Here is a 58,277-nt window from a genome sequence, read left to right as displayed (position 1 = left end):
GTCTTCTATCATGCAGGTGCTTTTGCATCTGTTGTAGGGGGTTTTATCATATTTTTTTGAAGGGAAGAAGTATTTTTGTTTTATTCCTGTACAGACTGCTGCTTGTGTCAGGCTAAAGAAGCAAGCTTTGCTCTTTGCAGAGAGTCTTTCAATGGCACTTAGTCCTTGCTGGCCTCCATGCTGGCTGCTGGGGAAGTTCTCTCTCTGATTTGGGAAAGCCACTCCCTTTGTGAATATTCCCCAGTAAAGGTAAAGGAGCTGAGAAATCACACATCGGCAGTCACACACAGCTGCTGATGACAACAGTCAGTTGTTGTTTTCCAGGGAAGAAACCCACTGAAGATCATGCAAATTCTGAATCTCCACTGAGGTCCAATTTGTTTTACAAAATCTTATGTCCTACCCCCACCTGCAAGAGTCCAGGGACATTGATGCCTGCTCTAGCTTCTCCAGAACAGCTCCACTGGAAAGTTCATCAAACTCCCCTGGATGTACAGGCAGGCAAAGTGATGGAAGGGGTTGCTCCCTGTAGGTAAGAGAAAGAGCATGTACAGGCATGGGGTGCCTGGGCTGAAATGTTCTCTGACAGAGTCTAAGTGCTGCCAGAAAAACTCTCCAGATCTTTCTGCAGGCTAATACAGCCTCCCACTGCCCTCCTCGTCACTGGCACTGACATTACCATCAAGTGGCATGTGCCAGCTTCTCCCTGACACATGACCCTGGGCCTGGGATCTCCTGTGCTGAAGAAGAAAGGAGGTGAGCTAGGCAAAGCACAGGCAGGACACATTGGTCTTCTTCTGGGAATGCTCGCACCAGAGCTCCAAAACCAAATTAGTGCTGTTCAAAACTCAGTGACCATATTTTCAGTCTCCAGTCTGCAGAAAGACATTGAGGGTTCAGTGGGGTGTGGGAATAAAATCCACAGGGCAGAGTATTCACACAGCATTAGAGCAGGGCTGCTAGCAAGTTCTGCTACACATGTAGGAATAGTAAATTTTGGAGTCTTATAAGACAATCAAATTGGGCAGGATTTTTGCAGAGATGGTAAAAAACTACTTCTTTGATTCCAGGAATAGTTTCTTGCCAAACCTCAAAGTCCTGTGCCAAACCCCTAAGGTACTGCTACTTCTTTCTTTTCTTTTCTTTTCTTTTTTTTTTTCAAATAAATGTTAATATTGGCATAACTACCTACATTTTCCCAGCTAAAACAGTTCTCTAAATTAGCCTGAAGAAGTGAGCCTGAACCTAAGCATGCTTTATCTCAAGAAGTTTAAAGCTTGAGACATTATTTTGTGATTGAAGAGGAGGGGGCTGCCCTGAGAAGGTGTTTGGTGTCTTACATATAACCCTTGCCCAAAATAAAATCCCAAAAGATGCTGGGGCAGGTATGTGAAAGGCTCTAATTTTCAAAATCATTTGTACTGAAATTTTTATGAAGGTGAGGGCTCACCGTGATGCTGGAGCTGCCACAATTTCAGCTCAGTTCTGGACAGGGGTGCCCACTGACTCCCTTCTTCTTCCTTGGCCAAGACGGTGTTACCTGGGCTTTCCCACATGGTGCCTCTCCAACTAGCACTATTAACTTTTCTCACTCTTGGGGGAACAGACAATGAGAAAAGGGGTGAAAGCAAGAAGGAGAAAGGGTCTGACCATTAAGTTTCCACAAAGAGCTGGCTTTGGAGTCCCCTCTTCTCAATAAGGTTAAACAAAAAGCACTGTGATTGCTAAGAGGAGGCACTCTCACAGGCTCCTGAGCATACATTAAATAAGCCCCTTTGTGATTTTTTTTTCCCTAATAAAAAAGGTAAATAGTCTGAGTTGCAGAGAAGGGGGTGTTTGCATCCTGCAATAAGAGAGTTGCTCCATTGGCAGCTCAGACTGAGCCGCAGAGCCACAACACAGGAGTTGGGGAGAAAATAGTGGGGAGGAGGCATGGTCCCATGGCACGGAGATTAACTCCTTCCTTCTGTTTCCCATCTCTGCAAAAAATCTGCAAGAGGGGGAAGAGAAAGCTCCACCAATACCACTTCCCCTCCTCTGGCTGGCCAGCAGCAAGTCCTGCTGTCACCAAGGTGGGACCTGCCTGTCATCCCCCATATCTACCAGCGATGGAACTGATCACCTGCAGTGGGGGCGGCCACACAGTGCTCAGCAACGCCAGCTAAGTTTTCATAGAATCATAGAATCTTCAAGGTTGAAAAAGACCTCTAAGATCATCAAGTTCAACCATCAACCTAACATCACTATGCCTACTAAACCATGTCCTGAAGTGCCATGTCCACATGTTCTTTGAACACCTCCAGGGATGGTGACTCCACCACTTCCTTGGGCAGCCTGTTCCAGTGCTTGATCACTCTTTCAGTAAAGAGGAAGGAGGTCTCTCCTGAGCCTCCTCTTCTCCAGACTAAACAACCCCAGTTCCCTCAGCCGCTCCTCATAAGACTTGTGCTCCAGACCCCTCACCAGCTTCGTTGCCCTTCTCTGGATGCGCTCCAGCAACTCATTGTCCTTCTTGTAGTGAGGGGCCCAAAACTGCACACAGTATTTGAGGTGTGGCCTCACCAGTGCCAAGTACAGGGGTGTGATCACTTCCCTACTCCTGCTGACCACACTGTTCCTGATACAAGCCAGAAGGCTGTTGGTCTTCTTGGCCACCTGGGCACACTGCTGGCTCATGTTCAGCTGGCTGTCAACCAGCACCCCCAGCTCTCCTCAGGATGCTGCTCAGTTGCCCTAATTTTTTGGGTTAGTTCCTGTTTTCATCATCTCCGCCGTTGTCTTGTGGTTCTGGCTGCACCTCAGTCCTACTGAACATGGGCTGTGCTGAGCATGTTACCACCCCCAGCCACAGAGTTTGGGGCCATCTCGAGCCATCATGGTTTTAAACTTGTTTCCTTCAAAAGGGGACAGGGTTGTGCCTTTCTTATTTTAAGGCACAGCCCTGGGACATGAAAAGAGGATCAGGAGATTCTGGCATTTAATTCTTTCCTAAGTGGCTAAAGAAATAACAGAAATTAAAAGCCAGTGTTTACTCTTCTCCTCTACACCCCCCCCCCCCCCCCCCCGCCAAGTCTGGACTTCTTGTTTGCTCTTTCTAAGCCCTTTTTATTTAGTCAGGATGCTCCAGGAATGGCTGCTTTTCACGCCAATAGCCACATACCAATGCAAACAGTGCATAAAGAAAGGAACTGGCTCCTACTCCTTTACTGCAGTCTTCCCCGATTAAAAAACCAGCAGCCATCCAAGATACTAAGAACAGGCACAAAACCCCAGTTGATCAGTAACTAATTTCCACACCTCAGTTTGTTTCTTCACAGACAAACCCCAGGCTGAAGGTGAATCAGCAAGGGTTTTTTTTTTTGCTAGGATGGGACAAGGCAAAAGCCTATCTCCTCTCTTTGTTGGAGTTCCCAAGATATCTGCGAGGGAACACCAGGAATTTCCCTCTACTGCTGAATCACATCATCACCACCAAACATTCCCCTTATCCATCTTCCACACCAAAACTGGGAGCTAATTCAAACCCACAAGCCCGGACACACCTCCGGAGTGACCGGCATCCAGTGGCCTCCCAGTCCAACAAGCTAAGGTCTGGGTCTAGGGGCTGGACTCTGGGTCTGGCTCTGCTGATAGCTGCCTGGGCTTTCAGGGCAAGTGACTTCTTGGTCCCACATTCTTCTGTCACTCTTTGTGTTTTATCTTGCAAGAGCAAGTCTGCAAGAACAAAGTGCTGCAGAGAAGCAGTTCCAATGTACCTCCAGCGCCTTCTACTACGGCACCCTAACCCCAAGTTTTTCTCCAAGCTGTACTGTAATGATAGTAACATACAGAGATGAGCCAAGCCATGACACCAAAAGCAACTTCAACATGCTAAAACAACTTCCAAGAGACCAAAGTAAAGTAAAAATTATATATTTTGTTTAACAGCCACAGCAACAGTATGAAACCCACCAGCAAGTAGAAGATTCAATAGCCAAAGTGTTGTCTCATTCAATCAGCAGTATGAATATCATGTATTCGTTGGCAAGCTCAGAATAGACATACTTGAGCTGGGGCAGCAGGGGTCCAAAACAGAGGAAGGTCAGCACTTGAGCTTTCTCCCGTTACCTCCATTTATTTAAAGTGTAGCATTTCCTTGCTTCGTGCAGGTCAGATTTAGATTCCACTGAGACTCAAGGTTTATGAGGGGCTGCAAACTAAGCATTCCTGCCAATGTTTTTATAGGATTACCACCACTAAGTGACAGTCCCAACAGAATGCTTCTGTCTGCCATTTCATGTATCATGCCATTGAATACAATCTGACTGCACAAGGCTCAATTAAAGTATGGTATGCATCTTGAGTACTGGACATGCAGCTTTGGATTTCAACACGTGCAAGTGTATGCCGATGCCCAAAATAAATTGAACGAGAGAAAGTGCAAATATTTAACCTCCATTTCCCTGTCAATCTTTCCTCTCTGTAAGAAAAGTGGTGCAGAACTAGGGTTGCACAGGTTTTTAGCTTTTCCTTATGAAAATCGCAGAGGTCTCAGTGTAACATAAGAGAAAGCTGAGAAGGCTAGGGGAAAACAGTAAAATTAGCAAGTAGATACCATGAAAAAGCAAGACCTTTTCTATCCTGCCTCTGTAATCTAGCTGGAGCATTTGCAATCCAAGTTGACAGCAGCAGTCCAGCTAAAAAGAAATGCCTCCTGGCCCTTACAGCTTCTGATGTGCTGCAGCAAATGCTGTCAGTTCCCATTAAGCAATGATGTTTTCACACTGCATCCTGCCTGCTGCCTGACTTGTTGCACTCCTGCGTGCAACTGCATCGCAGCCTGGCAGAGGCTGCTACTGCCCGGCTCCCCAGACCGTCTGAGGAAGCAGCGTGGCCAAGTCGGCAAAGCGCTGGAGTAAGGATCAGACGTGGCCAGCTCTGTCGCTCTCTGGAGCTAGTCATTTGAAATGGCAACGGGGAACATTCAAAAGGTACAAACAGAAACAATACTGTAGCAAGGATTTTTGGAGGGGATTAAAAAAAATCTCAAACTGTCAAGTTGTAAAATTGTGTCCTTTTGAAAACTGGAATAGACAAAAGCCATACACAACATCTCTGGCTCCTGTGGCTTGCCCTCCCAATTCTTATGGTCAATATCTTCTCGGATGTAAGACCAAACACTCTTCATTTCCTCTCAACTGTCAAATGAAATCGCTGGACTGCTGAGCACAGGAGATTAGATCATAGCAAACACAAATTTACCCTCATACACACTAAGGATCATCTTTTACATTATAGCAGATTCGTAAGGGTTACTAAACTAGTGCTGTTTCATCTCCTTAAACTAGCAGACACTGAGTTTCCAGGGCTCTTAGAAGCTCTGTGCACAAGGTTTCAGACTGGCTACTTTAGGAAGACAAGTATGGGTCAGATAAAACCCTTTGCTTTGGAGCGGGTCGGGAAAAATCTTCTATCTCTCCTGATTTTAGAGACTGTCATCCTTTTCCAGATGCTCCAATAATATTTTGGGGCTTCACTTGTTGAACAAAATGACGTCTACTTTGCACAGCTCAAGCTTTCTTGAGCCAGATTGCTATGTTCATCTGGGAGATGATGCTCCTTCAAATGTCCTGCCCTAAGTAGCCATTAACTTCAGCTGCAATTATGCCCCTAGGTCCATGTGGCAATGGGAATTTCTTCACAATATATACATCTTTTATGGGCCACTACACCCACCTCGTAGGAGGAATTCCTTGCCAAAGCATGTTTTATTTCTTCTTTGTCAAGACACACACTGCACTGCAGAACAGCCCTTTGTGGAGTAGCAAAGGAGGCTGCCTTCTCTCACAAGTACAAAGCAAGTTTCTCAGAAGGAGACGTCTCTTCTCACAACTTATTCACAAACCCTAGGACACAGCTGCTCTAAGGAAAAACAAAAGATGGACAAAGTACAGGTTTAGGTCCCTTAAAGTGTCCTGGGGATTACAACGCTATCCATCTGGATGAACTCTAGTGTGATATGATGAGAAACACCACTGGAGTGCACAGCCATAGTGAGCCCATAGGACATCCCAAACATGGAACTGTAGTCTCTCGACTACTTAATTTGTGTTTCTGTTTTCCTTGCATTCCTTCTCTGGTTCCCAGTGCATTAATTTATCTTGTCTACAGTCCTGAAGAAGCTTTAAATACTATTTTCTGCCTGCTTCCTCTCAGGTAGGGCATTGCCTTACTCCTGAAGACTTCAAGAGGGTGCCCAATCAAGTAAAGAAGTGCAACTGGCACTTGCTGGGACTTGCACATACACCCACACCCTTTCAAACCACTTGGAAGGAGTGTCTCAGAGCAGGTTTTCCCACTGAGAGACGTGATCTTCTCCCTGTTGACCTCTGGTATGGAAATTAAGAAGGAACCTGTCTTGGTAGACCATGCAAGTGTTGTGAGAAACCCTGTTCCTGCTACTGCTGAGAAAATCCTCTCCTCCTTTTTTTCCTTCAACACTTCCCAAATTGAAGAAATGCTTCTCATTTGGCATGTCTATTACATTCACAGACACCCTGCTGCATAAGAAAGTGTTGTGCAATGAAAGATTTCTGCTGTCTCTTTCCAGAACTTAATGGTGCTAAAACCAGTAACACACATTCGCCATGGAACACAAAAAAGCTGGGAACAACCCAGCTCAAGCTGGCTGTGCTGTAGGAAAAACCTCACTTGCAGCAAAATGGAGACTGAAGACTTGTAGGCTTCCAATGTCATCATAGCATGGAGTACTAAAATAGCTAGCTCAGATCCTGAAAGCCATAAAGCATAGGCAGCATAAAGATTCACACAGGCTAATTTACACCTTCTACTCTGCAGTTAGTCCAAGTATCTCTGTGGAGTTTCACTGAAGACAAATGCTAAGAGGAAGAATTCCAAAACCTTAACAGACTTCAGAGTGTTTACTATGAGGACATCCAACCAAGATCTTTCTGTGATCATTATTCCAGAAGAAATCTATTGGGAAGAGCATGCAAGAGATGTTTGTTAAGGCAAAAGAGGTTTGGATTTTAATATTCCCTCTGATTTTTGCTTAGTTTTGATGCTTACATTTAACAACATTTAACTCTGTTCTAGTGCCTCTCGCTGAACCTGGAGCTAGGGGTTGCAGTAAGCCTGTGTCGGAAATGCTAACTAAACACTTGCGATCCTGAGCAGATGGAGAAATGCAGCTGAGTGGCATCACATGCATTTTACTCCTTTCTCCTTTCCTCTTCTCTCCTAGTCTCCACTACCGAAATAAAGATTGCTGAATCCACCAGGTCCTTCCCCAGTTAGGGCCAATACCTAAATGCTTCTGTGACATTTTCTCGTGCTTTATCAGTCCAGTCTTACATGAGTCATAACAAAGCTTTCATCACTTCCTTCACAAGATAATTCAACAGTCTCCTAGACAACATGGCAGCAGCACATAGGTCCTAAAATTAAGCAACAGAAGCTGTATTCTAATTCCTCTGTAAAGACATCCTGTGAACGAACCTGGCTCCACAACTTTTCTCTTTGCAATTTTCAGCTCCACCAGATAGTTATCAAACCTCTGTAGTATAGCCAAGTTCTTCTTTATGTAGTCCTTTTTTCTCATTGTCTTGTTTGAATGTAAATGTGACTCCTGGTTAGAATCAGAAGCTGAAAGTTCACAGAACTGTCACTAGGTAATTTTCGGTCTTGTTCCACAGCCACTGAAGTGACCAAGCATTTCAATTTAATCCAGATGCTCCCAATTCTTTGTTGAAAGTTGCTTAGGCAGATTTGAGACATTTTTCTAACCACTCCAAGTTGCTCTCATGTTTTCTCTCAGCTTCCTGTCTAGGTCTTTCGTATTCAATAGAGCCTTTCCTCTGGCAGAGTAAAGCGTGTTGGATCAGACATTCTTTTTTTTTCGTAAGATGACTGGCACTTGTTCTTGTTCGATCAGAAATCCAACAAACCCAGAATTCCTAGCTGTGTAATAAATGGTCCTTGTTTAAGACAAGATTGTACGTATGAGCAGAGGCTTCTACAGAGCTGAAGTTGCCATATTCTTTACTTCACCAGTAACCACACATTCTCTGGAAGCCTTCATTGGCATATACACCGAGGCCCAAATCCTAGGAGGCTGCTTAAGCAACTAAGTGGAAATTAGAAATCTCATTACTCATGGATTTGTGATGAAGTAACATATTCAAAGTGATGACCGGGATGTGCATTTAGCATTTCTGAAATTCAGCCACGGTCAGGAGCTTCAGGTTAAACTCTATTATAAAACAGGGTGACTCTTGAAGAATACAATTGCCTTGAAGGTCTCTCAGTTAGAGACCACTGAGAGCTTGGTGTGCTTACACAGAAATAATGAAAAGTAGATTAATCTTTGTCAGGATTTGAACTGCAACTCTGTCATATATGAAGCTTAGAGTTAGCTGATAATTATTTATGTAGGTAAGCAGTAGTGTGCACTACATTGTTAATGTTTTTTAATATGGGGACTCAAATCAACTTAATAGGAAGAAGGTAGCAACTAAAAAGAAAAATCAGTAGAGAATTTTGACAGGACAGCGTCTTTTTCTGGTATCTTACTTATTACTGAGAGAAATTGTCCCAAACAGACAAGTATGAATACAGAGTTGTGTCATTCCTGATCTAGAGAAATTTAAATCCAGTGCTATGACATGAATCTGTAACACAAAATGCTTATTAGGTAGAATTTACTACACTGCTTTGCTAAATCTGGAAGACAATTGTCCAAACTGCTGACTTTGAACCATTTCCATTGCCTTTCAAAAAAAAAGAAAACTTAGTATCTTATTGTTTCCCTGTACTCCTGAAATACTTTTCTTCTTCTTTAAATGGAGCCATCACTGGGAATCGCACAGAGATGCACAAGGAATGCACAAAGCGAGAAATGGTGTAAAGTAAACTTGCATTTTGTCCTCCCTTTAAAACATCCTACCTGTTAAAGACAGAAAACACATCTGTCTTATTTTAGCTCCAGATCATTACTATTTTGCCTAGTTCATTCAGAGGTTCAGGAATTAGTTAATCTACAAGAGAGGAGAACAAAATGCTGCAGATGAAGGGAGAAAAAAAGGGAGGGGAACATTAGACATGAAACACAATAACCTTCAGGCTATTCTGTTACCCAATTGTGTTTTCATTAACATTCAATATTTCTTCTTTTAACTTGCAACTTGTATGCCCTGTATTTTTAGACATCGAATTATACTGCCATATTGAGGATTATTTAAGCAATCTCAGTAAGCAGGTCAGCCAGTAATTTACTCCTGGTTTATTAGAGGGTGCTAAAAGAAAAGAGCAACAATGTTATTTGAGAAATGAACAGTTGGATCCAAATTGTTGGGGGAGAAAAAGCCATTAGTTGAGAAAAGTGTTTTCTTAAGCTTTCTAGCATAAAGAAAAGTATGGTAAAATCTTTGTTTGCCACACAAATTTGTGCAGCAAGCAAACACAATTAGAGCAATTTCTTTTGCACAGCAGGTTAGATTAAGCATCAGGAAGAACAATGCAGAGCAGAGCTCTCTGTGACCCAGGGGACCAAGATGGAGGATGCATTTGGTCTTGTGTAGCCTGATTAGACTAGGTTTTTCCTCAACTGTGTTAACAGTCCGGAAGCTGCCACTGAAAGAAAGAAAACAAAAGGATCCCAGTCAGGTTTCTTTATAATCACAAGGAAGAATCGTTCAGTTAGGATTTTGACATACATAAAAGCAACAATGATGAATTTGTCCTTATGAAACTATGCTAGAATAGCCTTCTGGCACCAGACCTCAGATATTTACTTGTGAACTAATCTCCAATTTCCCAGTGTTCCCACTGGAAATTCTCTCCAGTACCGTAATGCATCAAATGAATTTTAAAGAGAAGGTATTGATTTTGATGTGTGGCTGGAGGTGAATATAGAATCATAGAATCATAGAATTGTTAGAGTTGGAAGGGACCTTCAAAGGTCATCTAGTCCAACCCCCCTGCAAGGAGCAGGGACATCCCCGACTAGATCAGGTTGCTCAGAGCCCTGTCCTACCTGGCCTTGAACGTTTCCAGGGATGGGGCATCAACCACCTCTCTGAGCAACCTGGTCCAGTGTTCTACAACCCTCATTGTAAAAAAATTTTTCCTAATATCCAATCTAAATCTACCCCTCTCTATTTTAAAACCATTACCCCTTGTCCTATCACAACAGGCCCTGCTGAACAGCCTCTCCCCATCTTTCTTGTAGGCCCCCTTGAGGTACTGGAAGACCGCTATAAGGTCTCCCCAGAGCCTCCTCTTCTCCAGGCTGAACAGCCCCAACTCTCTCAGCCTGTCCTCATAGGAGAGGTGCTCCAGCCCTTTTATCATCTTCACGGCCCTCCTCTGGACCTTCTCCAGCTGGTCCATGTCCTTCTTATGTTGGGGGCTCCAGAACTGGACACAGTAATATGTAAGGCTAGCATAAAGCTTTTAAAAGACACTAACTGGATTGCATAGAAGGGGTGAAAAGGGCAAAGATCTGGTCTTAAAGCTGTCAGATCAAAGGCCTAACACTTAACCTTCCTTCTGAAAGCAGTATCAGCAACTCCTCCATGTCAATACTCTGTGGTGAGGGATTTTCATGGGTTTGGATAAAGATGAGGTTTATGTCCTGTCTGTGTATCATCATCCCCAAAAAACTGTCACAATCACCCAGAATGGGCAACTGTGTGTGTTCATACTTAGCATTCGTAAAGGAGGTAAATGGTAATGTTCTTCTGCCTCCATTATTTTGCAACAGAGCAACTGTGCCTGGGGTGTGGTAGTGCACAAAAAGTTTTGCTGATGTTGGCTTCAAGAGCTTCCTTGAATATTAGCTCTCAATTACAGTTTGTCTTTTCCTTTACTTAGAAACTTTTCTCCTTAAAACCAAGTTGTATTCATCAACCTAGCTCTAGCTGGCCTTCCTCAGTGCAGGAGATTGATTTCAAAAATTCTGCTTCCCTTCCCCTTCTCCCTCCCTCACAAAGAATTTTTTTTTTCGTAACCTCTGAAGCAAAAACATCATTAAATTTCCAAATCACTGCTAGAGGGTTTTATAGAAGGCTTAACTTTCCAAAGGACTCTGCAAGCAATCAGAAAGAGGGTTTTATTAACAGCTAATTTAAAATATCCTGATAATTTTTCACATTTATAAAAATGGAAACCTCTGTAGGACAGACAGGTTGCTTTGCTTTAGAAAACAGAGACCTTGGGGCAGTGAGCAAGAAGAAATGGGTACTCAGAAGGTCAATACTGGGACAATCCCTGGTCTCTATTTAGTTCTCAGTTTTCTAAGTTCATAGCTTGTGGTGGACAACAGGCTGTTCCTATTAAATATTGGTGAATATTAAGCAGTTACAGAATAAATTTTTGAACCTATTACAAGGACCAGCTTTCCACAGAAGGCAGCATGTCCAAGTCCCCGCTGTTCAGAGCATTAGGAAACTTTGGGTAAATGCATCCACACAGGCATTCTCATTTTTAAGGGTTCGGGAAAACAAGTATAGACTCACAATATGAACTGAAAGTCAATAAATTAGGGTTGTACCAACTTGACGGGAGAAACACATTTCATCAGAAATTAATTTTCAAGAAAAGTCCTAGATCCTTCTCTGGCAACCATCTTCTGACTGAAGAGTCTATTGGCCCTGATAATTCAGACAGTCTTGTAAGCAGTGGTAAGTTCCTCTCCTTCGGGTAACCAGGAATTAACCTGTTTAGGACATTATGCATCATATTCCATGTGACAATCCAGAAGCCAGCAGAGTTTGCACAGCACAAATAGTTGTTTCCTGAGAAAAACACTTTGCAGTCAAGAGGCAATCCTATCAGTTGAAGTTCATGGCTAGTCCTAAGGTCCAGCCATATGAAGAACACACGGTTCACGTGGCGTTCTTCAGGTGGCACAAGCATGGACTGTTGCTCCATCATTTTCTCCAAATTCCTAATCTAACTTCATTGCTGATAGCTGTGGCTCCCTTATCTGCGCCCAGGCCCTACTGCCAGCAGGATGCTGCATCACTAACCAAACAAACCAAAACAAGAAATATGTCTGCCTTCAACTTACTGGAGACAGCAAGGCCTGCATGGCCTCAACTGTTACCTTGAAACAGCTCCAGCGCCTAGGAGGGGCTGACAGAAAAACTTACGTTCTCAATTCACTTCAAGACAGTAGAGGAAGATGACAGAGTCAAAACAGGTAAGCAAAGCTTACCGGTGCCTTTTGCCAAAAAGTAAAGAATAAGGCCATTAAAGAACATGTCTGTCCCTGCTGTGACATCAAAGCATGTGAGTACTTCCATGGTCAAGAGAATCAGAGAGAGATGACCCAAAAGGATCAGTGTTGACAGCAGGCAGCCACAAAACTAACGCAGTCACCCAACTTTGTACAGGGTACACAAACAATCCAGCTCCAGAGACTCAGAGAGTGTCAGGCACTGTGAGGGATGAATCACCTTTCTTCACAATTCTCTCGTAAAATGGGAGGATTAAGAGTAGAATCATAAATAAGATTGCAAACAGCAAGAGAGCAAACAAGGATCCAGTAATCCCTTGTCTGAAAACAAGCTTGACTTTGTGCTGCCCCCCCCCACAAAGGGCACTGCCAGCCTGTCCTGTGTACCCACTGTCTCACCACAAGACATTACAGAGACACACACAGCCCATTAATAGATGCCCTCTGCAAAACTCCGCTTCAGAAAGCCTTTTGCTTCCAAAGAAACTGAAAATTCACATAAAAATCAAATCATCTTACCCACAAGATATGACAAAACTTTCCACATCAAGAAACAGACAGATGAACAGCGAGACAAAGGCAGCAGCATTTTGCAAAATGTCTGCTGTATAGGCTCTGTCTGACACCATGAATCACTAAATTACTGGCTTATGACCTGCGGAGTGTCCATTCCCTGACACAGCAGAGAGGAATATGGGCTAGCACATGCTCTAGCAGAACAACTCAGGAGTACGGTACTAGACCCTGGCTACAAAATGTTTCTGAAACACACACCGAAAGCAGAACCACCTCTGCTAGTCCTGCAAATACCACTTACTTGTCCTTTAACCAAATACATTTTTTCTGCCTTGAGTAAATAAACGTATGAGGAAAATATGAACAGCTAAGAGAGGTTTGTTCTCTTTTTTTTCCCCCTTTTTATGTCTAGTTTAAGTAATAAATAGCCTGCTTCTAGACTGGCGAGTTGTCAGTCAGGAGGGGCCATTTGGCTTTCAAGAGCTTACAGGGACTGTAACTAGACTGCTGCTGCTTGCTTGTCAAATACGGTTGTCCTAAAGTTTCATCCCTAGTACAAAGCAGATGGAAGAAGAATGCAAAAAAAGTATCTGCATTTCTATGGGAATGCAGAAGGTATCACCTGGAATCCACACACAGAGCTGATGCAACAGCCTTACGAGTATCGCCCAACCTGTGGAGCACCTGATGGCCAGAGCAGCTCTGACAGGACAACGACTGGAAGGAGAGGGCATCAGTGTGGAGTGGCCTCTTTGGGGCAAGGATGCGTGAGACCGTCCTCCTAGCCCTGCCTGCTGCACCTAACGGATACTACATGGAAAGGAAAAAAGCCCAGAGAACAGGTTAGCAGTTATGATGAGGTGCAGGCCTGGCAGACTGGGGACCATATACAGACTGTAGCCTTACAAAGGAGCTGATGCAGGACAGGATCTTGTGAGCTAGAATTCTGGAGTTTAGCATTAAGCTTCATTTGCAACTCAAATATTACTTTAAGTAGTTTTTTAACGTCTTTTTTAAAGCATCTATATTTTAACAGAAATCATTGATCTGTGTATCTATACTTTCTGGACAAAAAAAAAGGACAACAGAAGACAAGAGGGTACCTATGTCAGATATTACGGGTTACTATGAAAAAATTAAAGCAAATTTATATTATTTGACCATAATGGAAAGAAGGCCCAGACCTAACAGAGAGCTGTAATAAAGAACAAGCTCTGGTTTCAGTTGTGCAGTCCTTTAAAGGGGTTGCTCTTACCTACCAGCTCTTCTGCTTTCTTGTGGAGGCAAACACACTACCAAAAGCAAAGCTGGACTGGAAAAAGGATGATTATTCTTCTGCGCTTCCCAGTTTCAGCACAGAAGCTGTTTCAAAGCAAAGAATAAACTGGCTATGTTTCCTGAGGCAGCTGAGGAAAATCTTCACGGTTTGCTGTCAAGGTACACTAATCCCTCTGCATTCAGCACAACGTTGCACACGCAGCAGCATCTTTGGCACCTGGGGCTGACACACAGTGCCCTTTATGCACAGGAACACAAGGCAGTCCTTAATGCCCCATCTCCAGCCTAGAATTCTGTTGTGGGGACATAAGACAGAGTCTATCAGCCTAATTAGACATTTAATAAGGCATTGCTCTTACCCTCAAGGCCCTCAGTGAAACCAGGATCTTCCCACTGCCTTCAACTCTTCCTAAAAAAATCACAAGCTGTGTGCATTCTGCAACCACGTAGACGGCTCTTCCCTGCCAACTCCTCAGCCATGTCGCCTACAGATTTGAACCTAGTAGCCTTTTCTTGCGACTAGGCATTTATTAGCTGCCTGGCAGACAGCAAGTAGTTATTTTTTCCAGGGTAACTGGGATGTGAAGAAGGCTGCATTGATAAATTGGGCTCCGACTTCCTGAAGCAGAACAGTCACTCTGCTCGTGGCAGGTCAGGCCCATATGACCTTTCATGTTGGCAGACATCTGTTGGAGAAAAAGCTTTCTGACAGGATGGTACAAAGCACTTTGAAAGCAGAAGAACTACAAAGTTCCTCTTCATGTGAAAAAAAAACCACTGACTAGAAAAGTCAGAACCTCCTTAAAAGAAAAAGGGGCTTCCCACCAATATTCACAAGTTTCAAGGAAAGTTTTCTCTATCGTCAGATGTTCTCTTGCATTCAGGTAACAGGAATGAGGAAGGACAGCAAAGCACAGAAAGGAGAAGCAAAATTCATTTTCTTTCCGTATGTAGACATGTGCAAGCATCTACTCTTATCACTCCATCCATGTTCTCACTAACCCTGAACATGGAAACTCCTTGTTTACCCTGGTGCATCACTGGAGAAGTTTCTCTGTTCCCCTCCACCTCTCCTCAGAGGCATCTTGGAGTTCTTCAAAGAAGTAAATGGGTTTGGCATTTAAGTGGCTTGCCTTCAGCTACAGACTCAGAGCCCTGAATCATGTGAGCCAGATCTGCCTTCAGTCTTGGAGAACAGGTTACTTCATTGTCAACATTTCACTAACGCAGTGTCTGCACACCAGGGCCTCTCTTCTCCCGCTGGTAAAACCGTACCTTCCTGTAAACCTGAGCCAGGTCTTCAAAACCCACAAAGATTTCAACAAAGATGAAATTGCCAAATCAGCGTTCATCTTTCAAGACCTATCATCTGCACTGCTGCCACCATGGTTACTTCTGTCAGAAGACTGAGAAGGAATGCCAGAAAGCCACAGCAAACCCAACAATGTATGTGGGTACAATCTGCATTTGCCATTGAGGAGCAATAGTCTCCAGACTATAGCTTTGATACTTTTGCTTCTAGATGGTCTGAACAAGAATGACAATTTTTGTCTTCTAATAATATTGGAGAACTTTTTTTTCCTCTCAGCTCAGCTAGAAGGCTGGATGCAAGTTCATTCTCCTTCTAAATAAAGGGAGAGGAGGAGAATGTGAAAAGCTGTATTTCAGGAGGACCTTTTACCTCCACCTTTTAAACACTCTTAAGTCACACAGCAAACATTTGGAGTAGATTTCATTAACTCACTGATAGGTATAAAAAAGAGGATTAGAAAGACAAGGAACTAACAGAGGGAGACAGGAGATTAGTGAAATGTTTCACATGCAAAACCAGAACCACACGGAGGAATCTGCCATCCCAGTCCTTCCCTAACCTCTAATGGCACCAATTCCAGCAGAAGGACTTTGTGTTTTCATAATGCTTCCTCCATAAACTGCTAGCAAAATGTTACAACTAAGTGGGAAAGCTGACAGACAGCTTTTGAGATTGACCAAACGGAAGGTGCCCTCTCCAGAAAAACAAAGTCAGAAGAATAGGCAGGCACACCTAGAGTACATTATATCCCAATTTTTTAAGTTTGTCTGATCCCATCCTTCTGTTGTTAGAAGTATTAGCGCTGCTCACCAAGTTCAGAGCTTGCAGTCCTGCCTCTTACATCTCTCATTTTGCAGTTTTACACAAAGGCCAAAGTCATCAGGATGGAGCACATAAAGGAGAAAAAAATCCTTTCAAGCCAAAAATAGCCTTGTTGCCAAGGCAAAGCCCAGTCCAGATGTGTTGGTAATTTCTCACTTGCCTGTAAGAAAAAACGCATGCAGACAAAATTTCCATCTCTTGCCTTCCATTCAGCCTTGATGAATAACACAGCCTTTCCAAAGCTTCAGAGACATCAAGCCACCTCTGTATACATCCATGACAGTAGCCAGATGTTTTTTTTCCAAACTTCAATTCCAAACAGATCTGAAAAGAGAGTGAAAAGGCCTTTTCCAGTGACATATTTCAATGTGTTTTACAATCACAAGGAAGCAGGTCAATTATGACAGCTCCGGAAGTAATAATAACTGAGGCAGATTTATGGCATTGCTCTTTGGAGTCCAGTGAGACTTTCTGTCATATTTAAGGAAGGGATGTTATCAAAGCTGTAATTCCATTGCACTGAGATATACACTCTTATCACAGGCACACAGAGTGAAAGCCTCAAAAATAAGCATAGACAAATGATCTATTTTTCTTTCCACTTGGAGTAACCAAAGTAACTCATTATCTATCCCAGAGACTCTGGCAGAACCCAGCATTGCACAAACAAAATAGCACACTGGGCATTATGACCAAAAAAATTGTCAAAAGCAGCTAGAGACAAGAGTGCCCACTTTGTGACATTTTACAGCAATCTCTAATTACAGGAAGAGCAGAGCAACAACCTCTCTCAATCAGCCTAAGCTTGGCACCTTAAATGGCTAGTGATTGGGAAAACCAAAGGGAAAGTCACAGAAAATTCCATCTCCATGGAGTGAATTTGCCTTGGACCTTCATGAACCTCTCCTGAGGCGGAGAAAGTACTCTTTTGGGGCCAATGTCCTGTAAAACAGTGTGACACTCCCATCTGCAGAATTGTAAGGGTGGTACAGCAAAGCAGATACTTTGCACCTGTAGAGTTGTATCACCAGAGAAGCACCAAGACTGGCATGTGTCTTTCAGCCTCAAATAAAACCAAAGTGGTTTTGCCCACAGAAATGACAGCTGCAACTGTATCCAAATCCCTAACAAAAATTGGCTGGCTCTTAAAGAGAATTTTTTCTGGCTCGCTTCCAACCTGGTCTCAAAGCTACCTCCGTAAGGTGCCAGCCTCCATTGTAACAGAAATGCAAGGAAAAAAGATGCTTGATAGTTGCACATGTTAAATCCCAAGCCATTTTCTTTTGTTGCAGGTGTTGATATATCATCTAGTCCAAACTTACAAAGTTATGCTTTTTATTCTTCCCAAAAAGAGATGAACGAAGCAGACAAAGACAGAATTTGTTTAATTCCTCATCCTTCCCTCTCCCCCCTAAATTAACCTCTTGCATGCTTCTGAAATCACGTGGTAGAAGACAACCTTTTCGCTTTCTGAGCAAGTCATGAACACTGGAAACTCCATTTTGCTTGATGGGAGTGCTAAAGAAATGCACTCCTTTTTTTTTTTTTTTTTTTTTTTTTTTTTGTTACTTGACAGAAATGCTCATTTTTTCTAATTTTTTTCTTCTTTTTTTTTTTTTTCTGGGAGAGGAAAAATCCTTATGCCAGCCCTGGGTTATGAAGTTAAAATTACAAGCACACAAATTATTCTCCTCACTGCACCATTGCTGGGTAAAGCAGCCTCTCTGGAAACAATAGCTGGAGCTTGAGGTATCCACAGGGAAAACAGAACATCGTGCTTGATTTAATGCCCTTCTCATGGGATTTACTCTTGGCAAAGTGCCTGTGTGGTTTATGTCAGAAGGGATACATGATTTACATGTGGATCCAATGCTGACTGTGAGGTAACTCTTTAGTACTGATGGAGCATAAAAGGAGTGAGCATCCCATGAATTAAAAAAAAAAAAAAAAAAAAAGGCACCTGAGCACTACCCTCCATCAGGAGAAAAACAGAAGCCTGCCAGGCTTTGGTAGGAGAGGGAGAAAGATGAATATCCACATATCTCGCCAATATAACCAAAAGCAGTGATGAGAAGAAATTACTATTAGGTTCTGCAGTCAGAAAATGAGCAGAAAATGAGTGACTGCATGAAAATCTGCAAACAAAAACATGAAACAAGCACATTCTGGGGTCCTTTCTTGCCCTTTTTCTGCCCTTTGGATCATTTTAGAAACAGACACTCTCTTTTCCAGGTGTGAGATAATCAATACAGGTAATATGTATGGACAAATAATGCCTTGATCAGCATGGAACGGTCAGCTGGAATCAGATCAGTATCCATCAGAAATTTTCCATGATCCTGTACTTAAAAAAAAAAAACAACAACAAACAACAGAAAACTTTTACAGTAACAAAGCTTGCAAGGTGGAAAAATGAGATTGTTTTTGTTCTATGACTCAAAACAAAGCATCCCATTGCTGTTCCCACGGCTGGAGACTGTTCAGTGATAGAACTGCAAACACCATCATTTCGGATTTTGAAATCTGTAGTGGATGAATGGAATTCCTTCCTTCCTTCTAACAGGTGCAGTCTAAGCAGCTCAAAGAGACTGCATAGCAGAACCCACACCACTGCTATTTACCATTTATATTATCTAGAGATAATAAATGGTAGCTTGTTTCTTTCGGTAGCCATTCAGGATTAGATCAACTACCTCTGCTTTGCCATTTAGAGGAACTGGCGGACTGAGAGCATTAGGCAGCTCACTGTTGTTTATGAAGCAAATTGTCTCAGAACTTGCAGAAATAATGCAGGAACAGGGAGAAATAGTGTACATCGTAACTCCTTGGGACCCCGCAGTCTCGCCAGTCTGTATGGGGAGGAAAAGCCTGGCTATAAAAGGGAGACAAGTGAGAGGTGTCGAAGCATAGCAGTCGTACAAAACTAGTAGCCTTCCTTGCTGGTATGACAAAAGAAAATGAAAAATCCCTGCCAGTATAGCAAATCTCTGAATGACAATGGAGCTTTGGGAAGACAGTAACAACTTCTCCCTCCAAACATGAAAAGAATGGAGATTGATAGAACTTAAGGGTGATACTTGCCAAGCTCTCAGTCTGTTTGCACAGCATCCTTCATGTAACCCGGGTCTGAAGTAAGCAAGTAGACACGCAGAAACAAGCGAAAAAAAAACAAACCCAACCAACCTAACTTCAATGTGAAAAGGAACAAGATGAATTCAGATACAGTTTGACAGGAAATGAAGGAGCCTGTTTCGGAACTGATCGGGAAGTTGCAAATTGGCAACAAACTGTCGTTCAGTTGAAGGTAAGCAAGGAGAATGAAGCTTTTGCGTATATGCTACTACAAAGCCATGAGCAATTTTAAAAGCATCCAAAGGACTGCACTTCTTTCCAGAAAGTAGGAAAAAGGAGGAGGGGAAAAAAAGGCTTTTTTCCCCATTTCTTGATACCCTTCTGTGCATTTGTATAATATCTAACAGAGTGGGATCCTGATGTGATTGGGCTTTGTCCATGACACCGTAAGAGCAATATCAGGCTTACTGAAATTAGTAAACTCACAATGACTTCAAAGGGCTTTGCCTCAAGGCAGTGAACAGTTTCTGGAGCCTGTTTTTCTTCAAATTCTAACCTTTGTTTTCAGTATAAATATCGCCTTCCTCCTGTTCGTACCTCTTACGTAGAGACAGGTCTCTCAGACAGACAGACATCAGGCAAGGAAAGCAGGAGTAAAGCGGCATTTGGTACCAAAGCAGTATTCCTTGCTGAGGACAATAACTGCAGCACTCTCCCAAGAACTGGTAAAATCTACTGTCAACAAACAGAAGTAATATTGGAGAAGAGAGAAGGCTGTAAGGGTTTTCCCTGGAATCTACCTGCCATCCAAACACTCGCTTTAAGTTGTGTTGTGAAAATTTGCATATGCAGAGTTATTTTGCAAATGAATTCTGACTGTTCCTTCCTGACACGCAACTCTTCAGCATTTATTCTCATCTCCCTTTTGCTCTCCCATTCACCATGCAGGAATTTTATGGAGGAATGGAAGGGTTTTCTCCCTGAACAGGTACAGTGTTAGAAGATGGGACAGTCTCTTCCCTGTAGACACAGAATTTTGGTTTCCAGGTGCCTTTTCTAGCCTTCAGGATCTGTTGCCTTCTTCCTAAACAGAAAAATCCAGTTATTATTAGCAATAACACTTATCCCTGTTTAGAACCCTGCCCTCTTCTATCTTTTTATTTTGGACATAACCTAATGTGCACAGGGACAGTGACTACAGCATTGAGAGACAGAAGTTCCTGGATGAGAAGATACTCATATTATTTGTATTTGATGGTGGAAGGTAAAACAAACAAACAAACAAACAAACAAACAAAACCAGGACTTGTGTAAACCTCTGCAGACTCTGATTAGCTTATTTTAAAAATAAAGGAAAGGGTTGCTGCTGATATGCATTAGTGGAGAAAATCTGCCCTTACTGCAGGCAAGGAGTTGAGCTTTTATACTCCGAATTTCTGCACCATGCCCCTGTATTAGAGTCACAGAAAAGATGCCCATAACAATGAAGAAATGCAAACCTCTGTATTTGATAAATAACAATCTGCAGACCCTAAGTGAATACAAGGACGTAATTCACTCTAGGATTTCTGCAGCTGTTAATAAATCACTCAGGCTGCACTCTGGCAGCTTATGACATCAGCAGATCCCCTTGAGTGAATTACAGCCATTAATTTACAGAGAGGAAGCCATCTATCATCTATTATTGACCATCTGCTACTAAGAATACGTACTTTTTTGATAAATTAATAAGATTTTAATAGAAAACATCTTTGATTTTATTCCTACGTACATTCATTTGCAATGTTGAACTTTGGGTTTGTAAATGTCAGTGAAAACTGATTTGTGACATCAGCCAGAGGTGACTACACGTTGATGGCAATGGCACACCTCACAGCAAGTTTAGCAAGGCATCGTGGCTAGTGCGTAAGGCCACGCTCCTGCCCAGATGGAAGGCATTGATCCGCTCAAAGATGTCACAGGAAGATATTTACTCACTCAGCGTACAAAGGAAACAAATTCTGTGTGCGCCCATGCCGACAGAAAAGCGTCGCTTGCAATGTGAAACCCATTACCCCCTTGCACAACGTCATTTCTTCCCAACAGTAAAAAGGACGGCTATAGGGCACCTGCTTGCTGTAAACAGAAGATAAAACCTTACCAGAAATGAAAGATCAAGCTCATTACACCTGACAATTTACTTCGGCTCCTTCCTTGTATTGCTTTCTCTTTCCTCATACTTCACTAGGTGATATTGCCAGGCTCTTAAAACTGGCAGAACTGACGGTAGGGATTTAGGCACAGTATTTCTAGTTTAAAATCCCAACCTAAGTTGTATATAAGTTACAGCACAAGACAACGGTGTGCTTTAACACTTTCATGGCACAGAGGTGCCTTATAGCCTGGCAGGCCTGCTAAAAAGCCAGAACACGTATGACCACTCGGCTTTGTTATTGGCACATAAACACTCCCAGATGTCCACTTCAGAAATGCCTACGCTGGGTCTCTGTAAAAGTGCTGCAGAATAAAAGTGAACAAAAAAAATCCCAAATGCCTGCATGGCTAAGTAAAACTGTCAAGCGGGTGATGGACTTTTCAGTTCTGGTTGTATGTTTCTCGTCCTCCAAATTACACAGTCCCACAGTATTACAGTCAGATTTTCAAGTACAGTAATGGACATACAGGGATGAAACGGCATTCGCTCAGCTAGAGCTGTATCTTTTTCAGCTTAAGCTGGATTTGGCTTCACACCACTGGCAAGGTTTTGTTGCAGGGGTGGTTTTGCATAGGGAAGTTTAGGGCTGAGGGCTGGATTCTGACCCTGCAGCTGTGGGCAGAAGCCTGGACCAATACAACGCCTCAGAGATCGCAATGCAGCAGCAGCTTCTACAGCTAGCTCAAGTCTAAAGTTCAAGTTTTGCTTCTTAAAAGGTGTAGGGTTTACAAAACCACTAATCACATAAATATTTTAATTTTTCAGTGAAAACTGGATGACCAAAAATGTTTGCAAAATTAGGACTGTACTGTCATAACATATATGGTATGTTGAAAATGTAAAAGCTACTATTCCCGAAGTGGGAACATCCACAAAATCAGCAAAAAGCAAATATTTATAACTGTAACAATTTAGGAATACTGCTTTGGGAATTAAAGACTCCTGATTCTTGCCACTGCACACTGAAATAAACTCATCCATTGCCTGGCATATGCTTGAAATCTTTCAGTCTTACAGTATGAGAAAAAAAATTCTCCAGCAGAAGTCACAAAATCACCATAGCTGTATTGAGTAACATGTGACTGAAGGACATTTTTACACCTTTAAAAAGCAATGCCATCATCACCATCCTTTGACAACTAATTAAAAAACAATAAAAGTTTATCACCTAAGACCTTTCATGTTCTGATGAGGGTTAAGCCTGATATGGTAGTATTAATTTGGGAAGTGAAACCAGTGTTATAACTATCTATGGGTCTTTCACAATACAAAATACAATAAATATCTGAAATTACATTTAGTTGGAGCTAGTCGCCATAGATCTGCTGGTTTCCAGAAAAAAAAAGATGGGCACTCAAAATTGTTTAACACAGTAAATTGATTCCTGAAGCATCCCACTGTGATTTGACCATGGTTTGACCACCCAAATTTCTTATTTTCAAAGACAGTGTTTCATTTTATTGAGTGAAAGACCTACAATGGGAAAAAGTAGAAGAAATAACAAACCCAACTGTAATCAAACTGGAAACAGTGCTTATTTTTTCTTTAGCTTTTATAATTGTTACCAGAATAGCAAAGGAAATAAGTTTTATATTAATGTATTCTGAAAAAAAAAAAATCTGTTCAGATGTAGCCAGGGCTTTGTCACCAGATCACCTGCTGGAGTCCACGGTGGGGATGTCAATAGGGTTTTGTGCGCACACTGCTTCAGCCACACTAAGGACTCACTACCCATTGTGGGAGCTACGGAAAACTCTTTGTTGCCGTTAGGGCTGAAGTCGCCATCTCCCAGTCTAGCAATATCCAAACTTCTGAGATGACTGCAGCCATTCCCATAAATACACAGAGCAACCTGGGGCACCTACAAAACAATATACAAGTGTTGTTCCTAATATTTATTATCACAGTGTCACAGCTTGCAACGCTATTAATAGTCCATTCTGGTTTGAAGTAAATCTTTCAGAGGTTTATAATTTAACTGTAAAAGTCTGCGTTAATCTGGTTTAGCAACGGGGCATGCAAAATCCCAGCTTCAGAGGCAATTCCTTGTTATCAAATTATAGTAAAATCAATTTAGCTAGTAGTTTGGTTTGTTGCCATTTCCAGATACTCCTCCCCTTATATAATTAAAGCGAAATTAAACCCAGTTCCATGTGAATTTTTATTTTATTTAAAAACTTCAGCGTTCTACTATGAGTAAAACTGAGGAACTGAGATTTGGTATTCCTAGTGAGTGGCTGTTGAGAGGAAAGGTGTTAAGCATCAAATATTTTCCTCTTCCACAAACGTTTAGTTACCTTAAAATGAACGCAAATAATCTAAAATAATCTAGCAAACTTACAAAAATAAAACTTGTATCCGAGAACAGTCCGCACTGAAGTGAGCATATGGCATAACGCACAAACGGCCACACGAAATATCAAGTCCATAATAAAACTTCAGAACTCTGAGCAGAAAAACGTTTGCTTTCGAGTTTTCCAACTCCTGCAAATGTAGCAAAGTTCAGCAGTCACTGCATTAGCAATTTGGTTTTTTTTTTTTTTTTTTTCCAGAAACGCGTTGAATTGCGCCTGTTTGTACCCAGGGGCGGCCTCACGCCCACCGCCCCCCGTCTCCGGCAGGTCCCACAGCAGCAGAGCCACCTTTTGTTTCCCGGGGGCTCCGTGGAGGCGGGCGGCCCACGGAGCTGCGGCCTGAACATCGCCACCCCCCCACCGTGGGGCGCCCCCGCCCCGCTGCGAACACGCGTGTGGGGACGTGGCTGGCGGGGCGGGGGAGAACGGGCGGGCGGCCCGGCCCCGCTGTGGGGCTGCCCCGGGGAAGCGGTGGCGTCCCAGCCCCCCCAGGCCGCGGGGGCCATTTTTAAATGTCTCTGTCAGGCAGCCGGCGGGGGGGCGGAGAGCAGGTGCCGGCGCCCGGGAGCTCCCCGAGGCACCGAAGTTGCGGTCTCCGCTCCCTGGGGCGGGACAGGGTGAGCCGTCGCCTCACGCACCGCGGTGCCCGTGCGGAGAGAGCATCCAAAGCCTCCGCCGAGCAACTGCGCGAATAAAGAAGGCGCCGGACGCGCGCCCCCGTTGCCGGGAGTCCCTCGCATTTAAAGGGCAGCTCCGCGCGGAGGGATCCCTCCCCCGCGTGAGGCTGCCGGAACTACTTTCTGCGCACACAGACACACACACACACGGCCGGGCGTCCCGAGCCGCGGGGTGGCCCGGGTCTTATTTTCCCCCAGCGAAATCATTCCGCCGCGGCACAGCGCCGCGCTGTGAGTGGTCATGGGCCCCGCGGCCCGCGCTGTCCCTCCTTCGCGGGCGAGGCGCGGGGGCTGGCGGGCTGCTGCGGCGCCGGCTGGCGTGAGGCGACGGCGGCGGCGGCGGGGGGAGGAGGAGGAGGAGGAGAAGGAGGAGGAGGCCCGGAGCGGCGCAGTTTGGGGGTGCCGACTTGCGCTTCCTTTCGCGAGGTGTATCCTTCCGCGGCGCCGGGTGTAAGGCAGCGCCTTGGCCGTTGTGTCCCTCCGCCGCCGGGAGCGCAGGGGCAGGCGGCGTCTCCCCGGACGGGGCGAGGAGGTCGAGGGCTTCGCGGGGAGAAAGAAGAAACTTCGGAGAGCGGTGGCTGGCGCAGCGGTCCGCCTGGCTGGGCAGGCCGGTGGAAAGAGGGCTCCCCGCAGAGAAGAAGGGAAAACGAGGAGGAAACGGCGGCGACGGCGGCCGGTCCTCGCCGCCGCCCCGCGGGGTCTCTGCGTGGGAGCCCAGGGGACTCTTTCTCGCGGGGCTCGGCGGAGGGATCTCTAGGCGGCTTCCCCCGTCGCCTCTCCCCTGCACCGCTCGCCCCTCGGCACCGCCATCTTGGATTTTAATCCGCCATTTTTTTTCCTCCCCCCACTCGGAATTATTTTTTATCACTATCGCTGTTTTTTTTTTTCCTCCCCCTCCTTAGTTTTCCTTTCCCCTCCGCCCCTCCCTCGTTCAGTCTTCGCTTCTCCCCACCTCACTCCCACCTTCCTCCCCTTTTTTTCCTCTCGGTCCCTTCCCTTTGATGATTCATTTTCCCCCAGTGGTGGCTGGGGCAGCGCCGGCGGCGGCGAGGGACCCAGCGCGGAGGGCAGCGGGGAGGTGAGTGCAGAGTGAGGGGGAATTGGGGGGCCTGGGGGGCGCGACTCCCGTGGGCTCTGCGAGCAGGGTGCCCTCGCGCGTGGGAGGCGCCTGTCAGCGGGCGGTGAGGCGAGGGCACCGGGGCCTGTGCCCCTCGGGGTGGGGGGGGGGGGTTAGAATTTGGGGAGAGGGCTCCGTGGGGCGGGGTGCGCCGTGCGGGAGGGAGCGTGAGGAACCGCGCCCGCTGTGTCCCGCCCCGCGGGCCGGCCACGGGTAGCAGCGTGCGGGGCCCCGCCGGCGCCCCCCGCCGCCTCGGGCCGGGCGCGGGCGGCTCTCGGCGGCGCTGACAGGCGGGGGCGCGCCCCCGCCGCGCCCGGGGGCCGCGGGAGGTGGGGGGCCCCGGCGGGACCGGGCCTTGATGGCGACGGCGGGCGGCGAGCCCTAGGGGGCAGCACGGGGCTGGGGGGGGTGCGGTGCCGCCCCCCCTCGCTTCCCCCGGGATGGGCGCTGGGCCGGTGCCAGGGGTTTGGGTCGGGGTGGGGAGCTCGGGGAGGAAGCTGGGAGTTACTGGGCGGTTCGGGGCGCTTCTGGGGTTAAACGGCCGGGGGTCCCGACCCGCCGCTTGCCTCTGCGTAAGAGGGGTCGTAACCCGTGTTTGTGTTCTGTGAGTGACCGTTCCGGGCTCAGGGCTCGCTGCGGTTGGATGGAAACGCCTGACATTGGGATTTTTTTCATCGAGGAATATATGCTTTTAAGGGAGGGGTGAAGTGCGTCCTTGTCCAGCATCTGTATGTGAAACTTGGCAGTCAAACACAAGGCAGTTTTCAACACGTTATTCTCCGAAAAAGTAAAGGTGGAAAGTGAGAGAAGAGAGTACATGGTGTTTTGTGGAGTTGTATCACAGGCAGTATGAGAATCTGAAGTACAGAACTTGGTGTAGTTTTCTGGTGGGTCGAATTCGGCGCTGGGCGACGCAGGTGAGATGGCAACCCGATCAGAGTGTTTAATAATGTAACTATAAATACATAGTGGGAGGTTTCAGTCGGTGAGGTTAAAAACGTACTGTAGAGTAAGTTCACACAGAGTCATGTCCTGTTTCCATAATCTGGTCGCTATAGCTATGGATGCATCCTCTTCTGTTTTCATTAGAAATTAACTTTTGTCTTGAGTTCTTTAAGTCTTCTTGTAAGTAACATTGTACAAGGAAATCAATCCAATACGATGGAAAAATGATATTTTTTTTTCTTGTTTGTGTATCGTACTATTTTGTTACTACAGTCAGATGGACACATACAGGCATCTCTGCTTTATACCCATTTGAGTTTGCAAACTGCAAAATAAGACTTATTTAAAGTAATTACCTAGTGTATTGCATATTGAATGAGTAGGTGGAATGATGTATCCTTGTATACACAGTAACAGGGCTCTTGAATACTTGTGCTCTGTTAGCACTACCCTATTGCAGAACTACAATTCCCAGTATCCTTTTCACTTCAAACAGCATTGTGCTTTAATGCAATAGACAGTTGCCCAAATTAGCATAGTAGGTGTAAGGCATGCTATTTCTGTTCTGTGCTAAACAGTGAATCCAGAGCTGTGGTTTGAGGACAGAAAGTATTTGGGAGCAGTCCCAGCTTAAGTGCTGACCACTTCCCTGACCTTGTACCCCCACCCTCCTGTAACATCCCCTTGTGCCACGGCTCAAGCCAGCAAGGTTCAGACTTTTCTGGTGACTCCCCTGATTCGGTCACTGCTTGGCTGTGCAGTTGCTTTTCTGGCGCAGAGGGAGAATGGCATGAAAGAGCAGGTGAGAGGGCAGCAGGGCTACTTCTGGTGTTAGGCTGGTTTGAAGTCTTCATTGAACTGTAGTGCTGTTTGTGCCAGCTGTGGCAGGGCTGCCCTGAACTGCTAGGTTCAGCTGAACCTGTGTAAGTCACAAAGCTGAACTGTTACAACCGCTGATGCTTTTCCTTCCCCTTTCAGTGGTCCTGCTGCTTGCTCCTCCGGTACTCTATCCTCTTGCTCTAGTGCCTGTTGGATCCTTTACTGAACCTGCTCAGCACATTAAACCAGCAGAAAGTTCCCTGCTCTCGTCCCTCTTGGGTTAATGGGGTTAAACTGAGTTACAAGTCCACTGAGCTCCAGAATTGGTGGAAGTTTTTGTGTGAATTGGAAAGAGGGAGGAAGGGGGTTCTCCCTCTCTCGGAAGCAGTGAGCTTTTGGATTGTCTCTGTGAAATTCTGCTGAACGCTGGAGTTGCTGCAGTGAGTTGGAGGGGATCCTGCAGCCTTTGCGGTGCTTTGCTCATCCGGTTGTTCAGCTTTGCCCCCAGAGGGCACCTGGGGGCGTGGCGAGGGGGAAGAAGAGAATGTGTGTGCATTCCCTCTCTGCCACTCACTTGTACTGGCACCGCTGTTGCTTCTGTGCCGGCATTGTACTTGGGTTAGAATCCAAATTGACACGCAAAAATCACGTGGCTGCAAAAGAACTGGCGCAGGAGGAAGTGGGAATGTACAGACTGAGCTATTGGTGGGGACTGAAGCTTGGGTTTGGGTCAGTTTTGGATCCATGTCTGCTCTGGCAGACATCCTGCGTCCCGGGTCTGCAGTTCTGCAGCAGTTTAAACTGACTTGATTCAGTTTTGACACAGTCCAGCAGCCTCCCACGTGCTGCTGTTAATCCATGTCCAGTTCTGCACTGAGCTTATTCTGAGAAGTAACTAGCTGAAAAAAAAAAAAAAAAACCACACAAAACCCAAATTTTTTCTTTCTCTTTTTTTTTTTCCTAATGGTTTAATTTACTGAACCAGTTCATCCCAGGGGCAAAGAAAGTCAAAAGTGGGTGTGATGTCGGGTGGCTAAAGTAAGCATCTGCAGGGGTGGGACTGGAGTAGCCCTTCCTAGGTAGCTTTTATCCTGTTGAGGAATTGTAGCCTCAGCTCCAGAATCTTTGAAGTCCTGTGGGACCACCTGCCCTTTCTTTAAGATACAACTTTGACTGTAGGGATTATGGCAAGTAAATGACCAAGTATCTTCTTTTGTTGCCTCCTGTGGCTGGAAAGTCCTCTGTTCCATGCCTAGTTTTGCTGTGGGTTAGTATGATCAATAATAATTTGCAGTGTAATACAGAACATCAGTTTTCTGTTCAAAGTGATGCTGTGCATTGGCTTCACACCCTTTGTGAGCCAGAAGTGTTCTGTGCCTTCTTTTCTTCTCTTGCTTAACGGTGTTTGTCTGAGCTGTCAAAAGCAGTAACTGAAATAAGATTTGAGACTGTTTTGAATAACTCCTCAAAGCTGTGCAAATTTTCATTGAGCTTTGATTTTGCTCAATCTTTCATATTCTTAGAAACTTGAACACTTTTTAGGAGTGGATGGGGTGGTTTTTTTGTTACCTAGGTAAGGTGGCTGTAGTGAAATTATCTGCAGCCTGGTGATGCTATAGGAAAACTGATTGCGTAGTTTTGCTCTGCTTCCCAAATTCAAAGGTTTCTTGCTTTTTTTTTTTAGAGCTATCAGTAATGAAACATAAATCTGTTCTGTTGATACCATTGATTTGTCCAGAAAAGCTGAGATTGTGGTCACTGGGTTTTTTGTTTTGTTTTTGTGTCCTGTATTAGCTTTAGGCAGCTGTCTTGTTGAGGGAGACTTTTTCTGCAGCTATAGTTAAGTTAAAAAAAAAATAGTTTAGATATTTGAGTTGTTAAAATAAATAAATAATCAATAAAGTGTATTGTAGAAGGAGGTCCTTTGGCTGCCTGTGTACTGAAGACCATGGGAAAGGGGAGGATGACTGTGCCTGTTGGGAAGCCCCCTAATCCTGGTGTCTTTGCCTGTGTCCTGGAAAGAGATGAACAAAATCCACTGCTGCTGTTTAGAAGCTGTTTCTGTCCTCTTAAGTAATAAGTATTTATATGCAAAAAAAACTCCTATGTTATGGAAGAGTGAAATAAATGATACTTGAATTTCTTATGGTTACTGATGTATGTGTTTGTGTGCGTTAGGCTTTTACTGATTTGGTTTTGTGCAGCTTCTTTCCCCCCCTCCGCCCCTCACAACAAGACTTCTCTGAATTGATAGATTTCACAGGTGACAGCCCAAAACCTGGAAGGCTCACATTTTGAGCCTTTCACAGCCATAAAATTTATTTACTTAAATTCATAGGGATTTACTACACTTTACAGTATAAAACACTAAGGCTTTTCATATGTGATATAAATCTGAATGGTACTGTTTAATCAGTCTGGTAAACACTTCTGGATAAGTCTGGCTTTGTGAATATCTTATGCGATGACAGCATTAATCCTGTGTGTGCTTCGGTTGTTGATTGGTGCTTCCAAACGTTGCTGAAATGCAACTAATACTCAGAAGGCGTGTTACTAGTTTAATAAATTTAGAACCAGGTAAATGAAGCTTGAGTTTTCACTTTTGAGATTATCGTTGCAATGAAATGCTAAATTCCTTGATGAGAGGTGCCGAATGCGATTGAGCTGTATGTTGACATTTGAGGAAATCTGCCTGTGAAACTACTGTAATAGAATTATAAAAGGCAGTATAATTATAAGGAGTAGTAGTATAATTAATAAAGGGTTAAAACAGCAACATGGACACTTACATTGAAATAAAAATGGTCTCTTGGAAGCTGCGATTGTGCTGGTAAACTTAACACTATAGATAAACCCAAAGCCATAACTGAACCATGCTTGGTGTTATATTCATAGAATCATATTATTTGATGGCAGAGCCCTTTAGCATGAATTTCAGAGTATGTGGAGCTGTAAGTGTGTTCCAGTTTCTTTCTTGAATAGGGAAATGGTGTTCTAACTCTTCCTTTTCTCCCTCCATTCCTAATGGACTTGTCAGCATGAGTCTAATGTAGAAAGCATTGAGAGGGTATCACCTCTGAAGATGTATTAAAGATCACATGCTGGTGATGAGTGGAGCATCTCTTGCTCTCGTTTAGGTTATCTGTTGGCATTAGGAATTATGGTATTCACTGTGAAAGGAATACTGTCTGTTGATTCTGGATTTCGATACCGTTTCTTGAAGGCAGCGTTTGTGAATTGTGAGAAGGAAGAAGCTGAGGAAGCACACTAGCAGTCTTTGGGTTTGTCGTTTGGCTGATATTAGAAAATAGAAGGCCACAGTAAATGGAGACAAAGGTTTTCTTGCTTGTTAGGCTTCTAGGCTCAAATAAATAGTGATTTTTCACAAGAATGTTTGCTAGACTTCACTAAATGATTTTGCTTGAGGAGGACTTCTGTTGTCATCTATATCAATATATTTTGTAGCAAAAGCAAGTATTTCTCCTAAAGCTTAGTATGGCTTGAGTACTCTTCTGTGGCCACATTCCTTCTTGCCTTTGCTGTCATCCTTTCCTTGTTATTACTGTATTTGTTAGGCAGAAGTGACTTAGCACAGATAGTACTCACCCTCCCCTTGCAGGACTCGTGAAAGATCAGTTTCCTTCTTTGTGCAGAGTACACCTTTTTCCAGCAGAAATTGTAGCTACCATACCTGTTAGTTGTCACAAACACTGCTGTATTGAATGTTTTTCCTCCAGATAATTGCATACCAGTATCCATCTACAATCGGACTTCATGGTAGGCTTCATTCACCTGTACTGCTCTAGAACTGTAGCACACCACAGAGTATATAGTTCAGTCCTGGTTTAAGAGACTGAGACTGAATTTAGTGGAATTTAGTGAATTTAGTCTTTAATGTAATTTCTGTTTCAATGCTGTCTGTTACCTCTGTTACAGAAATGGGGAATGGGGTTTAATGGGAGTATATACAGCTGTAAAATGAATTGAGAAGCAGAAAGGAGGAAGTTGAGTCATTAAGTGTTTACATGATAGTACAGATCTTCACAGGGTAGCTGTCTTCTGAAAGAAGTTCAAGTGTGATACTTAACGAGAAAGTTTGGGGAGTTTGCTGTTTGTTCTTTTAGTTTGGTGGGGGTTTTTTTCCCTGTTTAAATGTATGTTATCAGGCAAGCCGTAAGAAGGAGGAAAAAAAAAAGCCTAGTGTTGTCTAGTACAGGTTTAGCTGCAAGATTTCTGTGGGGTTTTTTTTTTTTTGGAGGTACTATGCAAAAATGTGTGGTTCTACGTATAGCTAAATGCAATGAGGACAGTTTTCCCTTGCAAATTTTAAGTCTCTGGTTTGTTTCCTGAAGGCTGTATCTGGTAACTGAATTTTGTCAGTATACAGAGTGACTTTTGCATTCTGTTCAGTTCCAGCTCTGTTAAAGAGCTATGTTAAAGCTTGCTGGTCCAGTAAAATAGATGTTTAAAAAATTATTTTTCTTTTTTCCATCTTGACATCAAAGCCAATCCCTTCTATCACTGGCAGCAAGAAAATTCCTTGTCTGCTGAAATTATCTCAATTATTTTTCTTTGTAGCGAGGCAGAAGATCAGCCAGCTTTTCCTCAGTGTGATTCTATTACACTTTGTCAATAATCTTGCTATCCTTCTGTGACAATTTGTAATAGATTCAAAACCCTGTAGATTTCTGGCTGATGCTTCTAGTAAGGTGTTTGAGGCAATACATCTGTTAGGTCACTTGTCTCTACGGTTTTTCTCTAATAGCTTAATCAGGCCATAAATATTTCTGCAGCTTTAAGTAGGTAGATCACATATGTGTCTGACAGAAATCCATTATTTTGCTACTCTTAAATGGTTAAAAACAGGATTTCTACAGAATATGCTATTTTCAAAACTGTTAGTTTGTTGCAAATTTCTCCCGCCAGATTGAAATGCCTGTTATCTACTGTGAGCAGAGTATTAATGCTCACTTTTTAATAACAGTTAAAATAAAAGGTAGAATTTATTTCTTTATGGGGAAGCAGTAGAGAGGATGATGAATTAAAACCAAGTGAATTACTAATACATAAATGCAATTGTGAAATAATTTGTGTCAGTTTTTTTTTTCCTGCAAGTTATACAGAGGGAGACACAACTGTGTACAAAAGCATTAGTAGCTTTCTTATAATTATTTGTGCAAAAGGCATTGAGACTGTGGACAAAAACTAGCATGTGCTTTGCTGGCCAGTTATGTACTGTAAAATTTCAGCTGTATTTATAACCCAACTTGCTACTGGCCCATTGAGCCAAATGTGTTATGACTGATTTTTTTGTTACATGGAATGGTAAAAATAGTAGCCTGGGTCCTCTAGATCATCGTTGAGGGGCTTTTGAACACTGACTTTTAAAATAAAGATTTAACATCTTTCCCCCACCCCCATTCCAAAAATGTAAAAAATGTTGTCAGTTTTCTGGCTGGGTTTTTTTTGCCCCCCTTCCCCAATTAATTTTTAGTTTTTGGAGAATGTTTGTATAATGTAATTCTTTACTGTAGAGTTCCAAACAGGTTACAGATTTTATTTATTAGAAAATAGAGTCTTACTTAGGTGTGTATTTGAAAATACTCTATTTTTGGAGTCACATGGCTGTGTGTGTATTTATCGATGTCTATGTATGCCTCTATAGATACATAGGTACATATGTGTATGCAGCCCAGCTCTTAAAATTGAGTTGTCCTTAGCAATTTATCAGTTTTAGAATTTCGTCTTTGCTTCCAGATGTGGTTGTAAGTTGTAGGACAGTACTTCACCTGTGGATATCTGTATTTGCAACAGTTCTCTGTACTAATGCTAATTAACTGTTTCTTTCTTCCTGATGCAAATGCAGATCATCATCTTCCCTTCCCCATGCCCTGTGTTGTTTTGTCTTTTTTTTTTTTTTGTGTGTGTGTGTGTTAAAGTCTGTCTTGGAAACAGTTTCCCAGTAAGTTCTAATCATGTTTATGTTTTGCTTCCAGGAGGAATTGGAACTGAAATTATTCATCCACTTCTCCAAGCCTTTTGAAAAGTGACTAAATGCAACTGAGTCAGATTGTCTGTGGGAATGAAGTGGCTGGGAGAATCCAAGAACATGGTGGTGAATGGCAGGAGAAGTGGAAGCAAGTCGTCTAATGACCATGCACAGAATCAGACCAAATTGCAGCATGCAGGAAAGGAGAATCCAAAGACAGGCAAAAATGGAGTTGAGAGAAGATCAAGCAGATGTATGTACATGTTTATGCGGCTTAGTGCTGTATGTGATTCATCTGTCATTTTGCAAGTCAGACTCATATCTCAGTTCACGAAGGAAGTCTGCATTCACCGTGTAACTATCATCAAAAGTAGTAATTATGTTTGTATTTGTTGGATATGTTAACTCACTTGAGAAATATAGATGTCTTCTGATCAGTTTAAAAGTTAAGTGAGAATAATTGGATGTAAATTCATTTTGAACTGGTAGAAGCATAAAATACATGGTTGCCACTAAGAACTAATGATTGGAAGTGGGTAACAATTTTAATTACTAACCCAGCTTTTAGTGAATGCACATGTAGAAGTAAACCCCACTTTGAATTGTCACATATATCAATAGTCATTATGAAACAGATTTAAGGAATATGGATTTTTATTTTTACTATTGGTCTGAGGTGAATGACTAAATACAAAATTCAGAGTAAGTTTTTTGTTTAGATTTTGGGGAAAATTGGATTTGAAATTTTCATGGCTTCATCACATTTGTAGGTTAGAAATCTTAGAGGCAGACATGACTGAGCTGTTTAGTCTGGAAAGATGCTTGTAGTTGGGACAGAGAAGAGGAAACCAAAATTAATTAGACATCCATAAAACGCATTCTAAAATACTTTCTCCATTGGCTGCTACATAAGTTAACAAAAACAAGAGTGAAAAATTAGCTATGCTCCTGCTTCTTCAGGTATTTTATCATCTTCCTTAATTGTTTTATATTTTTTGTTTCCAACCTGTGACTGTCCTTAAGTGTAGCTGGGCTTTACAACATTCCTTAAATGACATCTAATTTATGCTCCCTTATTTGCAGGTAGCGGTGCTTCAGGATTTGAGGGTCAAAGTCGTTATGTGCCTTCCTCTGGAATGTCTGCCAAGGAACTGTGTGAAAATGATGACCTAGCAACTAGTTTGGTTCTTGATCCCTATTTAGGTTTTCAGACACACAAAATGAATACTAGGTAACTTGTCTTTATTTTTCTAGAAAAAAAAAAAAATGATCTTCTTAGTTGATGTAATCAGAGCAAAACTGTGGAATTTCTTGCATGTTTATGAAAGTATGAAAAAATGGCAATTTGTGAGTAGCTTCTGCCTTGAAAATGATATTGTGTGTGAGACTGGAACTCAGAGCTCTGTAGCAGTGTGCATTTGTAATGCTATTACAGGTCTTTCTGTTAGCCCTGGTGTGTGTTTATGCTGTAGAACAGGTTGTTAATAGACACTGTTTCCTAGCTTAAACAGTTAACTCTTCAAGAGTTTTAACCCACTAGTCATTTGAAATATTTCAGAGATGGAAGTTAGTGTTTGGGGACTTTTCTGTTTATTTCATGTGCCAGGGTGATTCTTCTTCCCGCTTACTCTTACAACATCACAAGAAAGAGAGAATTCCTGAGCACTTCAGTGTTAGTGCCGCTTGATCTTGAGTTCTTGCCGACCCATGCTGAAGACATGCTGCTCAGACATGTCTGTATGTGTAAGATAAATTAATATGCCCACTGGGAACTTGCTTACCAGAATTGCATCTACTTTTGCACTGTTATGCACCTGTCTGAATACTTCTGGTCTAAATTCAGTGTGGTCTTAGGGTTTAGTTGTTGCATGCTTCTTCCTGTTTTACAGACATAGCACTGATTATATTGTTATTATTCTATACATCTCTCTTAAGCTTTTGTTTGCTAGCTTAGTAGAGAAGCTACATATAAATTATAAGACTCTAAGGACAGGAATCGTGTGCTTATTGAGATTTATATGAGCTGAGGTTTCTAGGCAGCACATCATGGGAAACAGGCTGCTCAGCCCTTCAAACTGTTGCTGTGGCTGTTCTTAAAGAACAGTTTACCTGTACAGCACAGTCACATAACCAGGATTATCAATTAAGTAGATTTTTGTATGCATGTAACAAGCTGATTGCTTCAAAAATGACTGCTAGATTAATTGGTGTTGTCACGTGAAGTAAATGGTCACAGGGTGAGTTGCACAGGAAATTGCAACAGTGTGGCCCTAATAACTGTAGGGACTTACTCCAAAGAGATTTTTCTTTTTTGTTGGAGAGTACATCATCTGTCTTCAAGAGGAACGCTTGAGTTTTTCCTGTTCTCTCCATGCTGTTCGTTACAATAGCAGATTGTGCTCAGAACAGTGCCTAGGTAGACAACTCAGTTAGGAGTGGTTTCGAATTGCCAGCAGTTAATCAAGCTAAGTATATATGCCCAAAAGACTTCTTTGTTTCATTGCATGAATGGTAGTCTACAGGTTATGCACAAGTAGTTAATTCTTATGCTTTGTGATAAGGAAATAATGTTTAATAGTTGGAGAAGCTAGTTTCATAAATGTTGTTTTTTGCTGATATGTTTTCAACACCTAAAATACTTTTTTAATTACTGATTTGAATCAAAAGACTACAGAAAGGCTATCATCATATATTTCTTCCTTTCTCAGACTTGGAGAACAGTTACAGGCAGTCTTCAAGGACAATAGTTAATAATCTTGGAGCACTATGGGAAATACTTAGGTGAGGCTTACAGCTTCTTCCAGAAACGCATCATCTTGCCTCTTTCATAATGCCGTATTGAGAGAGCTTCTGTTGTTGCAAATAATTAAACTAAAGGCATCAGCATAGTTCTTGTTTATCTTTTTGGTACAGTGATGCCACCTGCTTGTTATTGTAGCTGTGACACTTAGATCATCTTCCTTCCATCGAGTAAGCTGTAGTCTTTCTAGAGCTCCTGAGATTTATTGTTGTTGTATGGCTTTGAGGGAAGCCGTTGAGCAAGGGGAAAGCAAATATGAAAAGACTAGGCCATTTTCAAAATGCTAGATGCCGGTACCCAAATATGTGATTGCGGTAGAAATTAAGATTTATAGCTTATGTTTGAGCATCTTCTGCTTCAGTGTGATGAAGTCATACTAGTTACATAGTTTTGTATTGAGGTGCGCTTAAAATAAAACAGGCATTTGTGATGGCAAGCAAATATTTCCTGCTCACTTGTTCTGATTTGTTTGAAATTGTACTGTGGAAGTGACTGTGCTGGCATTCTGCTTTGCTGTTGGGAACATATAAGAGGCTTGTATTTTTGCAACTAGCAGCCCAGTTGATGACTGCTTACTGAAGTTGTGCTTTATCTTACCTCTGGAAGCCAAGTCTGTATTTTTGTATGTGTATGTGTCTTCTCTATAAGCACTTTCTGTACTTCATTCATTCCTTTAGTTGAAAAGTTTGTAAAGACCTCTTGTTTTGCCCAGAGTATATTGACTAGAGGAAAAAAAACCTCATAACATTCTAGTAAAATGTCTAGCTCGTTGTTGGAACATGTTTGTTTTCAATTTTTTTTTTTTATACTGAATTAGGGATCTTACGGTAGAGAGAAGATGATTATTTTTATGATCTCCAGAAAAAAAAAAAAGAAAAATGATGAAGTCCTGCAATTCCTGAATACCCTTCATCTTGGGAATTGGGCTATTGGCTCTGTAAGCTGTCCAGTCAGTAATGTCTGAAAACTAGTTCTCATAGCATTACCATCTGATGCTCCAATGAGTTTTTCCAGTGTTCCTCTGAAATACCTTCGTGTCACCAGGATCTCTGGAATTGTCCTCTAGTGGCTTTACCCAAAATAAACTTTTTTTTTTTTTAATATCCTCTTGGGTTTCCAAGGGGAAGCAGCAGGTTGTTTTCAGAGCTTCTGGCCCTCTTGGCAGGCCCTCTAGTCATTCTTTCATCAAATTGGTAGCTCTTACCTTGACAAAATAGTAGGTTAGCAGTTGATAAAAAAACAAGCAAACAAACCCCAAACATATGTTAGGAAGTATAATCTTGTCAAGTATAGCTATTGTAAGAGTTTTTTGTTGCTTCTTGTACAAATCCTGTTATATCAGACTTTTTTTTTTTTTTTGTGACAAAAGCTGTCATGGCTGTAAGATTTACTTAGTCTTGCATGCCTGTCTTCTTTGTAAAAACAAAACTGATTTTGCAACCTATTACTTCCTGGGTCGAAGCTTGTGTAACACTAGAGCTTAAAACTGGTATTTGTAAAAAGCCAAGTGAATTGTTGCTTATCTTACCATCTTTTTATTTTCAGATGCTTTTCCCTAGGCTGAGCACTGAATCTTGAAATTGTGTGCCGTAATGGCTAATTCACTCTTTACTATCTTGTGTGCAAATGTGTTAGTATTTAAATCTTAAGCCACACTCCTGATCATACTGCTGCTGTTACCAGTCACTGCTGTTTTGTGGTTCCCTGAAGCGCCAGCATCATGCTAGGGAATACTGAGAGCAATTCCAGTGTTTCTAAGTTTGCAAGTGATTTAGAAAGTCAAACGCATTGTAGTCTGTTTTAGGAGAATCTAGGGGTGTTTCCGAACTCCATGTTGCTGCTTTCAGGGAGGTTACAAACTGGTGTGTGATGCAGGTGATTTTGTCTGATGAAACTAAAGGACCAAGCTTTAAGAATTTCCATGTTTTCCGTAGCAGACATGAACTGTTTGGGGATAATGTACAGGAAGCTGCTTTCTCTCAACACTGCACCAAGAGCCTGGTGTAAACTGTCAGTCATTCCTCAGCTTGACAGGGAATGTCACTGTCCCTTAGAGTCACTGTTGACCAATAAAGACAAAAAAGGTGAAGCAGTTCCTTATTACATGTGTTCATGGGTCTGTGCTGAATCTCTTCTGGGCTCCTTAGATCATTTCGATATAATAGTTGGAGGGCTCAGTATTCATCTTGAACGTGGCTTGGAGGTAAAACAAGTTGTGTGGCTTCTGCTAAATAAGGTGATGTTGCCATATAGTTCAACTTCAATGTTGTGGCACTGTGGAGATACTGGATGAGAGGTACACAGCTCTTACGTTGTGACACCCTGTTTCAAAATAAGCTTTTACATTTTTCAGACTTCAGTGTCTCTCTGCTTTCTGAAATGATTTTGTTTGACTTTTGTGTCCTTTAGCTTGCTTCTAGTTGTCTTCCTTCACTGTGTGTAATCACACACAATGATTAGATTGGAACTAACTGTTTTGCTGCTGCTGAGTGTTTTGGATTTTAAAAAAAGAATCAAAACCAAAAAACCCCACCAAACCACCCCCTTCACCCCAAACCAACACCCGCCACCTTACTCTTACACGGTTTTTCTAGTTGGACCTTTAACTTCAATAAAAAGTGTTGTATCTCCAAAAGATGGAGTGGTATGCATCCAGTAGGCATGGTAACTGCTAAATTAAATTTACCATGTGGAGAGTCAGAACAGGAAGGAAGGTGCGTGTTGGAGTTTTTCTTGTGTCCCCCATATTAATTTTTAAAAAGCAGTCATATTAAGGAGAATGAAATTATGTGACTGTTAGAATTGTCTTTATGTCTGTTCTAGGCTTTATTGAAGTTTTGACCACACTGGTGCGTGCGTAGTTTCAGGTCAAGAAATTTTAAGTATGTGGATTACTTTCTTCATTAAAAATGCCGTTTTGAACTGGCCTTTAAAGAATGTGGGGTTTTTTTCCAGATAACAACACTCGACACTAAACACAGAACAGGTTGATTTTTATATAACTGACTTTTACTTAAAGATACTACAGGGTTGGGTAGGGGAAGCCAAAATGTTTGTTAACTAAATAAATTGTTTTCACTTGTTATAAGCAGATTATTTGGAACTCTTGTTGTGGTGTCTCGAATGCTTAACAGCCTTGCAGTTTTAGCTTTTGTGCTGAATCTCTGGTATTAGATAAACAGTAACTTGCTGTCTTTCCATAGCCACTTAAATAAAAATATCCTGACAAAATGCCTGTTTTTAAGTGGCTAATGGGATACTGTGTTTTGATAAATTCACTCTTCTTGATGTTCCCTAGTCAGAAGAAATAGGTTTAGAAGTATCTTTGTTGTGCACTGGTACAGTATGTGGAGTTCCATACTGGATCTCTCGCAGGATCAGTTTATTCTTTTTGTTCAAACTCACTGCTCTCAGTGACTGAGACTGAGCAAGGTACTGTGCTTCTGAACTTACCAGAAACTCTCCTTTAACTTCCTTTATAGGCAAGCATCTCACTGACCTTTGGCTTTATACCTTGGAGTTTCAAGATTCTTTAAGTATTCCCGAGGTAAGAGAAACTTGAGAGAGAGAAGAAGCTTTGCCTTCCCCAAGCCATTTTCCTACATCTTTCTTGTTGAGACCACCTCAGTTTGCCCTTACCTGGGATAAGATCATCCTCTAGCTGATTTTGAAATTGCAGTAGCTATAGCTTTTTTGGATCTTGTTGTCTAGGGAAAAATAAATACTTCTTAGGGAAGTGTGAAAAGTTTCCATTCTACAGCTTGTCAGGAAGAAGTGCTGTTATTATTTCTTTAAAGGTACTGTGATAGCTGAGTTTTTCATTCTTGGCTTACTTTTAAGAACGCACTGTTTGGTGGCAAACTCCGTGTTCTGTGAGACTTGACCCCTGAAGCTGTTTGTAGGGTGGCTCAAGGAGCATGTGCCTGTGAGCAGGTTCAAACACCAGAGTGTCTTGTTCAGTTTCCATGATGGAATCTAATAAAGGTACTGTTCATAGGAACAAGCCAGAAGTCTGGATAAACAATTCTGATTTTAATTGATTCTCTGCTTAGAGACTGGGTTGGCTGGTTTGTTTTGTTGGTTTTCTTGTGGTCTTTCTATCTCTCTGTTCTTTGAACTAGTCTCCTCTTTTACTGACAATTAAAAGCCAATTTATTTGGCTCAGTTTGTATATATGTGTGTGTATACACACACACGCACACACACACGTATATTTGGCTGTGGGGTCTTTTCAGGCTCTCTTCATGGTGGTGCTCAAAAACAGTCATATAGACTCTTCCAGCAGATGCATAGACTTTTTTATTTCTTAATGTTGTATGCAGATGAGGAAGCCCTGTAACACCAAAATGATAGTATTTAAGGTTGCTTCTCAAAATCGATAGACTTCTTGGTAGGTAGTGCTGGGAGAAACTAAGGAATAAATTGCTATTTCATTATACCCCTGGGAGAAGTGAAGTGGCTATCAGTAGACCCTGAAATTCTTAAGGAACACTCAACTTCTAGGCTTTCTTGGCATATTGGCTGCTTCAGCATCTCAGATCAGAACGTACCTTTTAAAATATGTATGGAGATGCACCTGTGAAAGTACTGAAGCTTTCATGAGGTGTCTGGGTTGTAGTATTCTGGATTAGCTCATAAACTTTATATGCTCTCAGTGCAGTTTACGTGTGCTGTGAACAACTCACTAACTCAGGCTCAGGGTGCAAAGTTTCATTCTGTTTCATTGATTTTGGAACTCTTGAAGTGAAATGCTGTACATCATGATGTTGGTTTCCAGCATCTCTCCATGTACTTGTGGACACTCCTTGCTTTTTTGGATTCCTGTACATCTTTTCTCATTATCTCGTGTCTTGTCACCATGTAAAAAAAATATCAGTACAGTATTTTGGTAGAGGCGCAGTAGGTCCTTGGTATTAGTTTTTGAACCCTTGTGTGCCGAGAGTCATGTTCTTTGAAAAACCCAGTTCGTGCTTCAAGTTTTAAATGTCTGGCATACACTGTAACATTCATCTGACATCTTAATTTCTGGGGTTTTTACAATCTCTTCACCCCATTCATGTTTCCAGCCGCCTTTTTGGCCTTTTCAAGACTTGGGCATACAGTAACCATTCTGCTTCTCAGGAATGATGTTATGTGAGTCTCTGCTAGATACTTAAAGGAATTCCACCAGCAGTGTGGAATGCCTAAGAAAAGAACCTGTGGAAACACCTGCTGAATGGGATCCATGGAGGTATGCAGGTGACTTTTAAGGGGTTGGGGCCTGGTTCTGAGCTACCTAAGGCAGCTAGTCAGGTAGCCATCTGGTCAGCCTCTGAGAACGGTGTGTTGTGAAAGATCTGAAATACGAGCGTTGCTTTGGGCTATAAGATGTGCTTCTAATTGCTAGAAAACGTAGGGTGTTGATTCTTTTTCTGTAGGTCCTAAGAGCCACTGCTTAAGCTTAGCATCTGCCCTGCATTTTTTCTTATTTTTCCTTTTATCCCACTGGTCGTTGAATTGGGATACTGCTTTCTTTAGCCTAGACCAAGCTTCTTCTTGGTGATAAGCAAGTATGATGTGTATCATCACGTACATTGCCTATCTCAGGTGCTAATGTAATTTTCAGTGTGATGATTTTTCCAGCTATCTCTGCTCCTGTAGGTCACTTAGCTAAAAAAAATGGTGCATTTCAACATATAACATAAAATGTAAGGGAGAGGGCAATCATTCTTTTAGAACAGACGTAGCTGAAGACAAATTTTAGCTGTAAATCCTGTGATTTTTCCTCCTGTAACATTTGCAGATAAAGATGTAAACAAAATGTTGACCTTTGTCATGTTTGTGCACATTGGTGTGCTTTGTTCTTCTCATGATGTAGGTACAGTTGAGTCCTTGTTGGGGAGATTATTTCTGATTGAAAATAAAAGCAAGTCCTATTCTGAAACTAGTCAGGCTATATCATTTTAAATTCCCTTAATGCCTGAAGAAGCTCTGTGAGTTATGACTGTCAAATCTGGGAGAAGTCTTTCTGGTTTTGAGAGAACTGGGAGATAGTAGTCTTGTATCTGGCTAGCAAGTTGAGGGAGACTTTGCTGTGCTACAGAAGAAAAATAGTAACAGTCATGTCATTTGTAGTCTGAAGGGAATTTTCTTCCATGGTGGCATCTCAGCAGCTTGTTAGACAGTTAGCTTTTTGGAGAGGTGAGGTAAGTTTATTCATTCATAAAGAACTTGATTTGAAACTTCACGGTAAATACTGCAATTCGAAGTGGGCATCTGTTTCTTGACTAACCCTTGCTGTCTTGTTAGATGTTATCCCAGCCGGAAGAAAACTTACCTAATGTCTTCTCCAAACTACTTACTGTATCTTCTTCTCTGAAAGCTCACGGGTTTATGCTGATAATTTTTGCCATATTCAAAAAGATCTAAAAGATTGCTTAGTCGTTATATTGCAAGGAGTTTTTTCAGGTGGAGAATGTTGAATGGAAATGTGTAAAAGCAGTAGCATGGAACAGTAGTAACACTGCTGTTAAGGAGGTCTGTCTTTATTGTGTCAGGAGCATAAATAACAGCATTTTAATTCTAATGAAGGAAATTGAATCCTCATCATTATTAGTTATTTCTGATTAAACTCTTACTATTTTACAAGATGAAATAAATTTGGGATGTGCAACACTTAAGGTATTTTATTTCCTGCATGTAAGTTGCATAGAAGAAGCAAATTTTATTTGGTTACCTGAAAAGAAGTTACTTGCAACATTCAGCGTTCTAAGATGAGGGTAAGCCAAGAGATATGGTAACTTAAAAACAGGGTATCAGTGAGGGAGTTGATGAGGTTCCCTTCCACCGTCTTCAAGAATTTGTTTCTCCTTGTTTACTTTTGTCACCAAATACAAACTTCATTTGGTAAGTAAGAGGAGAAAAAATCAGCATGGTAACACACTTTGAGCAGCAAGTAATGGGTCTTGGTCTTATGCATTTAATCAAAAGTTGTTAGCTTGTTTGACACTTTTGTCATATGCTGTGTAAGCAAAAGGTGTGAGGTGTAAAAGGAGCTGCAGAAAACTGCTTCTCATGACCCTAGAAAATTTTTATGTCTGAAGAGTCCGCTGGGGTGTCGTACACTTAGAAGTATGCACACCCCACCTCTGCCCCAAAGCGAAGTGCATATGGGTATGTGCTCAGTCAAAGGCAATTTATAGAGACTGACATAATCTCTAATTAAGTTCTGCTTTCTCTTGATGGTTTTGCAGCTCAAAAGTGGAGCTCCTACTTATTGCAGTCATATAGGTTTTTTCTGTAACCAGTTTTTTCCTGTTAAAGATATGAAGGGTAGTTTTTCTTAAATCTCAGGCTGTGGGAAGAAGGCAGAATTCTTTGCTCATGTACAGGGGTTTGTTTTCGTATTTTATCTAAGCATGATTTTCAACTACCTCTTTCCTGTAGCGAATATTTTGGTGAAAAATTCTTCATGTGGAACTTCAGTCTTCCACAGATGTAGTATCTATGCTGTGTGTTATTATTTATAAATAGTTTTTGTATGGTCATTAAGAGGTATGTTTTATATGAATGCAAATATTAAGTTTGCAATCTACGTAAACCCATATAGTGGACTTGTCAACGTAGTAAAGCATTGGGATGGGCAAAAGTTTATTTGAAATCACTCTTCAAGATAGTTGCTTTTTTTTTTTTCTTTTATGAGATTTCTTACTCAGTCTTTTCAGTTGTGCTGTCTAATTGTTTGCTCCCTATTTAAAAAATTTAGGGTAGTGTGTGAAGTTGGAGAAGGCTTAGATTTCAAATCATGCACACACCCAGACACCCCAACCCTGCTACAAAAAAAACCAGAACTGTGCGTAGATCCCTTGATACCAGTGTTAAGTAGGAAACTTAGAGCATCCAGGTCGTTTGTTGGACTTTTTTTGCACATGCACTTTTAATAATAGTCAGTTTGTTAAGAAAGTAAGGGCAGTAACACTCTTATGATAGTAGTTCTTTAGCTGCTTTGTTCCAAATGATAGGCATTGAAAACACTGAAGTATTATCCTGCATTGATTAATCTTATCAGAGATTTGTTTTATAAATAACTTGTGCTTCTCGGCAGAATGGAGAGTTTTAATGTTCCAAGTAGTATGCTTGGTTTTACCTTATCTCTGCCATTACCTCAGGAAATGAGGGCCTGTGATGTGAGTGCGTAATGGTTAATTTCTTTATGCTAGGAGTTAGATATTTATATGGCTAGCAAAAGAACTCTGTGCTGTGAGTAACTGAGGAAGAACTGAGAATGAATAACAGTGCACTGGAATAGCTTTATTCTTTATTTCAGATTTCGACCTATTAAAGGAAGGCAAGAAGAACTAAAAGAGGTGATTGAACGTTTTAAGAAAGATGAGCACTTAGAAAAAGCCTTCAAGTCCTTGACGTCAGGTGACTGGGCCCGGCACTATTTTCTTAACAAGAACAAAATGCAGGAAAGGTTGTTCAAGGAACATGTAGGTGTATTTGTAATTAATGTGCTTTTTCAGATGATTGAAAGGCTAAGAAAATTTAAACATTTCTTAGGAATGTTAGCAGTAGTAAAGGAAAGTAATCCACTGCTTTGCTATGTTATTTGTTTGATTGCTTTTTAACAGAAACTTCCTTTGTGTTTTAAAACCCAGCTGGCTTTCCCCTCCCCGCCTTTTTTTTGAGTTAACTTACCATTCTGTTTTATTCAATAGAAAATGTAGAAAGAAAAAAAACACTTGCCTCTTTGGCTTAAGTCATAAGCAGAAGAGAGAAGACCTACTTGTGGGAGACAGAGTTTTGAGGACTTCTTTCGTTCTTTGGAAGGGTTTTTTTTTCCCCCCTCCCTTTTTAGTTTGTTTGTTTTCTGTTGCTTATTTTTACTTACAGCTATTGTAAATCAAATTGTGTGACAAAGGTAAAGGAAAAAGTTTTTTGGGGATTAGGAGCTTTATGTGGGAGTGTTATTCCTCTTCCTTCACTTCCCACACCCCAGATCAGTTTTGTATGTAGCATGAAGGTTGTTGACTCTCTAAGTTGCAAAGAAATCATAGGGATTTTTTTTTACTTTAAAGCAAAACAAAACAAAAACCAACTCCTTCAGGGTTGGTGCATTGTTTTCAGATACAACCAAAAGGAATTTGACCTACTTTAAAGTGTACCAGATCTAGTAGTGTAAATAAAAGTAGGCAGCAAATTCTGCTTTCCCAAAGTGTTTTTGAGTAATGCAACCGCATTTTAAAAAGACTTGATCCGATAATCCCTTAATTCAGTATCTAGATTTGTCATGGAAGTAATATCTTTTTCAGAACTAGAAAGAATAAAATTGGATTCTCTAGACTGTGAGATCTCAGTGGTTCTTAAAGATCTGAGAAGAATTCTTGAATGCAACTAATCAGTGACTTTAAGAAGAAATTATTTGTTTTCATTGGTTGGGCCAACTTTGTACCATTCAAGGCATCTTAACATTTTTTAAACTCCTTGAATAGTTGCATTATCCATGTGGGGATTCCTGCAAGTCACTCTGAAGAAATAAGATTAATGTAATATGTATAGCTAAAATTTATAATCAGAAATGCATTTCAGCAAACAGCACTGCGTTACAATATCCATTTTTTGGTGGCTTTTGGTGCAGTTCATTGTTTTTATATAAAGTTTCGCACTGCTTTTGTTTTGCTTGTAACAGAACAGTACTGTTTTCTTTCATTGCAGGTATTTATTTATTTACGAATGTTTGCAACTGACAGTGGGTTTGAGATACTGCCTTGTAATCGGTATTCTTCTGAGCAAAATGGAGCCAAAATTGTTGCAACAAAAGAATGGTAAGAAATATAGTTTACTGTTGCATTCTATTTCTGTCAATTATTTTGAAATATTCTAAAAACAATATTTAAAAGATATGATTTAGAATTAAAATTGCAACCAGTGAAATACAAAGTTCTGTATTTTTACTTACAAATTAAATTTAGTGTTTGTTTTTGCAGAGTACAATACATTTGTGCAGAACACACAATACATGCATCTGTAAGACATTCCTTTGTATACTTAGATGTAGCCATGCAGTTTTCAGTATACAAGTCTTGTTTTCAGTCAGATAATTATTTTCCTCTAATCATGGGGAGCTGGCATCCTGTGAGAAACATGACCATGTCAAGACTCATGTTATGCTGGATTTGTTATACAACAAATAATTGTGGGGGAAATCAGTTTTTCACTTTTGTGAAACTGAGGGGTGTTATTTGCATATTTTGATTTTGCAAGATAAATCTCTCCTGGAAATGTGAAGTTGGAACCCCGTTGTTTTTCCCCATCTCATTTTGGCACATCTTGAGTTTCATTATAAGCATGTCTGTGGCAGCAGCAGCAGATCCCTGGGTTAATTCAGATTTTAAAATAAATTTTCCACTTCCTTCTTCCTTCTAACGACACCCCCCCCCCCCCCCCAATTTATTTGTTCTCCTTTGTGGCAGAACATACTCCTAACAGCACATCTGAGATGATGATATGCTGTTATGTGCAGACTAGAACTGAGTGGCTAGACATTACGCTGGCAGCCTACCAAGGAAGCAGGCTGTTACTGTGGGGCTGCGGCCTCAACGTGTGGAAGAGTAAGCTTTAAGAAAGTTGGGGCCAGTTCCTAGCTCTCCATGACTGTAGCTGGAAGTTCCACAATGCGGATATTATTAGCATTTTCTTGGGTTGAGTTTTTTCAGTTTGAATTTTGGGATAATCCCAAGCACAAATACAGGCTGGGCGGAGAATGAATTGAGAGCAGCCCTGCTGAGAAGGATTTAGGGGTACTGGTGAATGGGAAGCTGGACGTGAGCCAGCAATGCGCCCTTGCAGCTCAGAAAGCCAACCACAGGAGGGCTGCTTCTTAACCCTTCCAATATCTGTAAAACTGTTGAGACTCAAAACTGGTAGAGTTCTCTGTGCTCTCTGGAAAAGGAGAATTCTGCACTTAAAAGGCTTGGCTTCCAGTTTGTGTCTTTCATGTATATTTAGTATTTCCATGTTCATCTGTGTCAGAGTAACCTGGCTAAAATTTGAAATGGCCGCTCTAAGGACCACTGGAAACAATGCCCTTGGAATATAATAGAAACTGTGCACTTCCTCCTAGGCAGAGTATTCAGTGCCTCTGATCTGCTATATTTATGATGGTGGACTGGCTGTCTGCACATTAAGGTGTCATAGTTTTGTTGGTTTTTGTTAGTTGTGTCCCTTGTGCCCCCTCCAGTGGTCTATTTCAAGGACTAGCTTAATGCTGAGAAACTACTTGTGAGAGAAGAAAACACTTTGCATGAATTCTGGCCTTTTTTGAGTCAGAACTGGGCCTTTTTTAGGAAGCCATGAAGTTCTAAGCATCTTCACTGTGCTGTGTTTTCCTGGCCAAAGGATGAAGTATAGGAAATGCAAACAAGAGCAGCTGGAGGAAGTCAAAATGTCTTAACTGCTGATGGGGAGGGAGTGTGCACAAATGAAAAAATCTTGCATTTGGTTTTAACAACTGTAGAAGCTGAAGTAATCAACTCTTGAGATTTCTTGCTTGCAGTCTCAGGAAATTCTGTCAGAATTGATGTAATTGTTTCTGTATAGTAGCATAAAAACACTTATGTAATGTCTGATAAAAAGGTCTATTTAGCCTAATAACCTGTTTCTAACTGAATGAAAACATAAGGTTTAGAGGGGTTGAGAGACGGTTTACAAAACACTTCTTGTTATTGACAACTTTTCTTTTTGTGAAATTACTTTGTAATTTTGACATATATGTATTTCTGCTACTCTTTTTACACTAAAGGAAAAGAAACGATAAAATAGAGTTACTTGTGGGCTGTATTGCTGAGCTGTCAGAAATTGAAGAAAACATGCTGCTGAGACATGGGGAAAATGACTTCAGTGTCATGTATTCCACACGGAAAAACTGTGCACAGCTATGGCTTGGTCCTGCTGCATTTATCAATCATGGTGAGTAGTAAGTATAGGGAGCATGTTAGAGGACATAGCGGTCCTGCTCAGAAGTGTTGTCACATGTGAGCTGAACAACACAGGATCTTGGAGAAAATGTCTGAATCTGACATACTGGATTACTGTAGGAGAAAATCCTGATGGGATTTTCCCAGACCAGAGCTGATTGGCTGTGAACTGGGAAATTCACAGAAGACTCTAGGAAGTAATGCCTTCTTCCTTCACAGGGACTTTGGAACTGGCAGCTAAATTAGTAGAGCATATTATGGGTTACCTTGAGTTCTTTGTGAACTTAGTCAACAGTAATGTGTTTCTTAGGTTAATTTCTTATGCCTTCTTTAACCTTTTGCACAGAAGCTTAACTGATTCTGTTGCAGTTGTATGCTGAAGGAAAAGCAGGTAGGATTTAAGATAAATCCTATTACCTTGAAGAGAAGGAAAACTGAACATTTGTGATAGCATAGGGAAGAGCTCAGAAACCAAACTGTATCAAAATAAGAAAATAGGTGCCTTTTGATGTATAGCTTTGTGTAATACTAATGTAACTCCCAATATTTAGCTGAGATTCTACAGTTACTGAAGTCAGAGTGAATCCTTACTTTAGATATCTACAACTATTCATGTTTCAGGTCTTATCAACAGTTAATTGACTTTATCTTTTGGACCTTTTTCAGATTGCAGACCTAACTGTAAGGTAAGCAAGAAATTTAAAGTAAATAAATAAAGCACCCCTCCCACATTTTTTTTTCCCCTATATCCCTGCACCTTTTTCTCCCCAACTGTTTTTTTTTCTTTCTTATTCATATACTGTTCAACCTTAATGATTAACCTGTTATTTTTAATTTTTTTCCCCCCTCCCCTTCCTTGTCATCTCCTTCCCCAGTTTGTATCAACGGGCAGAGATACAGCATGTGTGAAAGCTCTAAGAGATATTGAACCTGGAGAAGAAATCTCTTGTTACTATGGAGATGGGTTTTTTGGAGAAAATAATGAATACTGCGAATGTTACACCTGTGAAAGGTATGCATTGATGTAAATAAGTTTCAAATGGAATTGGGCATATTCATGATATATTTTGTGAAACTGGAAGTCCTTGATTATGAGTACTCAGATTTTTGGATACATTATAGTTGCTTCCTAGCTGGTTGTTTCCTGAGAACTCCTGCGTTCTGTTTTTCTTTTGATTCTCTGTTGTAGAGGTAGCCCAAAATGAGAATAACAAAAAGTGTAGATTCTTAAAAATATTTGTACTGAATAAAGTAGAATTGGAAGGAAAAGTGGTTGTAGCTTCTACAAGACCATTAGCAACTGACCCCCAACTTTTGCTCTTCTTTGCACTAGAAAAAGCAAATTCCATTCATGTTTTCTGTGTTGACCTGAAGTTCTCTTCTGCTGGGAATGGGCAAAACAGTTTTCAGCGTTTGTTATTAGAACTTAGGGGTTTGTGTATTTGTAATGATCTACTGGTTTGGAAAGTACTTGCCTATGTCTGTCCATTGCACAATAGCAGCAAAGTTGTTGTTGTATTTGTTTTTCACCTGTGCTGTCCCAACCCTAATTCTTCACAAAATTAGTTGAAATCATTTCATAGTTGTTTTTTGCCACATTGAAACTTCTGCTTACTGTGAGCATGGAGGCTCAACATCACTTGTGAGAGTTTCACCTAGTTCCAAGAGGAACTACACAGAACCTGTGACATTCTGTTACTGTTTGACCTGACTGTAGAGAGGAAAAACAACCTATAAAGGATGAAATACTAATCATCATGAGAAATAGCTTAGTGCACTTCCATTTAAATAGTTTTATAATCCTACCTTCATTTTTAGTAGCTGGTTTGGTCACTAATAATTCTTGCAGTTCAAAGGACTTCTAGTGTAGACGTCCAAGCTCGTACGATATTGGTAGATCATTCCAAGTAAAGGGAATTACTTCCTCAGACTTTATCTGGAGAGCTGCTAGTAAAAATGTACTTGAGTCCTGGGAGCTATTTAGTATTGAACAAATGGGTGCCATGCATTGTTCTTTCCTCGTTACTTAGAGTGATAGGTTTCTTTTTTCTCAAGCTCCTTTGATTGTTGATATTAATGTAATACAGACATACTTTCTTTTTCAGGACAAACCAATTTTATGTGTCCGAACATTTCCACTAACTTGTTATCTTTGTATTTTAAGTACATGAAAATGTTATAATTTAAAGCTAACGTTTGGGTAATTCTAACTTTAGCTTTTTAGTCACAAGACTGTAATACAGCAATCAAATATGATAGATTTTAATTTAGGGGAGTTGAGCAAGAAAAAATTAGTCCTTGCCAACACTGCAACTGTCGCTTGGTACACTATAAAAAATAACCTTTTAAGTAACCCAATTTTGACTATACTGTAAAGGGTGTTAATTTGTAGTGTAAAATGCTAGACTTCTAAGAATTTATGGGATACGTTTGGGAGCTGTGGGAAGGTTGTCACTGTACAGTTTTTTTCAACCCTTCAAAAATCATTGCCGAGAAAATTTGCCTATTTTTACATATATGCATGTGCTCTTTTTAGGTGAGCCTGCTGTTCATGCTGGCTAACTGAGACAACTGGGCACCAAAGACGACATGTCAGAAGACAGTTGTGGTTTTTTGTAGCACCATTACTTTCTGATCTGAAGTGGCTGTTGCTTGTGCCAAGTTCAGTCTAGTATCTTAAGCTGTCTGTAATTTGCAGAATTCAAAATAATACTGAAAAAATGTTCCATATCAAACAAATACCAGTTAATTTGAGAACAAGTATTGTGTCAGCATAATAATTAACCTTGTGGAGCTTGAGATCCTGTCTGATCTTTTTGGTGCACTTTTGGTTAAGTTTTGTAGATTTTCTTCCAGTACAACACACTGGAATCCAAACTGAAGTTGTTTTTAGTAATTTTGCAAAGTGCAACGGTACTGGATTACTGAAGAGTATCAAAAGAATTCTGGTAGTACTGGTGGAAGTGTAGTTACTTCAAAGAATTCTTATTCTTCATCCTTTTCTGTGATTACTTTAAAAGAAAAAGAAAAAAGTTCTAGATTGCTCAACTGTTTCATTTTCATGATAAATACATACTGGAGTCTTTCAGTTACAAAGGAACACAGAACTGCATGATAACTTTATTCCGTTTTTCTGTACTTTTAAACTCTTACTGATGCAGTAACAGACATTGTAGCTGAAGTTGGCGTTTTTTTACTAGCCCAATATGATTAGGAAAAAGTTAAATCATTACCTAAGTTAATTTAAGTAGTATTTTGAACTACCGTATTTCATTTTCACCTCTACAATTTGACTATGAAATGATACTAAAATAGACAAAAAGCAAGGGAAACCTACTTCTGCAATTTTTATTCTTGCAAGAAACAGATGGAAGGTTTTTCTGCACTTTACTAAAATAGATAAGTATATAGATATCTTACTAAAACAGCCCACAAAATGCTAATTCAGTGGTTATTGGTATTGTTTATCAACATATAGTTGGGATTAAAACTATTGTATATGAAACAGAGTTTTAAGTTTATATTAAAAGTTATTAATAGATTTTGTCCTCTTTTTTTCTTTGTAGACGCGGAACTGGTGCTTTTAAATCAAGAGTGGGATTGCCAGCACCTACTCCTGTGATTAATAGTAAATATGGACTGAGAGAAACAGATAAACGATTGAACAGACTTAAAAAGCTGGGTGACAGCAGCAAAAATTCAGACAGCCAGTCCGTCAGCTCTAACACTGATGCAGATACCACTCAGGAAAAAGCTAATGCAAGTAAGTAAGGGGAAAAGCTTGGAGTGTAGGATTGAAGGTTTCCTAAAAACATGAAAAACTTCCACTGTGATGGAATTCCTCTCTTGGTGTTGAGATGCATCTCAGATACTGGTCTCGAGAAATTTGTTCAGGAACCTGAAGGAAAATTAAATAGGGAATGCACAGAACAATAGGGGGTATGTTCTTGTTTTGTTTTATTTATATCAAAAGCAAATAGTGTCATATTTCTAAACATGTCAGTTAAATTCTATCAATCATGTATTAATTCAAAATACAGTAAACTATCACACGTAGTATGGTTTAGGAGGGAAAACTTACATAGTTTGAGTTACCTACATTCTGTAGGGAAACAGATTTTTAAATAAATGCACTTAGTAAAAACTATTAAACAGTGGTTTCCTTTCGATCCTTTAAATTGGGCAGTTATTCCCTCTCCACATTCAGGACTTATAGTTCAGGTACCTATTCTGAAGTGAAAGTGCACAGTTAGTAATCTCAGAAGAAATTGCAAGGGATTTTTGTTTGTGATGCTCCTCTTCATGGAGTAGTGAGTATCATTTACTTTCCCTGCTTCCTCACCCGTGCCACCCTCAGTATAGGCAAAATATAAATATCTTAAACTTTGACTTAACTAGCAATCAGATTTGGAGCCGCCTAAAATACTGTGATTCCATCTGGCTCCTGTTTGCTGCTGTGATACTTTAAAAAAAAAAAACACACACAAAAAAAACCCCACTTCCAAAACCCCTCTTACGATCTCTAGTTACAGAGCTTTAAAGTTGCAGCTTTGCTTGGGCAGACAAAAGTCCTTTACTTACCACAGTAGGTGAAAGATAACTGGGTATCTGAACCTGAAACATTACAGTAGTTAAGGATTTGGGGATTTTTTTCCCCCTCCGTAGGAAAAAAAATTCTGGGCTTAATACTAGACCACGCTGATCCTCAGTTTTTGCTGGGATAATGCTCAATAAAAACTGTGGATAATGTGGGATGGATTTTTTTAAAAATCAGTGGAAGAAGAAATTCAGTTAAAAACAAACTTGGTATACCGGGAGCAGTGAGGGAAGTGTACCTGGATTTTAGATGTACTTTTGACTTGTCTAACAATTCCTTTAATACCTGAGTTGCAAGTTAAGCAGTCTCACTCCTTAACTGTTTCACAGATTTTGATGAAGCGTTTGAAATAAATGAGGTAAAACTACAGCATTTGGGAGTGGGAAACTCAGGATAAAGCGCAGTGTCATAACAAACCCACATTTTTCTTTTGCAGCTAACAGAAAATCTTCAATTGGCGTAAAAAAGAACAGCAAAACCAGAACATTAACAAGACAGTCTATATCAAGAATTCCAGCATCATCAAATTCTACCTCATCTAAACTAACTCATATAAATAATTCCAGGGTACCAAAGAGACTGAAAAAGCCTGCAAAGCCTTTACTTTCAAAGATAAAGTTGAGAAATCAGTGCAAAAGGCCAGAGCAAAAGAATGCTTCTAGAAAGCTCGAAATGGGAAATTTAGTTCTCAAAGAGCCTAAAGTAGTTTTGTATAAAAACTTGCCCATTAAAAAGGATAAAGAATTGGAGGGACCAGTCAAAGTGGCAGTCTCTAGTGGATGCTTAACAAGGCATGCAGCAAGAGAACATAAACTGAATTCTATGAAAGGTGCTCATGAGCATGGTGATATACCACCCTGCACATACATAACCAGGAGGTCAATGAGAACAAGGCTGAATTTGAAGGAGACCTCTGACATAAAGCTTGAACCAAATATGTTGGATAGCTGTAAGAATAATTCGACCGGAACGCAATTGGACATTTTAGAGCAGCAGTCTCATGTGATAAAGGAAAATGATGTGGCTCATGGACCATCACATAAAGGGGAGATTCGGTGCCAGAAAAATGATGCAGGCATGTCAAAAAAGAAATCTCGACAAGGAAAGCTTGTGAAACCATCAGCAAAAACAGAAGAAACTGATACTACGCACAATACACCTGTGAAAGATGAAGTACCAGACTTGGTTAGTTCTCATTCAGAACTGGGAGAGAGGAATGTGGTGGACACAGCTGTTGGCTATAAAGACTGTATCCCTGGATCTGGTGGCTGCTCTGTAGTAACATCTGACAATTTTAAAGCAAAAGACAGCTTTAGAACTGCAAAAAGTAAAAAGAAAAGACGAATCACGAGGTATGATGCACAACTTATCCTTGAAAATAGCTCTGGGATCCCTAAACTGACTCTTCGTAGACGCCATGATAGCAGTAGCAAGGCAAATGACCAAGAAAGTGATGGAATGAATTCTTCGAAAATAAGCATCAAATTAAGTAAAGACCATGAAAAAGATAATAATTTATATGTAGCAAAGCTAAATAATGGGTTTAACTCAGGATCAGGCAATAGTTCAACAAAATTAAAAATACAGCTAAAACGAGAGGAAGAAAACAGAGGGACGTACCCTGATGACCTTCATGAAAATGGTGTGTGTTGTAGTGAAACTCTCTCCCTTTTGGAATCGAGAATGGAAGTAGATGATTATGGTCACTATGAAGAGGAAACAGCAGATGAATCTTCATCGGAGGAGGACGATGAAGAGGAAGATGACTATGATGATGAATTTGATGACTTTATTCCTCTTCCTCCAGCGAAGAGATTAAGGCTTATTGTTGGCAAGGATTCAATAGATATTGATATTTCTTCCAGGAGGAGAGAAGATCAGTCTTTAAGACTCAATGCATAAGCTTATAGGTCTTAAACTGACCTGGATGTCATTTTTTAAAAAAAGTTTAAAAATTAAAAAAAAAAAAAGCCCCCAACAACAACAAAAAAAAACCCAACAAAAATTCCATTTGATTATTCCTCAACTGAAGAACTTTGTGAAAACCTTAGTGGCAGCACTTCTTTATTGTTTATTCACCTATCAACGTAATATTGTAGAAAGTGTACAGCATACTGACTCTTCTTAAGTCTGATTTGTGCAGATTTTTATTGTACTTTTTAATAGCCTTCTTATGTGCAATTCTGATTTAGAGGTAATGCTCTGTTGTAAAATAAAGGCTCAAGCGAAGTTATGAAATTGCATCAAATCTTTCCATGCAGGACAATGAGAATACAGTGTGGCTACGTAATTATTTTTGATCAGTAAGAGCATTGGTTTGCTCATACGATATTTGACTAAACAATTTAAAAAATCATAGTAGCAGCATATTAAGGTTTTTTAGTATATGTTAATATCACCAGCAATGATCTACAGCTTTTCAATTTATTTGCTAGATGTTTTTTTCCCCCTTGGAGTTTGTCAGTTTTAACACTGTATGCTGTCCCAGACGTACTGTTTGTGGCCTTTGTTATAGTAGCAAACCGTTGGTTGGAAGTCCAATTGATTTCTTTAAAAAAAGAGGAAAAATGAAAAGGTGTTGACAATTTGCTGACTTTTTAGTACATTATATGTACAAGGGTAGCAGTATGCAGAATAAAAGTTTGGATATGGTGTATTTATTGCTTGTTATGTAAATTAAACACCTTGTATTTAACACTTTTCAATACTTTTAGATAAAATTGTTCTTTGCAAGAATGATTGGTGCTTATTTTTTCAAGAATTTGCTGTGAAATAATGTGATTACAATGGGCAACATTTATCCAATGAACTTGCAGCTCTCCTAAATTGGTTCTCCATATTTTTCTGTTGCACTTGTAAAATGCTACAAGGAATTTAAAGAAAATCTATTCACTTTAACTTATGATAGTTTTATGAAATTAAAAACAACTAAGTCACAGCTTTTGTTCTGTGGTAACCTATAAATTGTTTGTCTTTTAAGAACCAGTTGTAAAAGACTGAAAAAATATGTATATGTTGTAAATATTTGTGTGTTGTGAGAAATTTTGTCATAAGAAATTGAGATAACTTGCCAGAAGGGTTTTTAAGTTTAGAAATACATTCATGCCAATAAAATAGGAAATTGTAAACCTAGTTTTAAACTCTGCATCAGTTGGAGTTCTTTGCTCATACATAGTTCACATAATACTTCAGAGTCTGCTTTATAACAATGAAGAGCATCAGGGCAATTTTTGGCTCTTTTGTTTTTAATAAAAGAATGTTAGGAAACTTCTGGGCACAGTGGACTTGTTTGTATGTGTAAATCACTCATTTATAAGCCATTTCTCTGAAACAGGTCTAAAATGTCATAGATGACCGTAACTGTTTAGAAATTTCGTCTGTGGTATTTGTGTTTTTACTCAACCATGGATTAAGGTTTAGAATTTTTGTACCCGGGGGTGTAGAAGCAGAAGTTGCATCATGAAACATGTGCTGTTGGATTAGTTGACTCCACTGTTAGCTGTGTGGTATTTTCTTGTGAAGTCCAACATTCTCTGCCCAGAGAAGCAAGAGCTTGAGTTACGTGACCACTGTGTTACCCGGTTGTGGAAGTACTTGTGGAAACGGGTGGGTGAATTTCCATGCGAGCTGATCATACTGGTTTGGCCCATCTCTCTGACCCTCACAGAAATGAATTTTTTCAAATAAATCCTTTCAAATGTATTTTGGTAATTTGTTAGACTGCAAATCAGGTGGTAGAATCTGCCTTCATCTCACTTTCCCTTCTGTATTCTTAGTAGAGCATTAAGTGTAGCATTAAACATAATACTTGTACCTTTGTTTTCACAATGTCCAGTCTCTGTTAAAGGCCAGCCGTGTCTCATGTATGGAATGTGTATTTTTAAAAAAAAATGTGTAGGCCTGCAGGTAAGGCACAGTCTCTCCTGTCAGACCTGGGCTTTTAGTTCACAGAAGACTGAACACAGAGCTTTGGTAAGTAGGCTGACATTTTTGAGTACTGAGTCAGCTATGGTGGATTGTCTTGTGGGATTTTTAATTGTACTGTATCCTATAAAAACAGGTTATTAAAGGTTGGGTTACAGGGAAAATGGCTGTGTTAAGGGCTTGCTTTGTAGTAGGAACTTTGATGACAAATAACAGTAAAACAGCTCTTTCCTGAGGAATTCAGTCACATTTTCACTGGGTGATGTGCCCTGCAAGTATGTGGCTGTATCAGCAAGAGGTGTGAAGGGCTGAACGGCGTCTGCATACTTGCTGTTCACTGCCTCCTGGAGTATTCCTGTAGCGTGCTGCTCAATACCAGTCACTCTCATTTGCTCCATAGTTACTTTTTTTTCTTACAGCTCTTCTGCCTGCTGAATGGTCCTCTGGCAGTCTTAGTGGTTCTGGTGGGGGGTGGTTGGTTTGCAGAAACGGGGTTTGGCCATTTGAGGAAAAGGGGGTTGATAGAGCAAGCAAATGTTGCCAGCTGTTGTTGGTATTTACTGAGCAGTATGCTCAAGAGTAAGCTTAGGGCTTGCTAAACCAGCATCAAGTAACGAAAGCAGATCATGAAACAGGTGGTGAAGAAACTGCAAGAGAATCCTGTCCTTAGAGGTGGAGGCTGTTTTGCTGGAGTAGATGTTCCTACTAACTTGTAGTTCAGCCAACCTCTTAATGAGACCTGCCTTTCTTTTTTTTCTGATGCAGAAATAAGTACAAGTAGCTCTTTGGGCATCGGGAACTCTGGATTGCGCTTGTTTGTTGAACAACATTCTTGTCTGGGGAATGTAGAACAAAAGCTTTTAGTCATTTCCAGGGTAGATGGGTCCATAGCTATGTCCTGCTACACAGATTTTTGGTGTTACAGATGCCTTGAAAATCATTAATTCTCCCACGTTGATCAGGTAGGCAGGGGTTGCACAGCCTCAGTCCTTTCAAAGTACAATGTTTCCCTCACCTTCGCAGTAGGGGAAGACGAATGTTTGTGTCACATGTGTAAGAACCTGACAACCTGGGGGTGTTTCTTGCTGTCCAGACCACAAGGCGTGAAGTTGATTTGACTCTCGGGGACTCTGGACTTTGTCTCTCATTCCCCAAAATACTGGTAAGAAAAGATACAACATCTGGGTAGGTTTAGGGTGACCACAGCACATCTTTAGTGGGTTGAAGAATTGGAGGAAGTGCGTTACAGGTGGGCTTTGTCCACTAGCTTTGTCTTATGTGTAAAAACATTGTGAAGCTAAAGAAGAAATATAACAACCACCGTGAAAGTGATGGCTTGGCTGCAGATTTGTGAGCGTCCTGGCACAGGCCGTGCCTGCTGAGCTGCCATGTAGTTGAGGACAGGTTTAGCATCAGCTTTTAAACATTTGGGTAGCAGATGTGACTTAGCTGACTTGCACCTTTGATGTGGTGAGTTAATAGGGTATGGTCAAAGGTCTTGATTCTTTGTAAGACAAATACTGTTTCTTCACAAAACTGTTACAGAATTGTGGGGTTTGGTTTTTTTTGTTTTTTTTTTTAAAAAAAAAAAGCGGCGAGCATATCGGGGGGGAGCATTCCGAAATGCTGTGCTCAAGTAGAAGCTCACATAGACTGTACAGTAATT

The 58,277-nt window shown here is 41.1% G+C and overlaps 1 protein-coding gene and 1 long non-coding RNA gene across 5 annotated transcripts; one reads left to right on the top strand and one right to left on the bottom strand.

The window, feature by feature from the left end:
- Nucleotides 1-22,948: 22,948 nt before the first annotated feature.
- LOC147600588 (uncharacterized) lies at nucleotides 22,949-24,570 on the bottom strand. The gene is made up of 2 exons (XR_015258616.1): nucleotides 23,774-24,570; nucleotides 22,949-23,293 (listed from the first exon to the last, which is right to left on the bottom strand). It is a non-coding gene; the product is annotated as an uncharacterized LOC147600588 (long non-coding RNA).
- Nucleotides 24,571-24,840: 270 nt separating this feature from the next.
- KMT5B (lysine methyltransferase 5B) lies at nucleotides 24,841-56,500 on the top strand. 4 transcript variants are annotated; one of them, XM_086748107.1, is made up of 10 exons: nucleotides 24,841-25,541; nucleotides 33,341-33,586; nucleotides 34,417-34,564; nucleotides 44,439-44,604; nucleotides 45,830-45,939; nucleotides 47,916-48,082; nucleotides 48,757-48,776; nucleotides 48,966-49,102; nucleotides 51,657-51,853; nucleotides 53,124-56,500. In XM_086748107.1, the coding sequence occupies exons 2-10, from the start codon at nucleotides 33,427-33,429 to the stop codon at nucleotides 54,587-54,589; spliced, it is 2,571 nt and encodes an 856-aa protein (XP_086604233.1). In that variant the 5' UTR covers nucleotides 24,841-25,541; nucleotides 33,341-33,426; the 3' UTR covers nucleotides 54,590-56,500. The 4 variants fall into 4 exon arrangements, with proteins under 4 accessions (XP_086604233.1, XP_086604234.1, XP_086604235.1 ...); XM_086748108.1 differs by lacking the exon at nucleotides 24,841-25,541 and adding an exon at nucleotides 26,250-26,497; XM_086748109.1 differs by lacking the exons at nucleotides 24,841-25,541; nucleotides 33,341-33,586; nucleotides 34,417-34,564 and adding an exon at nucleotides 39,643-39,680.
- Nucleotides 56,501-58,277: the final 1,777 nt, after the last annotated feature.

Source organism: Chlamydotis macqueenii, chromosome 5 (genome assembly GCF_036417535.1).
Source record: "Chlamydotis macqueenii isolate bChlMac1 chromosome 5, bChlMac1.mat, whole genome shotgun sequence".
Classification (NCBI taxonomy): domain Eukaryota; kingdom Metazoa; phylum Chordata; class Aves; order Otidiformes; family Otididae; genus Chlamydotis; species Chlamydotis macqueenii.
The sequence above is the reverse complement of the archived record's forward strand: the minus strand, read 5'-3'. Positions and strand labels throughout refer to the sequence as shown.

Excerpts from the sequence above, each read along its gene's own strand:
- KMT5B (XM_086748107.1), top strand. The coding sequence starts at position 33,427 with ATGAAGTGGCTGGGAGAATCCAAGAACATGGTGGTGAATGGCAGGAGA. Across the intron at positions 44,605-45,829 it reads AAAGGTTGTTCAAGGAACAT|GTATTTATTTATTTACGAAT; the intron begins GTAGGTGTATTT and ends CTTTCATTGCAG. Across the intron at positions 49,103-51,656 it reads GAATGTTACACCTGTGAAAG|ACGCGGAACTGGTGCTTTTA; the intron begins GTATGCATTGAT and ends TTTTCTTTGTAG.